This window comes from Papaver somniferum, chromosome 4, assembly GCF_003573695.1.
Source record: "Papaver somniferum cultivar HN1 chromosome 4, ASM357369v1, whole genome shotgun sequence".
Lineage (NCBI taxonomy): Eukaryota > Viridiplantae > Streptophyta > Magnoliopsida > Ranunculales > Papaveraceae > Papaver > Papaver somniferum.
The window spans coordinates 14,938,952-15,010,532 of record NC_039361.1 but is presented as its reverse complement, the minus strand read 5'-3'; the positions used below and the strand labels follow the sequence as shown (position 1 = coordinate 15,010,532).

At 38.8% G+C, this 71,581-nt stretch overlaps 7 protein-coding genes and 1 pseudogene across 7 annotated transcripts; 7 read left to right on the top strand and 1 right to left on the bottom strand.

Annotated features, from left to right (window-relative positions):
* Nucleotides 1-289: 289 nt before the first annotated feature.
* LOC113274806 (putative glucan endo-1,3-beta-glucosidase GVI) lies at nt 290-1,731 on the top strand. The gene is made up of 2 exons (XM_026524195.1): nt 290-412; nt 495-1,731. The coding sequence occupies exons 1-2, from the start codon at nt 331-333 to the stop codon at nt 1,454-1,456; spliced, it is 1,044 nt and encodes a 347-aa protein (XP_026379980.1). The 5' UTR covers nt 290-330; the 3' UTR covers nt 1,457-1,731.
* A 20,926-nt stretch (nt 1,732-22,657) lies between these two features.
* LOC113272061 (lichenase-like) lies at nt 22,658-23,278 on the top strand. The gene is made up of 2 exons (XM_026521969.1): nt 22,658-22,780; nt 22,863-23,278. The coding sequence occupies exons 1-2, from the start codon at nt 22,699-22,701 to the stop codon at nt 23,276-23,278; spliced, it is 498 nt and encodes a 165-aa protein (XP_026377754.1). The 5' UTR covers nt 22,658-22,698.
* Nucleotides 23,279-23,328: 50 nt separating this feature from the next.
* Nucleotides 23,329-23,823, top strand: LOC113272060 (glucan endo-1,3-beta-glucosidase-like). Its single transcript, XM_026521968.1, has one exon. It carries the CDS (start codon nt 23,329-23,331, stop codon nt 23,821-23,823), a length of 495 nt encoding a protein of 164 aa, XP_026377753.1.
* A 30,804-nt stretch (nt 23,824-54,627) lies between these two features.
* LOC113274805 (putative glucan endo-1,3-beta-glucosidase GVI) lies at nt 54,628-56,044 on the top strand. The gene is made up of 2 exons (XM_026524194.1): nt 54,628-54,739; nt 54,834-56,044. The coding sequence occupies exons 1-2, from the start codon at nt 54,670-54,672 to the stop codon at nt 55,793-55,795; spliced, it is 1,032 nt and encodes a 343-aa protein (XP_026379979.1). The 5' UTR covers nt 54,628-54,669; the 3' UTR covers nt 55,796-56,044.
* A 2,986-nt stretch (nt 56,045-59,030) lies between these two features.
* On the top strand, nt 59,031-60,398 carry LOC113272059 (annotated as a pseudogene).
* Nucleotides 60,399-60,801: 403 nt separating this feature from the next.
* LOC113274804 (putative glucan endo-1,3-beta-glucosidase GVI) lies at nt 60,802-62,363 on the top strand. Its single transcript, XM_026524193.1, has 2 exons — nt 60,802-60,950; nt 61,078-62,363. Exons 1-2 carry the CDS (start codon nt 60,944-60,946, stop codon nt 62,031-62,033), a joined length of 963 nt encoding a protein of 320 aa, XP_026379978.1. The 5' UTR covers nt 60,802-60,943; the 3' UTR covers nt 62,034-62,363.
* A 455-nt stretch (nt 62,364-62,818) lies between these two features.
* On the top strand, nt 62,819-66,351 carry LOC113274803 (ataxin-10-like). Its single transcript, XM_026524192.1, has 3 exons — nt 62,819-62,897; nt 64,352-65,009; nt 65,137-66,351. Exons 2-3 carry the CDS (start codon nt 64,394-64,396, stop codon nt 66,000-66,002), a joined length of 1,482 nt encoding a protein of 493 aa, XP_026379977.1. The 5' UTR covers nt 62,819-62,897; nt 64,352-64,393; the 3' UTR covers nt 66,003-66,351.
* Nucleotides 66,352-66,652: 301 nt separating this feature from the next.
* Nucleotides 66,653-69,052, bottom strand: LOC113274802. The gene is made up of 4 exons (XM_026524191.1): nt 68,797-69,052; nt 68,467-68,714; nt 67,222-67,438; nt 66,653-67,092 (listed from the first exon to the last, which is right to left on the bottom strand). Exons 1-4 carry the CDS (start codon nt 68,992-68,994, stop codon nt 66,970-66,972), a joined length of 786 nt encoding a protein of 261 aa, XP_026379976.1. The 5' UTR covers nt 68,995-69,052; the 3' UTR covers nt 66,653-66,969.
* Nucleotides 69,053-71,581: the final 2,529 nt, after the last annotated feature.

Below are 71,581 nucleotides of genomic sequence, written 5' to 3'. Positions count from 1 at the left end.
GATGTTTTTGGCTCATTTCTAGCCATTTTACCACCCATGCATGCTAGCTGAATTTTTGTTTTAGCTTTTCCTGCAAATTTCGTGCAGCTCGCGTTGATGTCTAGTCCAACGTAAAGGAAACGGCCATAATACAACTAGAAGGTTGAAGCGATCAAGCCACTTAAATTCCACCAAGTCTTGACTTAGCGTACAACTATAATATCGTATGTGGAAAATAAATTATTGTCATCATTTTAGTAGAAAATCTTAACGCCATTTTGTCTATATATACTTATATAGGGTAGTATCACTAATATAACATTCACAGCAAAAGTATTCTATTAGAACATTATGAGAACAATGGAACCGATAATCTTGTTTTACAAAATTTCCTTCTTTGCAGCACTTCTCATTTCATCAAATATATTCGTTGGTAAGTACATTTATATGCCTTTTATTGAATAAATTATCACAATATAAACATTAAAAGTTTTAATATATTTGGTTGCATGCAGAAGCGGGAAATGTTGGTGTGAACTATGGAAGGCAAGGAAACAACCTACCGTCCCCGAGTGCAGTCGTTAGCCTCTTAAGATCGAGAAATGTGGACCGAATTCGGCTTTTTAGTCCAGATTGGGATGTCCTAAATGCCCTACGAGGGTCAGGAATCGGAGTCGTACTTTGTGTCCCCAACCGAGATATCCAAAGGATGGGAAATGATCCAGATTTTGCTGGAAATTGGATTTGGAACAATGTCCTTTCATTCGGTGATGTTCAATTTCGATACATTTCAGTGGGAAATGAAGTCAATATTCCTTACGCTGGAGAGTCAAATCACATTCTTCCTGCTATGCGAAATCTTCATAATGCACTTAGAGCTGCTGGGAAAACAACTCCAGTTACTACAACTATTTCTTTTGGTGTGGTTGTAGATTCATACCCTCCCTCTCGTGGACGATTTTCCGACGGCGCCCAAAACATAATGAGATCGATAGTAGAGTTTTTAGTAGCCAACAGGAGTCCTCTCCTCGTAAATATCTATCCTTACTTCGCGTACAATGACAACCGACAACAAATACAATTGGATTATGCGTTATTTACGGCAAATCGAGTTATTGTAACGGACAGCGGTAACGGACTACGGTACTGGAACTTGTTTGATGCTATGACCGATGCAGCATATGCGGCGATCGAGAAGGTTGGTGGATACAATGTCGATATTGTCGTTGCCGAAAGTGGATGGCCATCTGGTCAAAATGGAGATATTGCAACCATTCCAAATACTAGGACATATGTTAACAATTTGATTTCACACGTATCGGGAACATCTGGAACCCCCAAAAGGCCAGGGAGGAGCATAGAGACTTATATTTTTGGCCTTTTTAACGAGAATACGAAGGGTGGTCTCCCGACTGAGCGACATTTTGGCCTGTACTACCCTGACATGAGAGAAATCTTCCCTGTCACTTTCCGTTAGGCAATCAAAGGAACATCAATTAGCTGCATGACAAAGAAGTAAGTTCCATGCACGCTAATTCAATAATTAAGGTTATGTATACAGTATACCTGCTTAATTAAATAAATGATGTAACTAAGGTTATGCGCCGCAGTTACCTATAATGACATGATAAGGTAATAGAAAGACAAACACCAGCAATCATGTCATTTGGGTTCAACTATATGTACGTAATGTGGTTCATTTAGGACTATAATAACAAAATTACGATGTATTATACAGATGTCGTTTTCGTACTTCTTTTATTACAAATTCAAATCGCATGCACCTCTTAAATTACTTAATCAAAAAGAAAGGAATTAAGGTGAAAAAGAGACGTGAACTGAATAAATATGACCCCTTCGCCTTCTGGCTAAGATTTGTAATTTAAGAAAACTTTCTAATACTTTGTTATGCCTGAGTCTGTTTTTAATTAATAGCAATTACATTATGGACCAAGGGTTTAACTGGAGTACTCCCCCCGTCTTTAATCGACTTAGTCAAAATATTAAAGAAGAAAATCTTATAAAATGTCATGACTAATCCTTGACTAACCATGTTTAATGTCATGTTCTTACCAAAACTAAAATTAATTGCTAATAAAATTAATATATTAAAAATTGCAGTGGAACTTCACAATACCTGGTTACTGCTTTACTCTCACTGCATACAAGATACATTTCAGAAAGGCAAGTTTAGAATCTTATCCTAGCTACTATTTTATTTTATTTTATTATTTATTCTTTTTTGGTAACAAATAAAGGTTTGTTAAGAAACTTATCACAAAATTGGTTAATTAACCCAATAACGATAATTTTTGGGTGAAAAAGACATATAAAATTTGATACTGTTTAAATGAACGAGAATGTAAAAATAGTCAGGATGTAAACTGTTTCATCCTACCCATTTTCAAATATTTTTTCTTATTTGTAATTTATATCAGGATGCATCCAGTTTCACCCTCCCTACTTTTTAAGTTTAAGCCATGATGAATCCAGATTCATTCTTGCGATCTTTTTGGTGTCCATTTCACCCATACTAATTTTTACTCGTCCATTAGAACCATGTTTTAAAAATATTTGGACAATTAACCCAATTTCTCAAAACTTATCCTAGCTACTATTTATATTTATTTTTGGTAACAAGTAGAAGTTTATATCTATTCTATTATATAAAGGGAACACCCCTTACTGTAGCAAGTGAAGCTGTAAATTTTGAACTTCCGATTTTGTCCTTCTTCTTATTTTTTAATTAAACCATTTGCATTCATAAATGGAGGGTATAAGAGTAATTTACAGGAATATCAAAATAATTAACCATCGAAACGTAGATTCATTGGGTGAAATGTGGCTGAGAAAACAGCAAACATGATAATCAAAATCAAAGTAAGAAGAAAAAAATTTGATCCGCATCACTGAAACATTAAAGTCTGTATAAGCTTTACCCCAATAACCCAACCAAATAAGCACCTTTAAAGCATAGAAAATAAAAGAAATTTGAGTTAATTTCCGAAATTTTGATTGATCAATAAACATATTACACACAGGGGCAGAAGCACAGGTTGACTAAACCTGATTGTTGATGAGTGCCAAATATTGTATATATTTGCACCTTTTTATTGGCATTTAACTCATCATTTATGCACTAACGCTCCATTTTATCCCATGCATATTCTGTGTTTTCGTTGTTTTCAAGAATAAATACTTTTCTTAATTAATTTTGCATTTTTAGGTACTAAATAAAGCCTGGTTAACTCACGGAGCGAAAAGAGCAAAGAAACGGAAAAGACTCCCGCAGAAAGGCAGCGAAGAATGATGTTTGCAAGAGCCAGATCAACTAGAAGTGGGCTTGAAGAGGAAGAATTTGTTCTTAAACAAGAAGTGGGCTCAAGATTGTCTAAGCCCAAACCCATTTCCCAAACCCGTTTCTCTTCTTAACCGTCAGATTGGATCATTCCATCATCTAACGTCGCTTCATCAGAGTTCATCGAGCTTTGATGTTCCTGTCTAACACTATAGCACCTAACTCCATCTTGGACCGTCAATTTTGATGTATCCCACATCCAAGGGTCGCTCCATACCCATCTCCATCGCGCCGTTGGATTAATTCATAATCTTCTCATCCGACGTCTTTCACAAGCAGAACATCGAGATTTGATGATTCCGTCTAACACCCAAGCATCTAATACCTATACACCCAAACCAAACGAACCCTAAGAAAACTATATCGGGTTTTCTTTCATCTCTTCCTTCCCCTTCCTCTCCATGTCCGCAACACCATGTCCGCACCAACAGCTCCGCCACCAACTCTCTGCCACCACCACAACCACCACCATCTCTTCTCAAACACCACCAACCCTAATCCCATCATTTTCCCTTCTCTTTAGCCACCTATTTTCCCAATTTCTACACGTTTTCTCTCTAAAACCCTAGCGTGTAAAATTGGTAAACTAGGTCGAAATTGAGAGCAATTGAAGGCATGGGTAGCATCAAGAGAAGAAGTAGAAGATTGGGTCGATGCACTTGAGAGTTTTCAGAGATTAGGTAAACCTAATTTCAATCTTTATGAAACCCTAATTTTCTGTTTTTGGGAAAACTTGTGCATGTACAAATAGATGCTTTGGGATGTTGTAATGGGCATACCTGGGCTAGCCAGAGTTTCACCCAAGAGGACTGGACTAGCCAGTGCCTCAACTGTGTTGTTTTGATTTGTTCTATCAATGCTCTGTTTATGTTCAATGTTTCAATTCCAGTTATTTAATGTGTTAAACATGTTCTAGTTTAATTTGTCAGGGTTTAGATGAAACCCTAGATTAACATTTGTTATTCATGCTCTTGTCAGTAGCCATGATGTGTTTAAATGCTCATAGTGAAACTCCATCTTAGGGCTTCAACACTAGCCTTTCACATTGGATGTCAGGCATCCATTGTAGTTAGAATCATCTAGTGTTGCTGAACTGCAACTCATGCTTAATTTTATAATTGTTCTTTTGATTAATTGTGCTTTAGCTAGACAGTTAATGCTTAGGAGGAGTACCTTAGTTGTGATAGGAGATTTCATATCAAAATGACCCTTGCTATATAGAGGATTGACATCCCTCTTGCTAGTGGTTATAGAAAAACAAAGTTACTGTCAGTGATGAATAATCAGTGTGAGTTAGAGGTGGATTCAAAGACCTTGGTATTTTGTTTACATTTGTTTCCAAATTCTTGCTTCACTGTTTGCTTCTAAATTCTATACTTCACTGCCTTTGGCTCATTGCCATTGTAACTGTCATTTGCCACTGTCACTCTTTGCTTCATTAGTTCACTGCTCAGAGAATTAGCTTAGGAAAATTCAACTCACACCCTAGTCCCTGTGGATTCGACCCGTATTTGCACAAGCTACAACCGACACAGTGCACTTGCGGTATAACCATGTAGGCTTCTTATTCTCTTATTTCATACATCTTTCCTAGCTTACCAGTTGTAGCCCTCCTTTTTCTTACAAAACTTTACTGAGTCATTAATTTACCCTTTGTCCAAAAGAAAAATGGAAAATGTACAAAACAGTCTTAGTATTAGGGCCTGATTCACAAAAACATCCTACTGTTACAAACTATTAACAAAATGATCATACTTTCGTTAAAAAGGGAGTTAAGTGGCGACTCACAGTTAAATATGTTAATGAAATTACCTATATGTCCTTCGTATTATCCTTCCACATACATTTTTAACTTTTGCCTTCATTATAATTTGTTTTGACGGTGGTGGTGGTGCCGCCTACATATCATTACACCGCATTCAGGATCGTAAAACCACGTTTAGGTTCGCTTCACCGCATTCAGGGTCGTTACACCGCATTCACCCAAAGGGTTGACCGCTTGCCCTCCGGGATTTAGCAGGTATAAGCTTCCACCACCACCACCACCACTTCAACCAATTAGTTAACTAGGAAGGGTTTTTGAGAGAGGGTATATTTGGAAAAGATAACACCGTTTTACTCAAAAGTGTTAAATCGGATGGAAAAAATCATTTTGTAAATGGATTACAAAAGTATGATTATTTTGTGACCGAGTTACAAAAAGTATGGCCATTCTTTAACTGGCCCAAGAAAAATTGTGTTTAGTCCACTAAGCTCATCAGACTAGTCCACCAAGCCAAGCAATTTAGTCCGCCATGTTCATATCTGTTGTTATTTGTTAGCAGAGGAAGTAGAAGAATAGAAAAAAAAAGGGAGTGAGAGTTAGTCCATCTTGCGCTGGGGTTGCTTAGGAAGTGTTTGTCGAAATGCTTCAACCATCTATTTGCTTGGTCACCTGTAAACACTTACTAATGTAGGAGGTTAGGAGTCATTGATAATTTATTTTCAACTCAACTGGAAGGTTGAATTGATTTTTTGCATCAAAGTAAGAGAATCTTTACAGTATTACTCTATAGTATTACTGCACCAACAAATGGATTTTGCGGGTATATGGGAAGCTGGCGTACTGCTGAACAGGCCTGGTTAACATGGTGACTACTCCATAAACTTTTCAAAGCTTTGAAATTTAATGGCCCGTGGTACCTTAGAATTTTTTTTTTTGGGTTGGTGTGAGCTACGATGAGCCATTCAAATTTATGGGATTTGTTAGCAATGGGGCGAAGTAGAATTGAGTGTTTAAAGAATTTCTTAGATTCTTCAACAAGAATTTTTTTGGCCTGCCCTTTGTACAGGTTTTGATAGTGTCATATTTCAGTGCTTAGAACGATAACAAATTTATTCTAAGTCATGTTGTTCACATCTGTTTGAAGATTTGCAAAGGTATGTTCCCCAAGGATTGAACTTTTGTTAATTGACGACTCAATGTTGCAAACTAGAGTATTTAATGTTCTTAACAATTTAGTAAGATTTTTTTTCTGTTGAGGCTGAGTCTGTTAACAAAAAACTTTGTACATTGTTGTTTTGATATGATCATATTTTGTTAATGCTTTTAGGGTGAAATGATGTTTCCCAGATTGACTTGGATGCGGCAAAAAATAATTTTTTAGCCCCCCAATTGGAATTCCTGGTTCCGCCATATTTACACAAATGAAATACATAAATATGGTGGTGATCTTGGTGATGGAGTAGCAGGGAAAATACAAAGGTGTTGGAGGAGATGGAAACAGAAGAAAATGATGGTTATGTTTTAGTTTCAGCAGAGAGTGGGGAAGAATTGGAATTAGGTTTTGGGATTTCTCCCCAAATCTCGCACTGAAGCGATAATTCAAAGGCGGAGTACACGGAGACCATCTCTGATGGCTAAGATTGAATGAATTATTCATGAATCTGAACCATCCATAGAAACAATACGTGGTCCGTGCCTCACGGTAAAAGAGAACACGTGGTATGTTTCACAATTCACCCTTGAATGATAATGTTGGACTTGGTTGATCCAAGCACGTGCCAGAAAACTTGTATAAGAAAAAGAATAAGGCCGAGGTGCCCCTGCCTAGAGGTGTAAAGTGTACCGGTCCGACACACGAAATCGCGTACTTCACGTGCCATGTATCGTGTTGGGCTATGCAACGATTTAAACGTGTTGTGGCGTGTCGTTGAGTTGAGCTCAAATTTTGTAAAGCTCTTAACTATCTAACAGAAAGAACTAACTTTCGCATATTTAATTAGCTCTGAAGCTCAATCTGTCTAGCAAGTGATTAAACAACAAGATGCACTTGGTCTACTTTTAAGGTCTTGCGCTTTGCTTTTTAAGGATTTTGCTAAAGTGTCATACCTCGGGGGGGTGAGCAGCGGATGGAATATATTAGATTTTATCCCATCTACATCCAATCTATAGTATGTGATTTTAAATTGTAGGAATCCGCATCCAATTCAATATATACAACAGATTTCTTATCCGCAGACGTTGAATGTGGGGACTGGGTACAACGGTAGGGGCGGATTTTAAAACTGGTAGAAGTGACTGAAAAACAAAATTGGGGAAAACTAATCTTTTTAGATCTTACTCTCTACATCGAAGAAGTGACAAAATAAATATGTCTGTTAGAAAGTTTGGAGCAAACTGACTCACATTCATTTTAATAAATCGTAAAAATGAATTGATAACCAGTTAACAAGACGAAGATCAAAAACTCAAAAATTGGATGTTAATCCCGACTCTTTTTTTTTTTTTTTTTTTTTGACAGACAAACGGTTAAAATTTTATGGATAATAATGAATAAGAGAAACATAAAATAATTATCAAAAGACAAGCTACCATCAGAACACATATACTTCATCCGTCCCATTATTAGTTGACCTATTAGTTGTTTGTGGGTGAAAACCGTTTCTGATGATTTTGGTAATTTTGGGTGTGTGGATGAGAAACGAATCTAAACCCTAAACAATGCACCCATGGGAGTACTTTTGATTCGAGAGATCAATCTGTACAATCCTGGCCTAAACCAAGAAATGGCTGTTCCAGGCTTGCTTCAGTCACAAAGTGAAAGAGAAGGGTTGGTCTTAGAGAGGGAAGCAAAGAGAGTATTGAGACCAGAATAGTTGATTCTGAAGATGTGGCTTGTTTTATGACTTGTATCAGAAAGTGGAACTGGCTTGTGGAATGAAAGCTATCAGTTCTTTGGTGATTTCTGGATACTGTGTTGTTTCCGATCAAAACTTGTTGTTTGGTGAAAATAGGTGAAGCCTATTTATACAGGTCATATTGAAACGTACCCTGGTCTCGTAGGAAGTGGAAACGATTGAGTGGTGGAAGAATAGAGTAACGTGTAACCGTCGGACGTTATGCTTCCATGATGAGGGAAGTGAATTCGTGTAATCGTCAGTCACTACGTTTCTATGATGAAGGAAATGAATTGTTTACAACGTTACTTTTCACCACTACTAATTGTCCGACTTCATGACACTTTATTATAACGGGCGAATTGCACGCCGCACGTTGTAAACCGCCAGACCAATACCTTGATGAGTATCCCCCAGTTTGTGACATGTTTGATGTCTCAAGTTTTTTCTTGGAAAACGTGTAGCAAGTTGCTATGTGTGGAAAGTCAAAGTCAAGAGACTTTGCCATAGGAAAATAGCATGTGATGTTATTAGGCTTGCCTTGGTCGGCCGTCTGAGACTTGCTACAAGTCCGTCAGTTTGGTGGCGAACTTGGATGGCTGAGATTGCATCTCATGAGGAAGAGTGGCCATTGATTATAGCCGCATCTTGTTGCATAGCGAAGTGACGCCATTGGCATAGTAGCGCCTGGAGGAGCCATGGCATAGCGGCATGCTAGTGGCATGCCAGTGGTGTAGCCATGGCATAACGGCATGCTAATGGCGTAACTGCGGCATAGAGGCATGCTAGTACCCGTGGCATAGCGACATGCCAGTGACGTGGCCAAGGCTAGGATTTGGCGTCGTGGTAAGAATTAGAGCTTGGCAGCGTGGTCAAGGCTAGGATTTGGCGCCTGGTAAGAATTAGGGCTTGGCGGCGTGGCCAAGGCTAGGATTTGGCGCCGTAGTAAGAATTAGGGCTTGGCAGCGTGGCCAATGCTAGGTTTTGGCGTCGTGGTAAGAATTAGGGCTTGGCGGCGTGGCCAAGGCTAGGATTTTGCATCGTGGTAAGAATTAGGGTTTGGCAGCGCGGCCAAGGCTAGGATTTGGCGTCGTGGTAAGAATTAGGGCTTGACGGCATGGCCAAGGCTAAAATGGCATGCTACCGCGGCAGAGTGGCATGTTGGCATGCCGATCAATATGTTGTTGGGGTAAGGCGCGTTTGGCTTGCCAGTTAGTATGGTGGCGCGACAGGGTGCGTTTGGCCTTTAATGTATGGTAGAAAGTTTAGAGCGGCTTGATTGGCCAAGAAAAGGAAGCGACCAAACATAAGGCGCGGCTACACTTCTGGTGAGAGTGTGGCGGCTTTAGAGCGACCTGATTGGTCGATTAAAAGAGGGCCGGCCAAGCATGAGCGTGGCTACACTTATGGTGAGAGGGTGGCGGCTTTAGAGCAACCTGATTGGTCGATGACAAGTGAGGACGGAAAGCATGGGCCCAGCCACAACTTATGTGCGCGTTATCTAATTTGAGGCGACACGATTGGTCGAGAGAAATAGGGTCGGTTTAATTAGGAAGGGTCGGGGCTAATGGCAAGTGGCGCCAGTTGGCCTAAGGAATGGCCACGCCTTCCTTTGCTGCTGCGGCTCCCTGTTTTCTGATTCTGAGCAAGGTTTTGCACCTGCTAATCCATGGATGATTAATTACCTAGTTTTCCTAGGTTTAATTTCGACAAGCAAGGTCTGATATACTGCGCGAGGCGCAAAACCCTAACTTCTGCAAGTTAGTCAGGTCAATTGATTGAATTCTATCTGTTGACATAGAGTTCTTTTAAGTTCATTGCCAGAGAGAAACATGCTTTTTTTCTTATTGAATACCTTATGCAAAGAACTTATCCTCGATACTTAGAAATTCGTGCTACTCTGCTGCGAGTGAACACAAGTCGTCATGTCATATCAACATTAAGGGTTCAGCCGGAGAACATAGCATAGAAGGCATTCAAAGGAACTTATATTAAGTGAATATAGACGAGGCGCCAAAATTTACAGAACATATGGGATGGTTGCTACATTCGCCAGTCTGGATAAATTTCATGTAAGTATATTGAACGATTCAATAAATATGTCGGTGGAGAGGTTATCACTCACAGCACCGTTTCCTTACATAGTGACGTCACATCAGACGTAAGGTTTTACGATTTCAACCCTAAGCTAAAAACCACCATCAACATTAAGTCCCCTTTTTAGAACGTAACAACGACGATGTTGCGGGGTAATAATGATATGGTGACAGACAAGAGTAAAATCGAAAGGACAAGACGTGAAGAGATTGCCGAGGAATTCAACTAACCTTTAGCGGAAGGCATGAGGAATCCATGATCCATGTATTGGTGGTTTTGCATAAATTCGGCTTGGCCATGGGGTATTGGCATCAGCGTTGCAGCTTTGGTTATTGATTGGCAGAGGTGACATTGCAACTTGGTCCGCGGAACGGGCACTGGTTGGTTAGGAAAGGTAGATGGCGTTGTTGGCTTTGAATGATGGATGAATGATGGACAAAACTGCTTGCTTGGCTAATCCATGGAATGGTGTTGCTGGCTAGATCCGCGGAGCAGTGCTGTTGGCTAGGTCCGCTGAGCGGTGCTGTTGGATAGGTACGTGGAGCGGTGTTGTTGGCTAGGTCCGTGAAGCGGTGGATGACACTTGGCTGGCTAAATCACGGAGAAGAAGGGATGGCACGGCTGGCTCCTAATTCGTGGAATGGTGGATGTGCGCTGCTTTGAACGACCAAGATGGCGCTTCCTTGGCTGGTGGAGATGGTGCTGCTTTGAACGGCTAAGATGGCGCTAGCTAGGTCATGGAATGGTGGAAACTGGCTTCAGTCCATTGAATGGTGGAAACTGGCCTCAGTCCGTGGAATGGTGAAAATGGCACTTGGAAGACTTGCTGGATGGATCACGGGATGCTGGAGCGTTGGCGCTAACTTAACCATAGAGTGCTAGAGTCATGGAGAGTTTCCTTGATCAAGGAGTGCTGGAGCCATGGATAGTTGGCTTGACCACGGAGTGCTGGAGCCATGGAACGTTCGCAGGTTGAGCGACTGGTGTTCCTCGTGATGGCACGCTGCTGGTTCGGTCATGGAGCTGAGATATTGTCACACTACTTGTTCGGTTATGAAGCATGAATGTGGTGCGCCTAGTAATATATTCCCATTCATGGAGCAATAAGGAATCTTTATTCTATTCAAACTCTAGAATCTGTGTTCGTATGAAAAGGGGTATCGACCATCTTATGTTTTTGTTGTTCGTCCGGCTCCGTGCTTTCATCCGCAGCATCTGGATCCTCTTTGTCATTTGTTAGCGGTGGTAGAGCGAGCATTAATGACAACAAAGCAATCTCCATTAGTTATAATCAACGTCAAGGCAAGCCAGGAGAACTCAAGGTAGGTGCTCTCGCATGTATCCACCCAACAGTACCATCGATCTTCTCCAGAATGTGTAATAAGGCTTTGAATCCAGAAGAATGAGTATCTAACCTCTCCAGTGGATTTCAAAATTTACCAAACTCCATTGCGATCTTGGGATAGATGGATGAATATATGCTCGGCAATGATCATGTCAGGGCTAATCTTGGAGATTGTGGTTGCGTTGTTGGTCCATCCTTGATTTAGGTTATTTGGTGCCTCGAATTTCTGATTGCGATGATGATATGTTGTGGATACTTGCATGGTCGAAATATTTTGGAGCCATTGGGTGAAATAGACGAGCTGAGAGAGTTCCGTTGCTGATGTGCTGCTATCAAGTCTTTAAGGACTTCGTGACTTTCGCGTCAGAGCAATTCTCAAAGTAATTGAAACTTTCATGACTTTCGTCACTAGGTGAAGATAAACTTGATCAAAGCGACGCTTTACCAACACATGATTTCGAGATATAGATAGGCGAGATATACTCGGCTCGAAATATCAAATGTGTATGATCCAGTCTATATAGCATACGACTTTTGTCTCATAAGAAGTAGGAGATAAAAGTGATAGACTTTTGAGTGATAGATAAGTTCAAGTCTCCACATACCTTTTTGTTGATGAAGTTCCACGGTTCCTTGAGTAGATCTTCGTCGTTGTATGATGAATCTCCATGAAGTCCTTGAGCTCAACTACACTTTTGTATCCTAGTCCGAGACTTAGCTATGTAGGCTAGAAATCAAGACTCATAGTTTTGATCACTAACATTGACAAACATGCTTGAGATAGCAACGCATGCGAGGTCGACCGAGCTATGCTCTAACATCTTTTATCTTTATAAACTCCTTGATGAATGCATTTAGCTTCGACTGTATGATTGCATCTAAACAAAGTTGATATGCACTTTTCTTTGGTCTTGAAGCATCTCGGTGGAAATTTCATTAGGATCCCACTAGTTTTCGTACCTTTGCCAATTTTATTGACAAAAATGGGGAGAATTAATATGTAGTTCACACTACACATACATATGGTTTTCGGATTATTGTGTAAGGGGGAGTGGTTTTCATGTTGAGATGAAAGTATTGACTAAGGGGGAGTGATACATATCACCATAGTATTGTTGTCGAAGTTGTGATACAATTGAACTTTGATACCGTGTAATAATACTATGACACTGTATAACAATGATCGAAAGCTTTTTTTTGTCATTGTTATGGCTACGGATCTTCAACAATTATGGTGCTGAATTGAACATCTATGAAATCATGGGAGTACTTGGAAGTGACGGAGTTTTCGAGTAATGTTGAAGAACCAAGGAGATCAAGCATGTGGGCGAGAAGCTACAAAGTATTATTTATTTTGTAATCCATATGTATTGATAGTTTTGCCACTAAAATTGACAAAGGGGGAGATTGTTAGAGCACTTCTCGGTCGAACTCGCAAGCGTTGCTATATCAAGCTTATTTGTCAAATTTAGTTGTCAAAACTATATGTCTTGATTTCTAGTCTACTTATGGTTAAGTCTCGGATTAGGATAGTAAAGTGTAGTTGAGCTCCAGGGAGTAGTTTTTACTTTTTAGTTTCTGGGGCTTTTGAAAACTATGATTTGGTTATCATCAGTACTTGAAAAATTCATCTTCACCGTGAAAACGAGAAAGATTAATCATCAAATACAACGAAATTCATAAAGGGAGGTGTTAGAGAGATGATTCAGGGACTCGGAAATATGCAGACAAGCTAGGGAGGCCGCACAAGAAAAATGTTCTTATTTATTTTTTATTTGTTTTTGGGCCGAGTTTTTCCCCAAACTCAATACCTAACGTATTTCTGTCGGGTACCCAGGAGCCGTCGGGTACCCGTCAGGTAGATCCGGTAAGGACCCGATACTAACCGGTTTCTTATCGGGTCTACCCGACGGGTAATAAAACTGTTAACGGGTATGGTATTAGGACCCGAATGAACATGGTTCGGTTCGGTTTCGGGTAAACGGCTACCCGTTGACAGTCTTAATTTTCAGCACAATTGACTCCAGAGTTGATAGAAAACTTTGCAGTTAAGCGCGCTCGGGCGGGAACAATCCAAGGGTGGATGACCTCTCGGGAAATTGCTGATGCATAACCGCAGCGATGCCCGTTAAAAACCCCACACTGCCGGATAACTGCAGTGGCTAAGTGTGGATAATATCGGTGGAGGGACGAGTCATTACAGATACTTTCAACCCGTTCAGGAAAAATGATACTTTCACCCCGTGTCAGGAAAAGTGATAGTTTCACGGTTTCACCCTATGTCATGGAACGTGATACTTTCACCCCGTTTCAGGAAAAATGATACTTTCACCCCGTTTCAGCAAAAGTTACACTTTCACCCGTTTCAGGAAAAGTGATACTTTCGTTCTGTTTCAGAAAAAGTGATACTTTCACTTCGTTTCTATTTGGTCTATTTTAGGCAAAATAAAACGGTAAAAGTATCTTTTTTCTGAAACGGAGGTATATATGCCTAAAAATATCATTCCAACAATAGAAAAAAGATGCATAACGTATAGAGCCACCACAAAAGATGCATAATAGTTTATACAGTTGTATTTTGGTTCATACTAATTTGGCTATGCAATCACTAAAATGATATATATATATATATATATATATATATATATATGCCTCAAATCAATTTCTACGACACATGTCTGTTGTTTTCCTCGTGTTCATCCTTTGGACTAGTAACAATTTGTTTTCAATCAACCCCATCTACATCCCCATGAACCTATTTTCTAGATTCTCATGTAAGGCAGTTCAATTCATTTTTATTCCTCCAGATTTCCCTTGTCAGCTCTTCGTTGCTGGTTCTTTGGTTTTGTTGTTGGTTTTGTTAACCAGGCCCCCCCGAGCTTTGTTAGAAATTAAAACAATTAAAACATAAATTTAGTTAATGTTGTTAACCAGGTCCCCGGAGCTTTGTTAGAAGTAAAAATGTTGCTGGTTTAGTTAACCAGGTCCCTTAGAACTTTGTTAGTAGTTTGAATGCCTTGTGTTTTCTCGGGAGGATGGATGGAGATGTTTTGTTTTGAGGGTTGGGTTATAGTTTTGTTGGATACGATCAGTTTTTGTCTTGTGAGTGTTTTGGGGTTTTAAACATAGCATCTTTTTTCAGCGACTTTTTGTTGCTTCTTTGTGATCCTTCTTCGATCTGTGTTGTTTTCGTTTACGCTGAGGCTGGGTTACATGTGTTTTGTTTTGGATTCATGGATACAATATCTATTTCTTTGGCTTCCAGAAATTTAATTTTAAGATTAAGGTTATCATGTCATTTGCCATAACAACCTTCAGAAACAATAATAACCAGACTACCCAGCGCCTCTTCCGCTTTGTGATTATTCCATCAGTTTGAAGACCATGTGTCAGACCTGTTCTGACAAATGCAACCTTTATGTACCAAGTGACTATCAACAACAACAACAGCAGCAGCAACAACAACAACAACGGTGCAAAACCTGCACCAAATAAGCCACGATCATGTTAATTACAGAAAACTCAGCTTCTATTACCACAGTTGAGCACTAATAGCCTATGCCTGTAGGCGATCCTTTTGGACCGGTAGATTCTCAACCTTGCATATCTTTGGGTCTCCTTAGTTTAGTTCGCATCAGTATTTATGCCGTAGTGTAAGCCTTTGTATTTTGCTTTTCTCGGTGTTTTATGTTTTAGAACCTCAGTCCTGCATTTTATCTATGTAAGGTGTAGTATAACGTAGAGTTTCCCTAATTTTTGTATTAGACTTCCGTCCCGGGGTAACAATATACATTAAATTGTAATTTTTGGCATTCATAACTGTAACTTGTAAGTGCTAGTTTATAAAGTACATTTGTAGTTCTATCCTCTGCCCTTGTATTAGTCTACATACTTAGGTTTTGCAAGCGGTTCTCTTCCCCTGTCCTATATCATCTGCACAACAACTTTTGAAGATTAGGCATTTGCTCCTTACAATCCCACTTAAACCTTATTCACTCATTTCCTCCTAGACTTCTCACTCTTCCCTCCTGCAGCAAAGCCCATTTAAACTAGTAATCATAACCTCACAATGACTATTCAAGCTTGGAATTGTTAATGCATTAACCTCCCATCATCTATTCAACATTTAAAAGGTTGGTTTCTCTACACAAACCTAGCATATTATTTCTTTCTGAAACTTTAGCTAACGAGCAACATATACAAAGATTATCACAAACCCTTCAATTCAATAATTACTTCACCTCCCAAAAATTGGAAGACGAGGAGGACTTTGGTTAATGTGGGAAGACAATCTAAATATCCAAATATTATTCCACTCTCAAAACTACACCCATACATAAGTTACGGCAGCACCTCCAGAACAACCATGGTTCTGCACGGGTATCTATGGCCCACCGCATCCCGATACTAGGAAAATTCTTTGGCAAGAATTTCCAACAATCTTTAACAACATCAATCCATACATACCTTGGATTCTACTAGGAGATTTCAATGATGTCCTAGGTCAATCAGGAAAAAAGGAGGAAGACAAGTAACATATGCTAAATCTCAACCTTTACTCACTCTCATGGACCAGATGGGTTTTATTGATTTGGGATTCCGAGGAGATCCCTACACCTGGACAAACAACCAAATGGGGTAAGATAACATTCTAGAAAGATTAGATAGAGCTCTAGCAACAACCCAACATTGGAGGACGGCAAATCCACATGCAGCGGTTACTCATCTTCCAAGAATAGCATCTGATCACGCACCAATACTATTACAGGAGAAAGCAATGGACTGGCAGGGAACAAAAAACTACAAATTTGAGCACCTATGACTCTCTTATCCCCAACTCAGGCAATAGTTGAATCGACTTGGGAGCAACAACAAGGTAATGAACCTACCCTAGACCTCCAACTCAAGCTCATAACAACCGGACAAACTCTGCTGGAATGGAACAAAGTAACTTTTGGCCACCTGCTAACTATGATCAAGAAATCGACAACCAACATAAAGCACGCTCAACATCAATGTGCAACCCAATCGGGCTCCGACCTGGAATATTGGCTGCATCAAGAGAAACAATTACGAATATACCATGTAAAACTATTACAATGTCATGCGACATACTGACAACAAAGATCTAGAATTCAATGGCTACGATCAGGCGATCTCAACACAACCTTTTTTCACACGACAGTTACCATTCGCAGAGCCTGTGACAATATACAACAACTACAAGACCCACAAAACAATTGGATTAACAAAAAAGAAGACGTTGTTCAGCTCATTCTGGATCACTACACTCAATGATATACGATGCCTCTTACAGTGATAAATGAATATCTCTTTACAAATATCAGACCAAGATCAACTCCCAGACAGTCGGAACTTCTTACGAAGAAAGTAAATACAACATAAATCAAACAAGCCCTCTTCTCCATAAATTATAAAAGTGCTCCAGGTCCAGATGGTTATACAAGTAAGTTTTTCAAAGTTTTTGGGAAACAACTCACCCCCAATTGATAGCAATGGTTCGTAGTTTTTTTAAGAACTTACGTATGCATCCTCTCATGAATCACACAAACATAATACTAATACCTAAAGTCGACCACCCTTCAAAACCTTCACAGTTCAGACCCATAGGGCTCTGTAACGTCACATATAAAATCATTTCAAAAATTTTAGTCAACCGAGTGATACCACTTCTCCCCTTTTTAATAAGCCCTTACCAAAGTGTTTTTGTTCCACAAAGATCAATACATGATAATATATCCATTGCTGGAGAACTCTTCCATCATATCAGAACCTCAACGCTCACCAAAGACCCAAAAATATCTCTCAAACTAGACATCCGTAATACCTATGATAGCTTAGATTGGGGATTCATCAAAACCTCATTTACAAAACAAGGATTCCCACCAGCCTTTATAGACTACATTATGCTATGCGTCACAACAATTACATACTCGATCAACATAAATAGTACGCCCCATGGCCACATCAGCCCAAGTAGAGGTATCAGACAAGGAGTCCCACTATCCTCCTATATTTATATCATATGTGCTGAAATCCTATCTACAAATCTAGGAAACCTTCAAAACCAAAAATTAGTCCAAGGACTTAATATATCAAAAAAAGAACCGCCAATTATTCATTTAATGTATGCAGATGATTTATTGATCACATACAAAGCCTCAGACCAAAGTAACCAATACCTTAAAACCCTTCTCCACTCCTATAACACTTATGCAGGACAAGTAATCAATACTACCAAATCAGTAATCATACATCACTCAAACCTAGACCCGATCAAGATAAACAATCTTCAACAATTCTTCAATATGCCGGCTACATAAAACCTCCAACCTATCTGAGAGTCCAATTCAAACATGGAAGGACATCCAATCAAACCTTCGTTCCCCTCCTACAGAGATTAGCCCGAAAAGCTAAAGGATGGATGACAAAATGCCTAACTCCAGATGGAAGACTCACTCTAATCAAAACCTCCCTAATTCACACTTCAAATCACATCATGCAAACATAAAACCTACCCGCCAATATTCAAACAAATAGATCGTATCGCCAGATATTTTTTCTGGGGACACGACTCAACAACTACAAAACTCCACCCTATAGGATGGGATAAAGTAACATAACCATTATCCGAAGGAGGACTAGGAATAAGGAAGATCAGTGATCATAATAAAGCACTTCTCATGAAGAGAATATGGAATCTACATGAATAACCTAACTCTATCTGCGGAAGGTTCTTCAGTGCAAAGTATCTTGATCAACAACCAATTCTACAAGACACTGATTCACTACCCTCGTCATCTAGTCCTCAATGGAGACATCTGGCATCAATTGTTCCTACCATATAACATTTAATACTTCATCGTATTGGAAATGAACTATCAACCCCAATAGAAGCCAATTGGATTCCGCACTCAACAAATCTAGACCCAACACAATACTACCCAATCCGAATGGTAGAGGATATCATCGACCCAATATCCCATTCCTGGAACCATGAAAAATTAAACACCCTTCCCAATCCTATAATCCAAAGATCATTAACATCCACCTTCCCCAAAATAGTCCCCAAGATAAAATTATCTGGCCACACACAAAATCTGGAAACTACACTACCTCTTGAGGATACAAATCTCTAACCCAGGGTCAACCAAATCACACCCCTCTACCACCTACCGAATTTCTATGGACTCTACCATGTCCACCAAAAATTTGGCTTTTCTTGTGGAAAGCCATCATGAAGGATTACCAACCTTCTCTCTCTTACATCACATCCATTTGTCCAACTCAGACATATGTCCACGATGCAACACATATCCAGAATTGGAAAGTCACCTTCTAATTCATTGTCCAACAACAACTAATTCATGGAACACCTTACTCAATCAACTTACAAATGCACCAAGCTCCAATCCCTCATCAGCTTTCACCTTAACACCTCAAACAACCATTTCCCAAATCCTTCAATAACCTGTGTCAACATCTGTAATCTCTTCTTTTTGTTTTCTATTATGGACCTTATGGCTGGCTAGGAATGATATAATATACCAACCAAAGCAACAACTTCGAAAGAAATTCTAGCCTAGGCACAAAAACTGCATCAAGAATACTACGGGGATCTACACTCTTCTCCACCAATCATTCCAGGAGATACACCGATATTTAACCATCCAATAATAGACAAAAGGATACAACAATATCGATAGGATGGTCCATTCCAAACATCAACTGGATCAAGATTAACACCGATGGAGCTGCTAGAGGTCATCCAGGATTTGCAGGGGCAGGGTTCATCTGCAGAGATTCAAACTCACGAACGTTATTGGCTCTAGCTCAACAACTGGTAATTACAACTGCATTAACTGCGGAAACTTGGGCTATGCTTTTGGCTTCAAGAACAGCAACAGAAAGACAATGACCAAAATTTCTCTTTGAAACCGACTCAGAAAACCTACTACGCTTTGTCACTTCCTCTACCCCTCCACCTTGGCACATAGCAGGAATGATTGAGGAAATAAAATTTAGATTTCATCAGATCCCGCAGGTTATTATTCAGCACAACTATAGAGAAGGAAATCGAGCAGCCGACGGGTTGGCCAATCATGCGGCGGATAGAAGTCAGAAAGGAAGTTCATCAACCAAAATATGAGACCAGGCAATCCCATCTTTTATTAATCAAATTTTATTTCATGATTCCGTGTGTACCACATACCTACGACAAATTATAAACTAACTTCTTTTAACAAGATGTATGCTTCAAAAAAAAAAAGATATACATGCCTCAAAAATTACCTTCCAACAAAAAAATGATGTATGTCGCGTTATGAAATCATCGTTGTTTCGTTTTTCTTCGGTTAGCCCATCCCATCGTGACAATGGTTTCTACTATAAATTATTTTTAAATTATGTACCAGAACCCCTTCAAATTATGTACTAGAACCGTTTTTTTTCTATTTTTTTTCTTTTTTTCTTTTAAAAGTTGAAATATAAATTTTTAAATGGTATCAGAACATGCTAACATGCTAGTTATGTTTTATGTACTGCAATCTGATGACACTGATCAATGAGATAATTGCTAAATTAAAATACTGAAAGTCGATGTAAAACAAATGCGTGTAGTTGTATTTTGATTTCATGGTTTATTGACTTATTGTTTTATTTTATTTATCAAATTATCATTTTTTACGAAATTTAATATTATTATTTTTTATTTTCTTATCAAATGTTCATATTAATTTTTCCTTATTTTATCTTTATTTTTATTTAATATCCCTTTTCCCTTCATTACCTCAATATCTATTTTTTTAATTTTACAAGTTTAACTTTATATTTTTAATTGTTAGATAAATTATATTTTTATATTTTTTGTTATTAATTTATTTTTTTTTTCTTATATCATCGCCCAAATTACTTTGTTTTTTTTTCTTTTTTTAGTGAAGATTATTCTTCATGAACAAAATTACTATATAATAAGTTGGTGGGTAGCCTGACAACAAGCTGGGACCAACACCCTTCTGGATTGCTAAACCCAGCATATGAAAAAGAGTACCGCTTATCTAATAGCTCGGGTCGTGGTTCGTGATATAATTTTTTAACCTCTTCAGGAAAATGATGTTTCTTCACCCAGTTCACCAAAAGTCGAGAAAGCTAAAACCCCAAAGCCATAACCATGAAAGGAGCACTTGTCTAAGTATTTATTCCGTTTATGCGATGTAGCGCTAGAAATGACATTACCGGGTATGAAAGTACGAACCCCACCTCCAGTGAAAGATGAAACACCGGTGATATTGAAACAAATATCTAGACCGTTCTCCCAACAATAAACAAGAATGCCTGCATGTCTCAAGCAATTGTTATTATCAGATAAAAAACCGAGAACTACCTCCTTATTGCATGCACACCATTGTTGTAGCAAATATCACCAAAACATCCGTCACAAGGTCATGGAGAAATTTGAGACCGACGTCATTAGCACAATGCAAAACATGATCCCAAAAATATCCATCTTTTTGTTACAACTTGAGCATGTAGTATCCTCGCTGAAAATAATTCCATCTTTGTATTACATTCATTTTATTTTCATGCCAAAACCTAAACATTGAACCATATGTAGTTTTAATGCATGATATTACAACTACATGTAATTATTTTATTTTCTTTTTGCGGAAGCGTCTGGATTTTTACTGACTACTCAACTTGCAAGAACAATGGAGTATCATCATATCATTATTGAAGATCATTCGCATGTATCGGTTCAAATCTTGAAGGAGAATAACTCCAGAATTCCATAGAAAATATTGCATATCATTGATCAGATAAAGCAGGAGTCCAAGACAATTGGTCAAGTTGTCTTAATCATGTTTCGAAGAGAGTTAATGGATTAGCCTATGAACTCGCAGCGCACGCTGACAAGCAGTCTGTTCACCAATGATGGACATCTTCCCGACTCCCTAACTGCATCATTCCTTTTCTGTGTGCTGAACAATGTAATAGTTCGATGTTTTACGTTTCCTTTTCTTGTTTGTTTGGCTTAAATGCCTGCTACCAAAAAAAAAAAAGAAAAAAAAAAAAGCAATGTCAAGCCACGCTAATACTGGCGTGCCAGATCGACCATAAATACATTTGGCATCATATTTAATTCTTTCCTCCGGTTATTCTATTTTAGAAGAAAAAATTACTTTCTCCAAGACCATAGAAAACTTTATATTCTCCGAAACCATAATAATTTTGTAGTGTTCCAAGATCAAACCAATCTATGACCATTAAAAAATGAATCTATTTTCTCCAAACACATCATTCAAATACGTTAATGGTCGGTAAGAAATCAAGAGAAAAATTAATGTTATATGGAAGGAGACTGCCATTAACAATTGGTAGTTGTTATTCCACTTACTCTAGTTTCTTTAAAATACAGAGAGTGCACGACACGCATATTACAATGTGAAAAATACTACTCCTTCCATCATAATTTACTTGCTAAAATAGGATTTGTAAAACTTTGAAACAAATTCAAATTACTTCCACATACACCATCAATCTTTCAAATTACTTGTTTAATATACTAGTTTTTGTATCCTAGTTTTTATTTCTTTCTTGATAATTAGAGAATTTTAGTGGGAAATATAGTAATTTTTTGGTACACTTTTCTTAAAAAAAACTCAATTTTGACAAGTAAAGTAATACGGAGAGAGTATAACTCCTACTATTACAATACCAGCTCGATTACCAGCGGGTCATTAGTAGGGTTATATTTTAGCTTTAAACCTAAAACCGTACGAAACGGTGAACTTGATAAATTTACTCGTCATCCTTATTCCTAGTTTTTGGCTGTGTGCAATCGGTCTGCTCGGTGACTACCAATTTTCCGACCACAATGTGATAGTTAATTATGAAAACCATTAAATTATCTGATGTTTTTGGCTCATTTCTAGCCATTTTACCACCCATGCATGCTAGCTGAATTTTTGTTTTAGCTTTTCCTGCAAATTTCGTGCAGCTCGCGTTGATGTCTAGTCCAACGTAAAGGAAACGGCCATAATACAACTAGAAGGTTGAAGCGATCAAGCCACTTAAATTCCACCAAGTCTTGACTTAGCGTACAACTATAATATCGTATGTGGAAAATAAATTATTGTCATCATTTTAGTAGAAAATCTTAACGCCATTTTGTCTATATATACTTATATAGGGTAGTATCACTAATATAACATTCACAGCAAAAGTATTCTATTAGAACATTATGAGAACAATGGAACCGATAATCTTGTTTTACAAAATTTCCTTCTTTGCAGCACTTCTCATTTCATCAAATATATTCGTTGGTAAGTACATTTATATGCCTTTTATTGAATAAATTATCACAATATAAACATTAAAAGTTTTAATATATTTGGTTGCATGCAGAAGCGGGAAATGTTGGTGTGAACTATGGAAGGCAAGGAAACAACCTACCGTCCCCGAGTGCAGTCGTTAGCCTCTTAAGATCGAGAAATGTGGACCGAATTCGGCTTTTTAGTCCAGATTGGGATGTCCTAAATGCCCTACGAGGGTCAGGAATCGGAGTCGTACTTTGTGTCCCCAACCGAGATATCCAAAGGATGGGAAATGATCCAGATTTTGCTGGAAATTGGATTTGGAACAATGTCCTTTCATTCGGTGATGTTCAATTTCGATACATTTCAGTGGGAAATGAAGTCAATATTCCTTACGCTGGAGAGTCAAATCACATTCTTCCTGCTATGCGAAATCTTCATAATGCACTTAGAGCTGCTGGGAAAACAACTCCAGTTACTACAACTATTTCTTTTGGTGGGTTGTAGATTCATACCCTCCCTCTCGTGGACGATTTTCCGACGGCGCCCAAAACATAATGAGATCGATAGTAGAGTTTTTAGTAGCCAACAGGAGTCCTCTCCTCGTAAATATCTATCCTTACTTCGCGTACAATGACAACCGACAACAAATACAATTGGATTATGCGTTATTTACGGCAAATCGAGTTATTGTAACGGACAGCGGTAACGGACTACGGTACTGGAACTTGTTTGATGCTATGACCGATGCAGCATATGCGGCGATCGAGAAGGTTGGTGGATACAATGTCGATATTGTCGTTGCCGAAAGTGGATGGCCATCTGGTCAAAATGGAGATATTGCAACCATTCCAAATACTAGGACATATGTTAACAATTTGATTTCACACGTATCGGGAACATCTGGAACCCCCAAAAGGCCAGGGAGGAGCATAGAGACTTATATTTTTGGCCTTTTTAACGAGAATACGAAGGGTGGTCTCCCGACTGAGCGACATTTTGGCCTGTACTACCCTGACATGAGAGAAATCTTCCCTGTCACTTTCCGTTAGGCAATCAAAGGAACATCAATTAGCTGCATGACAAAGAAGTAAGTTCCATGCACGCTAATTCAATAATTAAGGTTATGTATACAGTATACCTGCTTAATTAAATAAATGATGTAACTAAGGTTATGCGCCGCAGTTACCTATAATGACATGATAAGGTAATAGAAAGACAAACACCAGCAATCATGTCATTTGGGTTCAACTATATGTACGTAATGTGGTTCATTTAGGACTATAATAACAAAATTACGATGTATTATACAGATGTCGTTTTCGTACTTCTTTTATTACAAATTCAAATCGCATGCACCTCTTAAATTACTTAATCAAAAAGAAAGGAATTAAGGTGAAAAAGAGACGTGAACTGAATAAATATGACCCCTTCGCCTTCTGGCTAAGATTTGTAATTTAAGAAAACTTTCTAATACTTTGTTATGCCTGAGTCTGTTTTTAATTAATAGCAATTACATTATGGACCAAGGGTTTAACTGGAGTACTCCCCCCGTCTTTAATCGACTTAGTCAAAATATTAAAGAAGAAAATCTTATAAAATGTCATGACTAATCCTTGACTAACCATGTTTAATGTCATGTTCTTACCAAAACTAAAATTAATTGCTAATAAAATTAATATATTAAAAATTGCAGTGGAACTTCACAATACCTGGTTACTGCTTTACTCTCACTGCATACAAGATACATTTCAGAAAGGCAAGTTTAGAATCTTATCCTAGCTACTATTTTATTTTATTTTATTATTTATTCTTTTTTGGTAACAAATAAAGGTTTGTTAAGAAACTTATCACAAAATTGGTTAATTAACCCAATAACGATAATTTTTGGGTGAAAAAGACATATAAAATTTGATACTGTTTAAATGAACGAGAATGTAAAAATAGTCAGGATGTAAACTGTTTCATCCTACCCATTTTCAAATATTTTTTCTTATTTGTAATTTATATCAGGATGCATCCAGTTTCACCCTCCCTACTTTTTAAGTTTAAGCCATGATGAATCCAGATTCATTCTTGCGATCTTTTTGGTGTCCATTTCACCCATACTAATTTTTACTCGTCCATTAGAACCATGTTTTAAAAATATTTGGACAATTAACCCAATTTCTCAAAACTTATCCTAGCTACTATTTATATTTATTTTTGGTAACAAGTAGAAGTTTATATCTATTCTATTATATAAAGGGAACACCCCTTACTGTAGCAAGTGAAGCTGTAAATTTTGAACTTCCGATTTTGTCCTTCTTCTTATTTTTTAATTAAACCATTTGCATTCATAAATGGAGGGTATAAGAGTAATTTACAGGAATATCAAAATAATTAACCATCGAAACGTAGATTCATTGGGTGAAATTGTGGCTGAGAAAACAGCAAACATGATAATCAAAATCAAAGTAAGAAGAAAAAAATTTGATCCGCATCACTGAAACATTAAAGTCTGTATAAGCTTTACCCCAATAACCCAACCAAATAAGCACCTTTAAAGCATAGAAAATAAAAGAAATTTGAGTTAATTTCCGAAATTTTGATTGATCAATAAACATATTACACACAGGGGCAGAAGCACAGGTTGACTAAACCTGATTGTTGATGAGTGCCAAATATTGTATATATTTGCACCTTTTTATTGGCATTTAACTCATCATTTATGCACTAACGCTCCATTTTATCCCATGCATATTCTGTGTTTTCGTTGTTTTCAAGAATAAATACTTTTCTTAATTAATTTTGCATTTTTAGGTACTAAATAAAGCCTGGTTAACTCACGGAGCGAAAAGAGCAAAGAAACGGAAAAGACTCCCGCAGAAAGGCAGCGAAGAATGATGTTTGCAAGAGCCAGATCAACTAGAAGTGGGCTTGAAGAGGAAGAATTTGTTCTTAAACAAGAAGTGGGCTCAAGATTGTCTAAGCCCAAACCCATTTCCCAAACCCGTTTCTCTTCTTAACCGTCAGATTGGATTCATTCCATCATCTAACAGTCGCTTCATCAGAGTTCATCGAGCTTTGATGTTCCTGTCTAACACTATAGCACCTAACTCCATCTTGGACCGTCAATTTTGATGTATCCCACATCCAAGGGTCGCTCCATACCCATCTCCATCGCACCGTTGGATTAATTCATAATCTTCTCATCCGACGTCTTTCACAAGCAGAACATCGAGATTTGATGATTCCGTCTAACACCCAAGCATCTAATACCTATACACCCAAACCAAACGAACCCTAAGAAAACTATATCGGGTTTTCTTTCATCTCTTCCTTCCCCTTCCTCTCCATGTCCGCAACACCATGTCCGCACCAACAGCTCCGCCACCAACTCTCTGCCACCACCACAACCACCACCATCTCTTCTCAAACACCACCAACCCTAATCCCATCATTTTCCCTTCTCTTTAGCCACCTATTTTCCCAATTTCTACACGTTTTCTCTCTAAAACCCTAGCGTGTAAAATTGGTAAACTAGGTCGAAATTGAGAGCAATTGAAGGCATGGGTAGCATCAAGAAGAAGTAGAAGATTGGGTCGATGCACTTGAGAGTTTTCAGAGATTAGGTAAACCTAATTTCAATCTTTATGAAACCCTAATTTTCTGTTTTTTGGGAAAACTTGTGCATGTACAAATAGATGCTTTGGGATGTTGTAATGGGCATACCTGGGCTAGCCAGAGTTTCACCCAAGAGGACTGGACTAGCCAGTGCCTCAACTGTGTTGTTTTGATTTGTTCTATCAATGCTCTGTTTATGTTCAATGTTTCAATTCCAGTTATTTAATGTGTTAAACATGTTCTAGTTTAATTTGTCAGGGTTTAGATGAAACCCTAGATTAACATTTGTTATTCATGCTCTTGTCAGTAGCCATGATGTGTTTAAATGCTCATAGTGAAACTCCATCTTAGGGCTTCAACACTAGCCTTTCACATTGGATGTCAGGCATCCATTGTAGTTAGAATCATCTAGTGTTGCTGAACTGCAACTCATGCTTAATTTTATATATTGTTCTTTTGATTAATTGTGCTTTAGCTAGACAGTTAATGCTTAGGAGGAGTACCTTAGTTGTGATAGGAGATTTCATATCAAAATGACCCTTGCTATATAGAGGATTGACATCCCTCTTGCTAGTGGTTATAGAAAAACAAAGTTACTGTCAGTGATGAATAATCAGTGTGAGTTAGAGGTGGATTCAAAGACCTTGGTATTTTGTTTACATTTGTTTCCAAATTCTTGCTTCACTGTTTGCTTCTAAATTCTATACTTCACTGCCTTTGGCTCATTGCCATTGTAACTGTCATTTGCCACTGTCACTCTTTGCTTCATTAGTTCACTGCTCAGAGAATTAGCTTAGGAAAATTCAACTCACACCCTAGTCCCTGTGGATTCGACCCGTATTTGCACAAGCTACAACCGACACAGTGCACTTGCGGTATAACCATGTAGGCTTCTTATTCTCTTATTTCATACATCTTTCCTAGCTTACCAGTTGTAGCCCTCCTTTTTCTTACAAAACTTTACTGAGTCATTAATTTACCCTTTGTCCAAAAGAAAAATGGAAAATGTACAAAACAGTCTTAGTATTAGGGCCTGATTCACAAAAACATCCTACTGTTACAAACTATTAACAAAATCATACTTTCGTTAAAAAGGGAGTTAAGTGGCGACTCACAGTTAAATATGTTAATGAAATTACCTATATGTCCTTCGTATTATCCTTCCACATACATTTTTAACTTTTGCCTTCATTATAATTTGTTTTGACGGTGGTGGTGGTGCCGCCTACATATCATTACACCGCATTCAGGATCGTAAAACCACGTTTAGGTTCGCTTCACCGCATTCAGGGTCGTTACACCCATTCACCCAAAGGGTTGACCGCTTGCCCTCCGGGATTTAGCAGGTATAAGCTTCCACCACCACCACCACCACTTCAACCAATTAGTTAACTAGGAAGGGTTTTTGAGAGAGGGTATATTTGGAAAAGATAACACCGTTTTACTCAAAAGTGTTAAATCGGATGGAAAAAATCATTTTGTAAATGGATTACAAAAGTATGATTATTTTGTGACCGAGTTACAAAAAGTATGGCCATTCTTTAACTGGCCCAAGAAAAATTGTGTTTAGTCCACTAAGCTCATCAGACTAGTCCACCAAGCCAAGCAATTTAGTCCGCCATGTTCATATCTGTTGTTATTTGTTAGCAGAGGAAGTAGAAGAATAGAAAAAAAAAGGGAGTGAGAGTTAGTCCATCTTGCGCTGGGGTTGCTTAGGAAGTGTTTGTCGAAATGCTTCAACCATCTATTTGCTTGGTCACCTGTAAACACTTACTAATGTAGGAGGTTAGGAGTCATTGATAATTTATTTTCAACTCAACTGGAAGGTTGAATTGATTTTTTGCATCAAAGTAAGAGAATCTTTACAGTATTACTCTATAGTATTACTGCACCAACAAATGGATTTTGCGGGTATATGGGAAGCTGGCGTACTGCTGAACAGGCCTGGTTAACATGGTGACTACTCCATAAACTTTTCAAAGCTTTGAAATTTAATGGCCCGTGGTACCTTAGAATTTTTTTTTTTGGGTTGGTGTGAGCTACGATGAGCCATTCAAATTTATGGGATTTGTTAGCAATGGGGCGAAGTAGAATTGAGTGTTTAAAGAATTTCTTAGATTCTTCAACAAGAATTTTTTTGGCCTGCCCTTTGTACAGGTTTTGATAGTGTCATATTTCAGTGCTTAGAACGATAACAAATTTATTCTAAGTCATGTTGTTCACATCTGTTTGAAGATTTGCAAAGGTATGTTCCCCAAGGATTGAACTTTTGTTAATTGACGACTCAATGTTGCAAACTAGAGTATTTAATGTTCTTAACAATTTAGTAAGATTTTTTTTCTGTTGAGGCTGAGTCTGTTAACAAAAAACTTTGTACATTGTTGTTTTGATATGATCATATTTTGTTAATGCTTTTAGGGTGAAATGATGTTTCCCAGATTGACTTGGATGCGGCAAAAAATAATTTTTTAGCCCCCCAATTGGAATTCCTGGTTCCGCCATATTTACACAAATGAAATACATAAATATGGTGGTGATCTTGGTGATGGAGTAGCAGGGAAAATACAAAGGTGTTGGAGGAGATGGAAACAGAAGAAAATGATGGTTATGTTTTAGTTTCAGCAGAGAGTGGGGAAGAATTGGAATTAGGTTTTGGGATTTCTCCCCAAATCTCGCACTGAAGCGATAATTCAAAGGCGGAGTACACGGAGACCATCTCTGATGGCTAAGATTGAATGAATTATTCATGAATCTGAACCATCCATAGAAACAATACGTGGTCCGTGCCTCACGGTAAAAGAGAACACGTGGTATGTTTCACAATTCACCCTTGAATGATAATGTTGGACTTGGTTGATCCAAGCACGTGCCAGAAAACTTGTATAAGAAAAAGAATAAGGCCGAGGTGCCCCTGCCTAGAGGTGTAAAGTGTACCGGTCCGACACACGAAATCGCGTACTTCACGTGCCATGTATCGTGTTGGGCTATGCAACGATTTAAACGTGTTGTGGCGTGTCGTTGAGTTGAGCTCAAATTTTGTAAAGCTCTTAACTATCTAACAGAAAGAACTAACTTTCGCATATTTAATTAGCTCTGAAGCTCAATCTGTCTAGCAAGTGATTAAACAACAAGATGCACTTGGTCTACTTTTAAGGTCTTGCGCTTTGCTTTTTAAGGATTTTGCTAAAGTGTCATACCTCGGGGGGGTGAGCAGCGGATGGAATATATTAGATTTTATCCCATCTACATCCAATCTATAGTATGTGATTTTAAATTGTAGGAATCCGCATCCAATTCAATATATACAACAGATTTCTTATCCGCAGACGTTGAATGTGGGGACTGGGTACAACGGTAGGGGCGGATTTTAAAACTGGTAGAAGTGACTGAAAAACAAAATTGGGGAAAACTAATCTTTTAGATCTTACTCTCTACATCGAAGAAGTGACAAAAATAAATATGTCTGTTAGAAAGTTTGGAGCAAACTGACTCACATTCATTTTAATAAATCGTAAAAATGAATTGATAACCAGTTAACAAGACGAAGATCAAAAACTCAAAAATTGGATGTTAATCCCGACTCTTTTTTTTTTTTTTTTTTTTTGACAGACAAACGGTTAAAATTTTATGGATAATAATGAATAAGAGAAACATAAAATAATTATCAAAAGACAAGCTACCATCAGAACACATATACTTCATCCGTCCCATTATTAGTTGACCTATTAGTTGTTTGTGGGTGAAAACCGTTTCTGATGATTTTGGTAATTTTGGGTGTGTGGATGAGAAACGAATCTAAACCCTAAACAATGCACCCATGGGAGTACTTTTGATTCGAGAGATCAATCTGTACAATCCTGGCCTAAACCAAGAAATGGCTGTTCCAGGCTTGCTTCAGTCACAAAGTGAAAGAGAAGGGTTGGTCTTAGAGAGGGAAGCAAAGAGAGTATTGAGACCAGAATAGTTGATTATGAAGATGTGGCTTGTTTTATGACTTGTATCAGAAAGTGGAACTGGCTTGTGGAATGAAAGCTATCAGTTCTTTGGTGATTTCTGGATACTGTGTTGTTTCCGATCAAAACTTGTTGTTTGGTGAAAATAGGTGAAGCCTATTTATACAGGTCATATTGAAACGTACCCTGGTCTCGTAGGAAGTGGAAACGATTGAGTGGTGGAAGAATAGAGTAACGTGTAACCGTCGGACGTTATGCTTCCATGATGAGGGAAGTGAATTCGTGTAATCGTCAGTCACTACGTTTCTATGATGAAGGAAATGAATTGTTTACAACGTTACTTTTCACCACTACTAATTGTCCTAATTCATGACACTTTATTATAACGGGCGAATTGCACGCCGCACGTTGTAAACCGCCAGACCAATACCTTGATGAGTATCCCCCAGTTTGTGACATGTTTGATGTCTCAAGTTTTTTCTTGGAAAACGTGTAGCAAGTTGCTATGTGTGGAAAGTCAAAGTCAAGAGACTTTGCCATAGGAAAATAGCATGTGATGTTATTAGGCTTGCCTTGGTCGGCCGCCTGAGACTTGCTACAAGTCCGTCAGTTTGGTGGCGAACTTGGATGGCTGAGATTGCATCTCATGAGGAAGAGTGGCCATTGATTATAGCCGCATCTTGTTGCATAGCGAAGTGACGCCATTGGCATAGTAGCGCCTGGAGGAGCCATGGCATAGCGGCATGCTAGTGGCATGCCAGTGGTGTAGCCATGGCATAACGGCATGCTAATGGCGTAACTGCGGCATAGAGGCATGCTAGTACCCGCGGCATAGCGACATGCCAGTGACGTGGCCAAGGCTAGGATTTGGCGTCGTGGTAAGAATTAGAGCTTGGCAGCGTGGTCAAGGCTAGGATTTGGCGCCTGGTAAGAATTAGGGCTTGGCGGCGTGGCCAAGGCTAGGATTTGGCGCCGTAGTAAGAATTAGGGCTTGGCAGCGTGGCCAATGCTAGGTTTTGGCGTCGTGGTAAGAATTAGGGCTTGGCGGCGTGGCCAAGGCTAGGATTTTGCATCGTGGTAAGAATTAGGGTTTGGCAGCGCGGCCAAGGCTAGGATTTGGCGTCGTGGTAAGAATTAGGGCTTGACGGCATGGCCAAGGCTAAAATGGCATGCTACCGCGGCAGAGTGGCATGTTGGCATGCCGATCAATATGTTGTTGGGGTAAGGCGCGTTTGGCTTGCCAGTTAGTATGGTGGCGCGACAGGGTGCATTTGGCCTTTAATGTATGGTAGAAAGTTTAGAGCGGCTTGATTGGCCAAGAAAAGGAAGCGACCAAACATAAGGCGCGGCTACACTTCTGGTGAGAGTGTGGCGGCTTTAGAGCGACCTGATTGGTCGATTAAAAGAGGGCCGGCCAAGCATGAGCGTGGCTACACTTATGGTGAGAGGGTGGCGGCTTTAGAGCAACCTGATTGGTCGATGACAAGTGAGGACGGAAAGTATGGGCCCAGCCACAACTTATGTGCGCGTTATCTAATTTGAGGCGACACGATTGGTCGAGAGAAATAGGGTCGGTTTAATTAGGAAGGGTCGGGGCTAATGGCAAGTGGCGCCAGTTGGCCTAAGGAATGGCCACGCCTTCCTTTGCTGCTGCGGCTCCCTGTTTTCTGATTCTGAGCAAGGTTTTGCACCTGCTAATCCATGGATGATTAATTACCTAGTTTTCCTAGGTTTAATTTCGACAAGCAAGGTCTGATATACTGCGCGAGGCGCAAAACCCTAACTTCTGCAAGTTAGTCAGGTCAATTGATTGAATTCTATCTGTTGACATAGAGTTCTTTTAAGTTCATTGCCAGAGAGAAACATGCTTTTTTTCTTATTGAATACCTTATGCAAAGAACTTATCCTCGATACTTAGAAATTCGTGCTACTCTGCTGCGAGTGAACACAAGTCGTCATGTCATATCAACATTAAGGGTTCAGCCGGAGAACATAGCATAGAAGGCATTCAAAGGAACTTATATTAAGTGAATATAGACGAGGCGCCAAAATTTACAGAACATATGGGATGGTTGCTACATTCGCCAGTGTGGATAAATTTCATGTAAGTATATTGAACGATTCAATAAATATGTCGGTGGAGAGGTTATCACTCACAGCACCGTTTCCTTACATAGTGACGTGGTGGACCCGGGAAAGCGTATAAAAATGATGCGATGATGACGGGCCTACAGTAATACCGCAAGTGCACGGTCGTCAGTTGTAGCTCGTGCAAGTACGGGTCGATCCACAGAGATCGGGTGTGTTTCGGAAATGTGTCTTAGCTAATTGGGTTCCTGAATTTGCTTTGGGCTTAGAAGCCCTTTGGAAGTGTTGGGCTTAATGTACTATTGGGTTTGTTCTCAATAAAAGGAACTGAGCTTGGGCTCAGTTGGTCTTTGAAAAGCAAATTGGGCTTTGGCCTTAAAGTGAGTTCAGGTTTTTGGGTTAAGCCCACAAATTAATTGAATTGGGCTTTAGCTCTAACCTATCAATACACTAGGCTTTGGCCTTAATGAAATTTGGGCTTTGGTCTTAAACAAATGGGCTTTGGTTTTTTTATGAGCTGGGCTTCAACTTTTAGTCCAAACCTGGGCTTGTAACTGTGGATTGGGCCTTAATCTTTTTGGAATGAGTTGAGCTTTGGGCTCAGTTGGGTTGGCCTTGGAAGGCTGCAGGAGGCAGAAGCAACACAAATGTTGCACAGCAGAAGGGCAGCAGCAGAAAGGGGAGGCAGCAGCAGACAAGGCAGCAGCAGCTTGGCAGCAGCCTTGGCAGGAGAAGTGAGCCTGGCAGCAACCTTGGAAGAGGCAACACAGCAGCAGCAGTAGAAATGCAGCAGCAAAAGTGCAGCAGCAGAAATGTAGCAGTGCAGCAGTAGAAGTGCACAGCAGTGCAGCAGCAACAGAGTTGCAGCAGCAGCTGCAGCACAAGTAAACAAGAAAACAGCAAACAACAGCAATACAGGGCAAAACCAATGAAGAAAAATAAACAGCAACAAAACAAAATAAAAGCAAAATAAAATGACACAAAGGCAATTAGCCTAAGGCAGGGGATATTGTTAAGCTTACATGGAGCTAAACTAAGGCACTCTTTTAGAGTGGGAAGAGAGCTAGCTTGCTCATTGTCACTAGTGAGCACTAGTTTCTTCCCACTACTCAATTCACACTATGCAGCAAGGTTTACTCCATCTAACTGAACATGTATCACACTGAATTCTACCATCATTCTTTCACCCCTAGAATCAGTTGTCTTCTTACAGCACAACTGATCACAGATGCAGTCATTCAAGTAGATATCATCAATTCTATGACATTTAAGCACTACAATACAGTTAACATAACCTGAACTAACAATGTACACATACAAACTTCTAAGACATTAACAGGAGACAAATGCAATTATAACATGAACATAAGCATAACAGGAATGTGAAAGTGAACTGAACTGAAATGGGCATAACAAGTGAACTGAAATGAGCCTAAGCTAACACATTAACAGAACTATAAACATAAGCATAACAAGTGAACTGAAATGAGCACAACTGAAAATTAACAATTAACAGAACTTGGGAGTTCTGGATGTTGGCTACTCCAAGCATAACTTTCTAACACAACTGATAGGGCTATTTATAGTCACAGAACCAAATTCCCTAAATTACCTAATTCCCCCAAAATTAGGGTTTGTTCTTCCCCAAATTACAAAAATTGAAATTAGGTTTTACCTAATCACTGAAAGCACTCAATAGCTTCGACCCATTCTTCTCCTCAGTCTCCTGCTCCATTCCCATGCTTCAATTACGTATTTCTACTCGTCCTATTTTATTGATTTCTTCCCTAGGTTTTCAGAGAGAAATTAGGGGAGAAATCTATACAATAGGAGGCTAGAACAAAGGGGGTAATGATGGTGGAGGTGTGGTGTGATGATGGTGGAGGTGTGGTGGTGAAGCGGCAGTGGCAGAGGTGGTGTCCTGGTGGTGGCAGGACATGGCTCTGTTGAAGACGGTGGTTCTGCAGAGAGGATATGGCTCGATGGTGTGGGAGAGAAGGGGGGTGTGTCTGGTTAGGTGGTGGTCTCGGGTACTAGAGTGTAAGGCGAATGCATCGAGTCTTGATGTTCTGTGACTCTGAGCTGCGAGATGCGAAGATGGTTGGTAGATCGGACGGTGATGCGGAGGCAAGCGATGAGCGACCGTTGGATTATATGATACAGCAAAATCAACGATGCCAGATGGAGTTAGGTGTTGTAGTGTTAGTCGGAGATATCAAACTTTGATGCACAGCAAGGGAGCGACCGTTGGATTCAACTACCATCTAATCTGAAGGCTTGGAATTTCAGCGCTGTGGTGCTCGGCGGAGACATCAGATTTTGATGCTCTATGAAGGAGCGACCGTCGGATGCTTCTGAGAACTGATCTGATGGCTGAGAACGGAGGCGCTTTTGTGTGTAGAAAATGAGGTTGTGCGCACCATTCTTCGCGGCTTCCTTGCGTAATTTCTCCCGGCTTTTCACTACTTTTCTGCTCTTTTCGCTCCGCGACTCATCCGAACTTTATTTATTACCTAACAATGCAAAATTAATTAATAAAAATATTTATTCTTGAAAACAATGAAAATACAGAATATGGGATAAAATGTAGAATTAATGCATAAAAGATGAGTTAAAATGCCAACAAAAAGGGATAAATATATACAATATTTGGCACTCATCAAATACCCCCAAACCTGAATTTTACTTGTCCTCAAGTAAAACAAAACTAAGGAAATCCTAACTATACCACTGTCGCTGGTCTCTCGAATGCATTTAGCGCATGCACTAAGCCTTTTAAACCACTAAGTGTCCCTAGTGGACGAGTTGAAGTCTCGTGAAGGTTTACCAGAGGTGTGCCTACAAAACCTAATGGGCAAAATATACGCTCAGATTCCATCAAACGTGACATGTGCAAAACAGTTAAGCCCACAGCAAAATGGAGATGTCAATCTAGCTATCGAAGGCACAATCCTAGCACTGATAACAAATAGGGACATGTGATAAGAGTGTAAAGTGTATCTACACATGTGTAAAGAAAGATCTGAAGTTATGACTACTAATCACCAAGAGATAGTTTCTCAGGCTAAGAACTGAGGTCGAAATCTAGCTAGCTGTCCGGACTTTACGAGAATTGTGAATGAGTTGGAGGTATTTCACAATTTCTCGCGTTGTACATCAATGGCATACACCCTCCTTGCTTATTACAACAAAACAAAAATAACTCTTTACATGACTCTTATTTACATTGACAAATCTCTTTTTATTTTATTTTTTTGGAACAAGAGATGATGGAATTGATAAATACTTGATTTTTTTGGATTTTTCTGATATTTTTTTCTGAATATATACATCGTTTTTTTTTTTTTTTTTTTTTTTTTTTTTTTTTTTTTAACTCTGATAAGGAAACACTTTTGATACATACAAAAGGAAACAAAAATTACATGACACTTTGCAAGAGGTAGCCCTTTTTGATGCACCCAGTTAAATTCGATGGTTGTCTTTCTTAATGTAACCTCCATCTTCTATCCCAACCAACCAAAGAACAAGCTAGTCAAGTTTCGTTCAGTATTCTAAAGTGATTGGCAATCGTAACTTCCTATCCAACACCTTGAAGATCGAGGCCATACATGTATTGGTAGATCGTGCGCGTGCAAATTTCTTATCACTATGTGAATTGTGCTAGAATCAGGGTGCCTAAATATCTAGACTAAGACTCCTAATAAAAATACATATTTGCACAAGAGTCAACATTTCAAGGTAAATGAGCTCCATTTTTATGATTTTTTTTTTTTTTTTCATTTTTTAATTTTTTTAATTTTGATTTTTTAATTTTTTGGAATTTTTCAATTTTTTCAAAAAGAAGAAGAGTTCGTTTTCAATTATGGCATATTATCGTGGTATCTACTCTATACCCCCAAACCTAAACTAAACATTGTCCTCAATGTTTCAAAATATGGAAAGAATTAAAATGCAACATATGGAAAGGGACATGCTGAGTAGAGTAAAAGGAGAGAGAATACCCGATTTCGGCGAAAGCAGAATTAAAACTCCGTTATTCAAGGCAAAAATCCAACATATTTCAGCCGAGATCATATTGGATTAGCAAAATATATACAAAAGGAACAAAAGGGTTTTTAGAAATTTTAAAATTTTAACTGGATTATACAAAAAATTCACCATACACTAACAATCTAAAGAGTTGAGGATCAACCCACAAGAAAAAGTGTAGAGACAAGGAAGTTTCAAAACACTAAAATTGGACTTAAATGGGAGTGAGAGTGAAAAACCGAATGAATTACCCTAAACCTAAATTGTTCAACAGGTTTACTTTTAAGCACAAAATCTAACATTTTAGGGGTTCAGGATTCAAAAGGTCTAACTCATAATGGACTGTTTTCGGGATGGGCAAACATGCAATTTCCAACTGTGGCTCTTTAAAAGTGTTATATTTGAAGCAAAATAGTCCAAGAGGACTTGGGAAGCACACAGTTCCAATCCTAGATTAGGAATTTTCAGAAAAATGGTTTACAATATGGGTACAAACCAAATCTAGGTTGGGTGGAAGGCCACCAATTGTGACTTAGGTAGAGAATAGGCATATCATTATCAATCAAATCAAAATCCTAATCATCTACACATGTCACATCATGCTCACAATCATCAATCAAATTGCAAGATTACAATCAGAATTATAACATCATCAACAGATTTATTTTCATGTATCGGCACATCAGGGGAAACATCACATGGAATACTAGAAGAAATATCATGCATTAAGGTCGGGGCAGAGAAGCCTAATGTATTTGAACCCAAAGGTTCCATAACATTTTCAGTATAGACATGTTCTTCTAACATAACATCATAATCATCATCATCATGATAGGAATTTTGCAATCTAGGATAATTTTCAATCCTAAGGTCGGAGCTATTACAAGAATAAAACTCTAATTCATGAGGGTGACTCATATCATGTGGTGTTGTTCCTGTTTCCCTAACGGATTCCCATTGATGGGTTTTTTCTGCAATCTCGGCTAAAAAATTCCATGCATCATCCACAGATTTATCAATAAATTCACCATTACACATAGACTCAACCATGGTTCGAGATTTAAAGTCTAGTCCCTCATAGAGGATGACGACAAGTCTCCACTTCTCAATTCCATGGTGCGGACATTCACTCAACAAATCATTAAAACGTTCGAAATAGTGAAAAACAGTTTCCTCATCCAATTGGACAAAACAATTGATACTTTGACGAATAGCGATGGTCCTATGGTGTGGAAAAAATTTTTGGAAAAATTGATTAGTGAGTTGTTCCCAAGTGGTGATTGATTGCGGTCTCAAACCGTAAAACCATGTTTTGGCCCTTTCTTTTAAAGAAAATGTAAACAAACGCAATTTCAGGGAGTCTTCGGACAAATGATCAGGTTGCATAGTCCGACAAATTTGTTCAAACTCTCTTACATGAGTATAGGGGTTCTCAGAATCGAAGCCTCGAAATATAGGAAGTATTTGTATCATGCTTGCATTTATTTTAAAAGGGTTATTGGTTTGAGGTAAGACAATACATGATAATGGAATTTGTATTGATGGATACATGTATTCATGGAGAGCACGAGGTTGGTCCATTTTGAAATGACACAAAGCCCACTATGGGAAAATTTTTAAAAATTTGGTTTATGGGAAAATTTTGGTTTTGATGGGCTATAAAAGAAAAGTTTGGTTTAAAATGGGAGCAAAAGAAATTTTTAATTTTTTTTTTTTTTTTTTTTTTTTTTTTTAACAATAATAATAAAAAGAAAAAATTAAAAATTTGGTTTTTGAAATGGGAGCAAGCCCACTGTGCAAGCCTCTAATGAAATGGAAGCTGCGGCCTACGAAAATCCAAGTTTTAATTTTGAAAGTTTAATTTGGCCCAGTTGGTTAAGGCCCGACGTTTGTTTTAAAACTTTGGTCTCGAGGTCCACTCACAAGTCCATAATCAGTTATAAGCTCAGCTGGGTTTAAACCCAGAGTCCAAAATACAAGTCCAATGAAAGAATTTAAACAAGCCCAAAAATAAATTATTACAAACCCAAAATAGAGAAATAAAAAGCCCAAAAAATTGGGTTAATTATTACAAGCCCACAATAAAAAATTGGAAGCCCACAGGTTGGGTTCTCTCAATGAAATGGGTTTAGGCTTACCTTTGTAGCACAGCCCAGCTGCTCTGATATTGTTGCAAAAACCCAGTTGGGTTTTGGTTCTTTTCCTTGGTGGCGTCCCAGCAGAGGAAAAACAGGTTCAGAATCAGCAGGTCCAACAGCAAATGAAATGAAGCAGATGCAGATGCAAATGCTATGAAATGAAATACAAAATAGCTAAGAAACACAGATAAAACACAGCACCAATCCCCGGCAGCGGCGCCAAAAACTTGGTGGACCCGGGAAAGCGTATAAAAATGATGCGATGATGACGGGCCTACAGTAATACCGCAAGTGCACGGTCGTCAGTTATAGCTCGTGCAAGTACGGGTCGATCCACAGAGATCGGGTGTGTTTCGGAAATGTGTCTTAGCTAATTGGGTTCATGAATTTGCTTTGGGCTTAGAAGCCCTTTGGAAGTGTTGAGCTTAATGTACTATTGGGTTTGTTCTCAATAAAAGGAACTGAGCTTGGGCTCAGTTGGTCTTTGAAAAGCAAATTGGGCTTTGGCCTTAAAGTGAGTTCAGGTTTTTGGGTTAAGCCCACAAATTAATTGAATTGGGCTTTAGCTCTAACCTATCAATACACTAGGCTTTGGCCTTAATGAAATTTGGGCTTTGGTCTTAAACAAATGGGCTTTGGTTTTTTTATGAGCTGGGCTTCAACTTTTAGTCCAAACCTGGGCTTGTAACTGTGGATTGGGCCTTAATCTTTTTGGAATGAGTTGAGCTTTGGGCTCAGTTGGGTTGGCCTTGGAAGGCTGCAGGAGGCAGAAGCAACACAAATGTTGCACAGCAGAAGGGCAGCAGCAGAAAGGGGAGGCAGCAGCAGACAAGGCAGCAGCAGCTTGGCAGCAGCCTTGGCAGGAGAAGTGAGCCTGGCAGCAACCTTGGAAGAGGCAACACAGCAGCAGCAGTAGAAATGCAGCAGCAAAAGTGCAGCAGCAGAAATGTAGCAGTGCAGCAGTAGAAGTGCACAGCAGTGCAGCAGCAACAGAGTTGCAGCAGCAGCTGCAGCACAAGTAAACAAGAAAACAGCAAACAACAGCAATACAGGGCAAAACCAATGAAGAAAAATAAACAGCAACAAAACAAAATAAAAGCAAAATAAAATGACACAAAGGCAATTAGCCTAAGGCAGGGGATATTGTTAAGCTTACATGGAGCTAAACTAAGGCACTCTTTTAGAGTGGGAAGAGAGCTAGCTTGCTCATTGTCACTAGTGAGCACTAGTTTCTTCCCACTACTCAATTCACACTATGCAGCAAGGTTTACTCCATCTAACTGAACATGTATCACACTGAATTCTACCATCATTCTTTCACCCCTAGAATCAGTTGTCTTCTTACAGCACAACTGATCACAGATGCAGTCATTCAAGTAGATATCATCAATTCTATGACATTTAAGCACTACAATACAGTTAACATAACCTGAACTAACAATGTACACATACAAACTTCTAAGACATTAACAGGAGACAAATGCAATTATAACATGAACATAAGCATAACAGGAATGTGAAAGTGAACTGAACTGAAATGGGCATAACAAGTGAACTGAAATGAGCCTAAGCTAACACATTAACAGAACTATGAACATAAGCATAACAAGTGAACTGAAATGAGCACAACTGAAAATTAACAATTAACAGAACTTGGGAGTTCTGGATGTTGGCTACTCCAAGCATAACTTTCTAACACAACTGATAGGGCTATTTATAGTCACAGAACCAAATTCCCTAAATTACCTAATTCCCCCAAAATTAGGGTTTGTTCTTCCCCAAATTACAAAAATTGAAATTAGGTTTTACCTAATCACTGAAAGCACTCAATAGCTTCGACCCATTCTTCTCCTCAGTCTCCTGCTCCATTCCCATGCTTCAATTACGTATTTCTACTCGTCCTATTTTATTGATTTCTTCCCTAGGTTTTCAGAGAGAAATTAGGGGAGAAATCTATACAATAGGAGGCTAGAACAAAGGGGGTAATGATGGTGGAGGTGTGGTGTGATGATGGTGGAGGTGTGGTGGTGAAGCGGCAGTGGCAGAGGTGGTGTCCTGGTGGTGGCAGGACATGGCTCTGTTGAAGACGGTGGTTCTGCAGAGAGGATATGGCTCGATGGTGTGGGAGAGAAGGGGGGTGTGTCTGGTTAGGTGGGTGGTCTCGGGTACTAGAGTGTAAGGCGAATGCATCGAGTCTTGATGTTCTGTGACTCTGAGCTGCGAGATGCGAAGATGGTTGGTAGATCGGACGGTGATGCGGAGGCAAGCGATGAGCGACCGTTGGATTATATGATACAGCAAAATCAACGATGCCAGATGGAGTTAGGTGTTGTAGTGTTAGTCGGAGATATCAAACTTTGATGCACAGCAAGGGAGCGACCGTTGGATTCAACTACCATCTAATCTGAAGGCTTGGAATTTCAGCGCTGTGGTGCTCGGCGGAGACATCAGATTTTGATGCTCTATGAAGGAGCGACCGTCGGATGCTTCTGAGAACTGATCTGATGGCTGAGAACGGAGGCGCTTTTGTGCGTAGAAAATGAGGTTGTGCGCACCATTCTTCGCGGCTTCCTTGCGTAATTTCTCCCGGCTTTTCACTACTTTTCTGCTCTTTTCGCTCCGCGACTCATCCGAACTTTATTTATTACCTAAAAATGCAAAATTAATTAATAAAAATATTTATTCTTGAAAACAATGAAAATACAGAATATGGGATAAAATGTAGAATTAATGCATAAAAGATGAGTTAAAATGCCAACAAAAAGGGATAAATATATACAATATTTGGCACTCATCATGACGTCACATCAGACGTAAGGTTTTACGATTTCAACCCTAAGCTAAAAACCACCATCAACATTAAGTCCCCTTTTTAGAACGTAACAACGACGATGTTGCGGGGTAATAATGATATGGTGACAGACAAGAGTAAAATCGAAAGGACAAGACGTGAAGAGTTTGCCGAGGAATTCAACTAACCTTTAGCGGAAGGCATGAGGAATCCATGATCCATGTATTGGTGGTTTTGCATAAATTCGGCTTGGCCATGGGGTATTGGCATCAGCGTTGCAGCTTTGGTTATTGATTGGCAGAGGTGACATTGCAAATTGGTCCGCGGAACGGGCACTGGTTGGTTAGGAAAGGTAGATGGCGTTGTTGGCTTTGAATGATGGATGAATGATGGACAAAACTGCTTGCTTGGCTAATCCATGGAATGGTGCTGTTGGCTAGGTCCGCTGAGCGGTGCTGTTGGCTAGGTCCGCTGAGCGGTGCTGTTGGATAGGTACGTGGAGCGGTGTTGTTGGCTAGGTCCGTGAAGCGGTGGATGACACTTGGCTGGCTAAATCACGGAGAAGCAGGGATGGCACGGCTGGCTCCTAATTCGTGGAATGGTGGATGTGCGCTGCTTTGAACGACCAAGATGGCGCTTCCTTGGCTGGTGGAGATGGTGCTGCTTTGAACGGCTAAGATGGCGCTAGCTAGGTCATGGAATGGTGGAAACTGGCTTCAGTCCATTGAATGGTGGAAACTGGCCTCAGTCCGTGGAATGGTGAAAATGGCACTTGGAAGACTTGCTGGATGGATCACGGGATGCTGGAGCGTTGGCGCTAACTTAACCATAGAGTGCTAGAGTCATGGAGAGTTTCCTTGATCAAGGAGTGCTGGAGCCATGGATAGTTGGCTTGACCACGGAGTGCTGGAGCCATGGAACGTTCGCAGGTTGAGCGACTGGTGTTCCTCGTGATGGCACGCTGCTGGTTCGGTCATGGAGCTGAGATATTGTCACACTACTTGTTCGGTTATGAAGCATGAATGTGGTGCGCCTAGTAATATATTCCCATTCATGGAGCAATAAGGAATCTTTATTCTGTTCAAACTCTAGAATCTGTGTTCGTATGAAAAGGGGTATCGACCCTCTTATGTTTTTGTTGTTCGTCCGGCTCCGTGCTTTCATCCGCAGCATCTGGATCCTCTTTGTCATTTGTTAGCGGTGGTAGAGCGAGCATTAATGACAACAAAGCAATCTCCATTAGTTATAATCAACGGCAAGGCAAGCCAGGAGAACTCAAGGTAGGTGCTCTCGCATGTATCCACCCAACAGTACCATCGATCTTCTCCAGAATGTGTAATAAGGCTTTGAATCCAGAAGAATGAGTATCTAACCTCTCCAGTGGATTTCAAAATTTACCAAACTCCATTGCGATCTTGGGATAGATGGATGAAATATATGCTCGGCAATGATCATGTCAGGGCTAATCTTGGAGATTGTGGTTGCGTTGTTGGTCCATCCTTGATTTAGGTTATTTGGTGCCTCGAATTTCTGATTGCGATGATGATATGTTGTGGATACTTGCATGGTCGAAATATTTTGGAGCCATTGGGTGAAATAGACGAGCTGAGAGCGTTCCGTTGCTGATGTGCTGCTATCAAGTCTTTAAGGACTTCGTTCCAAGCGACATCCTTTGAACCATCTTCTGAATCTTGGATGATTGCATGGAACGGGATGTGGTGAGCAGTCCCCAGTTATACTTCTGTTAGATCCGATGGCATGTACGGATATGTGAATGGGTCTCTGTGGCGTACTTTTTGGGTCTTTGATGCGCATGTACGGCTTCATGTTGAGAAATTCTTGCGGCTCGTAAAACTTCGACAGTGATGATGTTGAAATCGGAAATAACTTGGTTGAGGGCAGTGAAGGAATCCCATTCTGGTAGTCCCCATGTGTAATTATCCTGAAGCTATTTTCTCGTGGAATATGTGCTTCTGTTGCATTCACTGGTAAGCTGGTGAATGCGTTTAAGCTTCTAAACATGAAGGAGGCTTCAGTCCCCGAGTGTAGCCTACTTTAATTGCATCGCCTTGAATCCACGCCAATGGGATTTGACACAATCTTATCATACTCTCCTGGATGTGATGCTAGGATGCTTGGAATAAAACATGGACAAAACATTCTGGATAACGAAGAGGTAGAAGTGAGGGAGTTATGTCGTTAATCGTGGCTCCCTCTGTCTCTTCAAGAAAAATGTTTCAGCCACGTCTCTGGGGTTATCTCATGAATGATTGATTGTTTTCGGTGATGGACCGTGATGAGCAGTTCCCAGTCGCACTTCTCTTTGATTACTGAAGTTGTTTTCTCTGAGTAGGCTTGGGATCCGTCGCGGCCTCGTTAAGTGTTGCATGCGCCTTCTAGATAGAGAGGTGATGATATTCGTACGCTACACCTTTGAAGGGTGGATGACCCTGTCGTGGCCATGATTTTTGGTTGGTCATGTCTTCTGAGCTTTGACAGTGAAAGGATCCCATGTAGAGCCTATGCCTCAGTCCCCAAGTGTGGTTTACATGTTTCTATCTTGTATGGTCGGTAAGTTGACCATGATAAATACATCATCTTGCATCAGTACTGGTGACTCTATTACTTTTTCCACGTGAAACTAAAACATGGAGAAGTATAGATTACCTTTGTAGTGGTTGTTTCTATGGTAAACCTCTGACAAACGAGCAACAACAGTTCTTGGCAGCAGATGTGATCGGAAGAGACTACATCGTCGTGAGAACCAAAATAGGTTGGCTGAAATTGCGTGGCATCCATGGAAGCAAAGGGATAGGCTGGATGCGTAAGAGAGTAAACTGCCCACGGCCACGAGGTTTGGCGGGATGGATCAAAAAGTGGCCACAACTACGAACCTTGGCTGGATGTGATCACGATCCTTGACAGGGAGGATTGTCGACTTCTGGAGAAAATGTTGAAGCGGCTTATGGAGCGAAACGTTGAAACAGAACAGATTCTGGAGCGAAACGTTGAATAGGAGCGACTTCTGGAGGTGAGATGTTGAAGCGGCTCCTGGAGCGAAACGTTGAAGCGGAGCGGCTTCTGGAGAGAATGTTGAAGAGAAGCGGCTTCTGGAGCGAAAAGTAGAAGCGGCTCCTGGAGAAAAGTTCGAAGCGCCAACGGAACACGGCTGAGAGCTTGAAAATATATCTCGGCACTGCACCTTGGATAAATAAAAAGTCTCACACACATGCTTCGTCATAGATTACATGGTTTTGTGAACAGAGTCCCCAGAAAGCATTAATGCATAACTCCACCAATTGATGTTCGGTCACATTTGGTTTATGACAATATAACGCCCGATTATGAATCCCTTGACTAATCATTAAGATGTTCATTATTTCGCTCCTTTTGAATTATGGCCATGTCTGTCCGAGCCTTAGCAAAAACTTCTTTTATTTCCATCAAATCAGCAATGGTAATAAGGGATAGGCTTCCTATATCTCCCCATTCTCTCTCCTGATGGTGGAGTAGCAGCGGCTCTAGTGACTGTTGGAGGTGTCACACTTGAAGAAACGTTGGGGGTGGCGGCAGCGGCTCTGGCTATGGTGACTGGAGGTGTAACGCCTGAAGGAACATTTTCCGCGCTGCTGGTGTTGACTGGTGGCGTATTAGGGCCATTGGAAGAAATGTTAATACCAAGATTAATCACACCGCTAGTGTTTTCAGGGTTTGTTGATGATCCGGACCTGAATTCTACCATCTTGAGATCGGGATTGAAAAAATGAAATTAGAAATTGGACATTGGTATTGCAACAGAGATTAATCTCCCACTGTGGTCGCCAATTGTTTGTGGATGAAAAACTGTTTCTGCTAACTTTGGTAATTTTGGTAATTTTGGGTGTGTGGATGAGAAACGAATCTAAACCCTAAACAATGCATTGCACGGGAGTACTTTTGATTCGAGAGATCAATCTATACAATCCTGGCCTAAACCAAGAAATGTTCGTTTCAGGCATGCTTCGATCACAAAGTGAAGGAGAAGGGTTGGTCTTAGGGAGGGAAGCGAAGAAAGTGTTGAGACCAGAATAGTTCATTCTGAAGATGTGGCTTGTTTTATGACTTGTATCAGAAAGTGAAACTGGCTTGTGGAATGAAAGTTATCAGTTCTTTGGTGATTTCTGGATATTGTGTTGTTGCCGAACAAAACTTGTTGTTTGGTGAAAATAGGTGAATCCTATTTATACAGGTCATATTGAAACGTACCCTGGTCTCGTAGGAAGTGGAAACGATTGAGTGGTGGAAGAATAGAGTAACCGTCGGACGTTATGCTTCCATGATGAGAGAAGTGAATTCGTGTAACCGTCAGTCATTAGGCTTCCATGATGAAGGAAATGAATTGTTTACACTGTTACTTTTCACCACCACTAATTGTCCTACTTCATGACACTTTCTTGTAACGGGCGCATTGCACGCCGCACGTTGTAAACCGCCAGACCAATACCCTGATGAGTATCCCCCAGTTCGTGACATGTTTGACGTCTCGAGTGTTTTCATGGAAAACGTGTAACATGTTGCTATGTGCGGCAAGTCAAAGTCAAGATACTTTGCCAAAGGAAAATATCATGCGATACTATTAGGCTTGCCTTGGTCGGCCGCCTAAAACTTTCCACAAGTCCGTCAGTTTGGTGGAGAACTTGGATGGATGAGATTACATCTCATGAGGAAGAGTGGCCATTGATTATGTCTGCATCTTGTTGCATAGCGAAGTGGTGCCATTGGCATAGTAGCGCCTGGTGGAGCCATGGCATAGCGACATTCTAGTGGCATGCCAGTGGCGTAGCCATGGCATAGCGGCATGCTAATGGCGTAGCCGCGACATAGCGGCATGCTAATAGCCGTGGCATAGCGGCATGCCCACGCCTGTGGAGTTGTAGCGTTACCAAGGCTAGGATTTGGCGACGTGGTAAGAATTAGGGCTTGGCGTCGTGGTAATAATTATGGCTTGGCTGCATGGCCAAGGCTAGGATTTGGCGTCGTGGTAATAATCAGGGCTTGGCGGTGTGGCCAAGGATAGGATTTGGCGTCGGGGTAAGAATTAGGGCTTGGAGGCGTGGCGAAGGCTAGGATTTGGCACCGTGGTAAGAATTAGGGCTTGGCGGCATGGCGAAGGCTAAAGCAGCATGCTACCTCGGCAGAGTGGCATGTTGGCATGCCGATCAATATGTTGTTGTGGTAAGGCGCGTTTGGCATGCCAGTTAGTATGGTGACACGGAAGGGTGCGTTTTGGCCTTTAATGTATGGTGGCAAGTTTAGAGCGACTTGATTGGCCAAGAAAAGGGGACGGCCAAACATAAGGGCGGCTACACTTCTGGTGAGAGTGTGGCGGCTTTAGAGCGACCTAATTGGCCGATTAAAAGAGGGCCGACCAAGCATGGGCATGGATACACTTCTGGTGAGAGTGTGGCGACTTTAGAGCAACCTGATTGGTCGATGGCAAGTGGGGCCGGCAAGTATGGGCCCAACCACAACTTATGTGCGCGTGGCTAATTTGCGGCGACACGATTGGTTGAGAGAAATAGGGCCGGTTTAGGAAGGGGCGTGGCTAATGGCAAGTGGCGCCAGTTGGCCTAAGGCATGCCATGCCTCCCTTTGCTGCTGCGGCTCCCTGTTTTCTGATTCTGAGCAAGGTTTTGCACCTGCTAATCCATGGAGGATTAATTACCTAGTTTTCCAAGGTTTAATTTCGACAAGCAAGGTTTGATATACTGCGCGAGGCGCAAAACCTTAACTTCTGCAAGTTAGTCAGGTCAATTGATTGAATTCTATGTGTTGACATGGAGTTCTTTTAATTTCATTGCCAAAGAGCAACATGCTTTTTTCTGATTGAATACCTTATGCAAAGACCTTATCCTTGATACTTGGAAATTCGTGCTACTCTGCTCCGAGTGAACACAAATCGTCATGCCATATCAACATTAAGGGTTCAGCCGGAGAACATAGCATAAAAGGCATTCAAAGGAACTTATATTAAGTGAATATAGGCGAGGCGCCGAAATTTACAGAACATCTGGGATGGTTGCTACATTCGCCAGTCTGGATAAATTTCATGTAAGTATATTGAACGGCTCAATAAATATGTCGTTGGAGAGGTTAGCACTCACGGCACCGTTTCCTTACAGAGTGAAGTCACATCAAATGTAAGGTTTTACGATTTCAACCCTAAGTTAAAAACCACCATCAACAGTAGTACAATTTAGAAATGATTTATTTCTCAAACTGTACCATGAATATTCGTAAATTTTATGTCATTGAAAAGCACTTTAAAACACCTACGTAACGAATATAAACATGAGTATCAAATGATATAAAATGAACTATTAATGGGACAAAATCTAAAAATCACTCAGTCAACTAATAGTGGGACAGAGGTAGTATTAATTACAATCCAATTATAATTTTCCAGTGAGTTATTAATTCCCTGAATGCAATAGTCCCGAACCAATCTGAGTTTGAACCCCATAAGAATAGAAAGCTCTTGACTTCATTGGTAAGTACTTGATATTATCTGCCCTTTGCCATCACTCTTCTATTCTTATCCCTCCATAAACTAGAGCTAGAGACCTGATTAATAAGACCAGTTTGGTGTTCTTAATTAATTCTCAAGGTACATACACCACTAGTTGGGACCGCCAAACAAGTAACTTCCAACTCATCAAAGATGTAATATTTCGCTTTTCTTTTATGTGCTGCAACCAGATGGCACAGGCTATCAGACCGATGAGATGATCACTCTACGAAAAAAAATGAAAGGCGATGTTAAGCGAATATATATATAGCAGTAGTTGTACGTTGATCTCAACACTTTAATCCATTTCGTCTCATATTTTATTTGTTACCGTTTGTTAGAGAATCTGTTTCTCACCGTGTGAACCACATGTGTAAACTGACAGGTATTAGTTAAACATTAGTTAGTAACTGGTGTTAGTAGGTAGCAGGTATTGGTCACAGCTGTCTTGTGTCAGTTTGTGAAATCCTTTAAATATATGTCCCGTGTTTCTGTGTTTGTAATGAAAAACACTTTTCAAGATATTACAAATTAAAAATCAAATACACTTTCAGAGAGATTGTTTAACAACTTTCTTCTCTCTAACATGGTATCAGATATCTGTTCAAAACCCTAAAATTCTTTTAACCAAAATAATCTTTCATTCTTCACCAGAACTCATCAACAATGGTTGAATCTGAAAAACATATCCCACTCACCTTCAAACCACCATCAAAACTATCTTTAACAAATTACAGTTTATGGAAATCACAAATTGTACCCCTACTTCGAAGTTACAATCAGTTTCGATTTCTTGATGGATCATTTCAATATCCAGTTAAATTCTTTCGCAAATCAACTCCTGCTGGTGAAGTCGTTCTTGCTACATACACTCTTCCAGATCCCGATCCAGATAATGATTTTGTTCGTAATCCACTCTACAACTATTGGATTAATCAAGATCAAGCTATTCTTTCATGGTTGTTCAGCGCCTGCACTGAAGAGACTCATTCTCAGGTACTTGATTGTACATTTTCTCATGAAATCTGGACTCGATTAGAACATAATTTCAATGCTACTACTAGGTCACGATTGATGCAACTTAAATTTGATTTAGTAAACTTAAAGAAATCAAGTGAATCAGTGGTTGGGTACTTCAACAAGGCTAGATCTCTATCCTATCAGTAAGCTCAAAATTCCCGAGTAATATCAGATGAAGATTTAGTGTTTCATATCCTTCACGGATTACCATCTGAGTTTAATTCTTTCAAAACCTCCATAACCACACAACAATTAAAGAATGAAAATCTCATTACCTCATCTGAATTATTAGTATTGTTGTTGTTTGAAGAACTTCGAGTGAACTCTGAATCAAAATCTGATCTCTCTGCAGCTTATGCAAATGTTTCTACTCATCAATCTAACTTCTTCAATCCTAATTCATCATTTGATTCTCAATACCCTAGATATTACACTCAACCAACAGCTTATTTTCAGCAATATCCTGGTACTTATAATCATTCACCCTCCTATACAAATCAGAGAGGTTCGTTTAATAGATTTCATGGCAATCGAGGTAACAGAGGTAGTGGCTATTATAGAGGTGGTTTTCGTGGTGGCCGATCTGATTATGGTGGCAGAACTGGTGGACGATTTCATAATAATAATAATTTCTTTCCACCACAATCTCAACCTCAACACAATAGCTTCTTACTTCCATGTCAAATCTGTAAGAAGGATGGTCATCAGGCTCCTATCTGCAAATACAGATATTATGACAACTCAAATGCTCAGGCTTACAACACTAGTTATGACTACTATGGTGATGATTCTGCAGAATTTTGGTATCCTGAACCAGGAGCTTTTGTTGTCTATGATAACTCAAGTTCCACAACTGCCTCTACTTCTTCTTGGGTACCAGATTCAGGGGCCACACATCATATTACTTCAGATCTTTCAAACACGAATCTTCATTCAGAATATCAAGGCTATGATCAAGTTAAAGTTGGCAATGGATCAGGTTTGCACATTATTAATGTTGGTACTTCAATTTTTCAACATGATAATGTCACATTTACACTTTCAAATATTCTTCATGTTCCTACTATAACTAAGGACCTCATATTTGTGCATCAATTTATAAAGGAGAATAATTGCTTCTTTGAATTTCATCCTACTTCATTCTATGTGAAGGATTTGGTTACCAGCAAGGTCCTTCTCAGTGGTCCAGTTAAAGATGTATTATATCATTTGGAGTTTACTGCAGCACATATCAAACAAGCACTATCCACTACAAGTTTAGTTAATTGGCATAATAAGCTAGGCCACCCTGCTTACTCTACTCTGAAGCATGTTTTGTCATCTGTGATGCAGTTATAAATAAGAATTTATCTTCTCAAGCATGTAATGCCTGCCATATTGCTAAAAGTCATGCTCTACCATATTCTCCTACCACTGTGTCCAGTCCTCTAGAACTTATTCACTCAGATGTATGGGTTTCTCTCATTTGTTCAATCAATGGATATAAGTACTATGTCTCCTTTATTGATTCCTTTAGCAGATTCACTTGGTTTTATCCTTTAACATACAAGTCAGAAGTTCTTGATACTTTTATCAAGTTTAAATCTCATGTTGAAAATCAATTGAACAAAAAGATTAAATTTATTCAGTCTGACTGGGGAGGAGAGTATAGATATGTATCTAGGTACTTAGATACTTGTGGCATAGGACATAGAGTTTATTGTCCTCATGCACATGCTCAAAATGGAACTACTGAAAGAAAACACAGGCATATAGTTGAAACTAGACTGGCACTCTTATCTCATGCTTCACTTCCCATTTCATATTGGAGTTATGCATTTGAAACAGCCAATTACCTCATCAATAGACTCCCTACACCCATATTGCAGCAAAAATCACCACTTTAAAGTCTTTTTAATATCAAACCTGACTATTCTTTCTTGCACAGCTTTGGTTGTTCTTGCTATCCTTGTCTGAGACCATTCAATGCCCATAAATTGGAACCCAGTTCAGTACAGTGCATATTCTTGGGATACAGTAAAATGCATAAAGGGTATAGATATCTCAATCCTTTCACAAACAAGATTATTATTTCCAGAAATGTCAGGTTTGTTGGATCCGAATTTCCCTACACTCAACTACTTAAGGTCATTTCATCTAAGCATACTTCTGCATCTAAGTATACTACTTCATATGAGCATTATGTTACTTCTGTTGTTATATCAAATGAAGTTGATTCTGTTTTGTCTACTATTGATGATCCTCCTTCAACACATATGCAATCCAGTTCTCCTGGTGTTAGTATTCCTGCTACTTCTTCAGCACTTATGCAATCCAGTTCTATTGTTGTTAATGATCAACCCATGACAACAAGAGGCAAAAAGGGAATATTCAAACCCAAAGTTTTTGCTTCTGAAGTGCAGACTGTATGTGAAGACATTACTGTTCCCGGTTGCTACTCTGAAGCCTGTAAAGATCCAAAATGGAGAGCTACAATGGATGAGGAAATAAATGCCTTACTGCAAAATGGCACATGGAAGCTAGTGTTGGCAGGAAGTAGTGCTAATATAATTGGTTGTAAGTGGATATTCAGAATAAAAAGAAATGTTGATGCACAATTGAGAGATATAAAGCTAGATTAGTGACCAAAGGATTCAATCAAGTTGAAGGCATTGGCTATCAAGATACTTTTAGTCATGTTGTTAAACCTACAACTGTTAGAATGATACTTTCCATTTCTCTTTACAAGGGCTGGAAGATTAGGCAACTTGATGTTAAGAATGCCTTTTTACATGGTCATTTATCAGAAGAAGTCTACATGGTTCAACCTCCAGGTTACATTGATAAACTGTTACCTAATCATGTGTGTAAGCTCCAAAAATCCTTGTATGGATTAAAGCAAGCTCCAAGATCTTGGTTTGCAAGGCTAAGTCATTTTCTCCTACAGTGTGGTTTTCTTCCCTCTAAAACTGATACTTTATTATTTTACAGGTTTACTTTTTCTGCAGCTTTATATGTACTTGTGTATGTTGATGATATACTAGTAACAGGCAGTTCTACTTCAGACATTGACAAATTTCTTGTTGATCTTGGTAGAGAATTTGTAATAAAAGATTTGGGAGTCTTGCATTTTTTCCTTGGTATTCAAGCTACAAAGAACAGTGAAGGTATCTTATTATCTCAGGAGAAATACATTTCTAACTTACTACACAAGACAAAAATGACATTTTCTCATTCTTCCACTACTCCTATTGCCACTACTCAAGATAATGTTACATCTGCATCTTTTCATGATCCTTCATTGTATAAAAGTGTTATTGGTGCATTACAATATGCTACCATCACCAGACCAGATATAGCATATGTTATCAATAGAGCTTTCCAATTTATGTAATCTCCAACTGAAGTTCACTGGACTGCAGTTAAAAATATTCTAAGATACTTACAAGGTATATTGGGTTATGGACTTCAGTTCAAAAGGTCAAGTTCTCTTCCGCTTCAGGCTTTTTCAGATGCAGATTGGGCAGGTGATCCAAGTGACAAAAGATCTACAAGTGGTATGGCAATTTTTATGGGTACAAACCTTATCTCATGGTGCTCTAGGAAACAAAAGACTATTTCCAGGTCAAGTACAGAGGATGGATATAAGGATCTAGCAGATGCTACTTCAGAACTTGTCTGGATTCAGTCCCTTATGAAAGAACTTCATTTTCAGTCTCCTAGAAAGCCTGTTCTTTGGTGTGACAACACGGGTGCCACTTATTTGACTGCAAATCCAATTTTTCACAATCGAATGAAGCATATTGGGATTTCTTTTCATTATGTACGAGAATTGGTAGCTTCAAAGTCTCTTGAAGTTCGTTTCATTTCCACACAGGATCAAATTGCTGAATATTTTCACAAAAGGCTTAGCCAGGACAAGATTTTCTGTATTACGGTCCAAGCTCAGTGTGTGCAATTCTTCTTAGCCACTGGACTTGCGGAGGGTGTTAGAGAATCTGTTTATCACCGTGTGAACCACATGTGTAAACTGACAGGTGTTAGTTAAACATTAGTTAGTAACTGGTGTTAGTAGGTAGCAGGTATTGGTCACAGTTGTCTTGTGTCGGTTTGTTGAATCCTTTAAATATCTGTCCTTTGTTTCCGTGTCTGTAATGAAAAACACTTTTCAAGATTTTACAAATTAAAAATCAAATACACTTTCGGAGATTGTTTAACAACTTTCTTCTCTCTAACACCGTTACTGTATGGTTCATGTGTACAAGAAAAACAATTAATAGCTGCGTGGGTTGTTTTTAGAATTTCATGCATATTTGCATCTAAATAGCGGCTAGCTAGTGTGTCATGATATCAAATTAAATTTCGATTCATTTTTGTCATGCCTGTGTGCCAATTCATTGTTTCATGGCTCGCCATCAATATCAAGATCAAAACAATACATTTTAAAACTCGGATTCTATCCGACTCAGATCAGAACACTCAGATTTAAAAGTAAAATCAAAGCTACCCATCAATATCAAGATCAAAACAAGACATGCTAATTATACGGTATACACCATTCTTAGAGTTTGCTTTACTTTAAGGTTTCTTCTCCATATTATTCATGGATGCAATCAGTTTGCTTGGGGGTAATACTAATCCAATGGGAATATACTGTGTTGGTACTCCCCCAAGCATATTGGTACCCCTATTAGGGTAGGTCATATGATAGGGTACACGTCATTCAAAGGCATGAGTTAATGGGTGGCTAGAAAAATCAATGTTTCCGAAGGAGATTGCCAGTCAGACTTGTTAGTTGTTACTCCACTTCCTACGGTTTGTTTTCAATACAGTGTATAGGATCCGCATGTATTACGGTTACCAGCTGGTTATGATTAAGACTTCATGTCTCAGTCAGTTCGATGAAGAACATTCTACATACAATTCCTAATCAGACAAGATTTAAATGTACTCTCTGTGTTACTTTTTAATATGACAGTTTCTTTTTTTGAGAAAATTAAGGAAATTAAGAGAACTAATTATTGGAAGTGGTCCTCTAAACACTTGTCAATAAAAGAAGTGAAGCGAAATGGTCCTCATGACACTTGTCAGTCAAAGAAATAAGTGAAATGATCCACATAACACTTGTCATCAAAAAAAGTTAAAAATAACGGAGGGAGTATTAATTCTGTTCTTTTAACAGAAGACAGAATTTAATTCGCATCTTGAATTAAGTTATTCCGTATTTACCCAAGTCGCGCAGCCCCTGCTGTGAGTGTCCACATGCATCTTTTTCATTTCCTGGAAATAAAACTTACATTTAGCAGCATGCGATAGTTAAACATGGGCGAACAATCAACCATATGGTCCATATCTAATGCTTTTGGCTCATTATAGCGATTTTACCTCTCATGCATGCTAGCTGCATCGTTGTTTTAACTTTACCCTGCAAATTTTGTGCAGCCCACGTTGATGTCTATTCCAAACGTAAAGGAAACGGCTAATGATACATGATAAGACAACTTGATGATGTATTATTGATGAGGTCATATATTTGAATGGTTCTTAGCCATGTATGGGTAGCTGGTCACTAATGACCTGTAGTAAGCAACCACACAACTAAGATATCGTATGTGGAAAATGGATTGTTGTCATCCTTTTAGTAGAAAAGTCTCACTCAAATTTTACCTATATATACTCATGCGTCGATCTAGTATCACATACAACATTCGTAACAAAAGTATTCTATTGGAACATTTTCAAAAACAATGAGTCCAATAATGCTTTACATAATTTCCTTCTTTGCAGTGCTTCTGGTTTCATCAAATGTATTCCTTGGTATATACATAGTACATTTATATGCTTTCTGTTAAATAGTTTATTATTTATTCCTAAACATACATAATAATTTAATTTATTTGGATGCATGCAGAAGCGGCAGTTGTTGGTGTGAACTATGGAATGGTAGGAGACAACCTACCGCCCCCGACTGCAGTCGTTAACCTCTTAAAATCGAAAAATGTAGACAAAGTTCGTCTTTTTAGTCCAGATTCTAATGCCCTAAATGCCCTACGAGGGTCAGGAATCGGAGTTGTACTTGGTGTCCCTAACTCAGATGTCCAAACGATGGGAAATGATCCCTCATTTGCTAGAAACTGGGTTAATACCAATGTTGTTGCATTCAGTAACGTTCAATTTCGATACATTTCAGTTGGAAATGAAATCAATATTCCTACAGCTGCAGAGTCGGATTTCATTCTTCCCGCCATGAATAATATTAGAGATGCACTTAGAGCTGCTGGGAGAACAACTCAAGTAAGTACAACTACTTTTATGGGTCTGGTTGTAGATTCATTTCCTCCGTCCAGGGGTCGATTTTCCGACGGCGCCGAGAACATAATGCGATCAATAGTAAGGTTTTTGGTAGATAACAGGACTCCTCTCCTTGTAAATATCTATCCTTACTTCGCGTACAGCAGAAACCCACAAGAAATAGGGTTGGATTATGCATTGTTTACCGCAAATCGAGTCGTCGCAACAGACAGCGGTAACGGACTGCAATACAGCAACTTGTTTGATGCTATGACGGATGCAGTATATGCGGCGATGGATAGGGTTGGTGGATCCAGCATCGATATTGTCATCACCGAAAGTGGATGGCCATCCGGTCAAAATGGAAATATTGCAACAATTACAAATGCCAAAACATATGTTACCAATTTGATTTCACATGTATCTGGAACAAATGGAACCCCAAGGAGGCCAGGAAGGAGCATAGAGACTTATATTTTTGCACTTTTTAACGAGAATCAGAAGGACGGCCTCCCGACTGAGCAACATTTTGGCTTGTACTACCCTGATATGAGACCAATCTACCCTGTTACTTTCCGTTAGGCAATCACCCGAAGGTTAGCTGCATGACTAAGATATTTTAAAGAAAATATCCATGTATATGCTAATTCAATGAGGTTATATATCTATTTGCTTAAATAAATGATGTAATAAACAGTTACCTGTAATGACATGATGAGGTAAACACCATATACCATGTCACTTGGGTTCAACTATATGTAATGTGGTCCATGTAGTGCCGTCAATGGTTCCTTGCTTTGCTTAATAATAAAACACTAGATTATGAATGTACGTTTTTTATCTTCCTAGTTTTTTTTGTATTGCCGATTAAGATTGAAGTGAACCTCACGTGTCCGAGCACACCTCTTTACTTAAGTAGTCCTACTCTATGGCACATAAAAAAACAGACAAGGAAAAAAGAGGTGATGTTGATTATAAGCTCCGGGTTTAGTCCATGTGAGACTATTATTCTTAACAGATGTGCTAAGAATTATTAATATCTTGATTGATGGCTCAATATATATAAGTGTAAGGCGGCAAGGGCAAGTTCAAGTCCATTGGTTAGTGCACGAGATGGCGTATTATGCGTAGGAACATCACCTCAACGAGCATGTGCAAATGACAAATAACTGCATTTTTTGTTCTGCTAAGAACATAAGAGCAGTAGCCAATTAGTGGGCCTTTTGTTGATCAACAGTGAGACATTTTGGACAGAGCTTCACTTTAATCCATTTGGTCTCATCTTTTATTTGTTCCAGTTTCTAGCTAGGATTCCCATTTCCTAGTAGCTAGTACCATGGCCAAAATGATCTCCGTGGTTCATGTGTACAAGTAAAACAACAATTACTAGCAGTTTTGTGTGGTCATGCATATTTATGTCATCTTCCGTGTAGGCTATATTTGCATCTAAATGGCTAGTGTGTCATACTACTAAAAAGTTGTCCAGGCCAACTCATTTTTTTTTGTTCTTTTTTATTGAAGGTTATTATTGAGGCGTCACACTACATTAGAGGGGTTTCACTTGGATTCTTAGTGTCCAAAAAAGTGGTTATGGGATATCCTTCATTTAGGTACAAAATGTCGAGAATATCCTTTAACTAAAATAAAAACATAAAAACCTAATCTTTTCTAGAATATCCTTTTTCACATGACTTTTACTTTCTCCACTACACTCGCAAACCATTTGAAAGTGGCGGTCATTTGTTGATCCATTACAAACTATAACACACATAATTGACTTGCCACGTTCTCTAGCTCATTTCTTTGCATCTTCTTTATCTTTCCATCTCTACATGTTCCAAAAATTCAAAGTTAGTAAAAAAACAAAAACATAGTGAATGAGCAACATATCTTTCCATTAGTTTCAAAAAAGAAAAAAAACACTTACCAAGTCATTCAAATAGTGATGGGATGAATCTTTGGTTAGAATTTCGTTTGCATTAGGTTGAGAAGGCATTGGGCTAGGTGGAAGCACAATCTATCAACCAAAATATCACAATATTAATCAAAAAAAAAAGAAAGAATACTAGAATTACGTCCAGGTTATAAGGTACACGAACCCAGACGTTTTAGGCATAGGAAAGGTTACGGTTGAAAAATTCAACCTCTAACCTAGACGTTTTTAATTACGGTTGGAAACGATGAAAATATAACCTAGACGTTCTCACTTACGTTTGGAAATCCAAAATCCTAACCAAGACGTAAAAAAAGTAATAAATACCCATGCAAAAACTATTTACGTCTGTGTTTTGGATGAATCTAACCTAGGTGTTATTCTCAAGTTTTGTCCTATTGGAAACCAGTTACCCTCGGATTTATCTCAAACCTAGGCGTAAACCCAACTTACGGTTGGAAACGAAGACCAAACCCTCTTCCAAACCCAGGCGTAAAACTAACTTACGGTTGGAAACCAAGCCCAACCCAGACGTAATCTGCCATGAAAGTTTAAAAATCTGAAATTTTTTACGTACTTAAGCTAGTTTTGAGCGAAATTGAACCCATAGGAGATAGTTTAGAGGTGTACCTGTTGATTTTCAATCATTGGTTCTTCACTTTGTTGATTTATTTCTTCAATTGGTGGAGATTCATCATCACTTTCTGTTAAACCCTCTCTACCATCTAACAAATCATCAATCTCTTGGTCTCCAACATGAGGAATGTAAAATTTGTTTTCTCTATCATACAAAGATTCACCCACCTCGAATTTATAACTTGTTTCACCCATTTTTGTTGAGTGAATCAAACAATCTAGGTTTTGAAAAAAAAATCTCCAATTTTTTCTTTTTCCTGCTCTCTAGTTTTTTTCCCACATAACTTTGTCCCGGACTTTACAAATATATATCAAAATTCATCTTCTTAATTTAATTAGATAATAATTAAATTTAATTAAAATTAACTAAATAAATAAGGGTTGTTTGGTCATTACACAATTATTTAAGATAAGGGGTTTTTGAAATTACTTAAGGATGACCCGTTTTTATCCTATTAGGTGACGTCCCTCTAATGAAATGTGACGCTCCAACAATAACCTTCTTTTTATTATCATTATTACGTGTACTGTGACTACTGTCTAGGCAGTATACTATCGAATGATAGGGTGCACAGTTAAAAGAAAAATCAAGGTTCCCCCAAGGTGACTGCCAGTCACACTTGTTAGTGTATAGGATACGCATATTTCACTGACCAGCTGGTCCCGATAAGGACTTCGAGTGAAGATCAACCTACGTACAATTCCTGATAAGACAAGATTCAAATATATTAATTTTGTTCTTTTAACAGAAGACAGAATTCAATTCACCGGTCGTATTCTATATCGACCCAAGTTATTAACTTATTGCGCTGCCCCTACGCTGCAAGTCGGTACGTACATTATAGCATCTATCTCCCATGCATGTTAGGTGTATCTTTGTTGATTTTAGGCTTACCCTGAAAATTTCGTGCAACTCACGTTGATGTCTATCCCAAACGTAAAGGAAACGGCCAATAAGACAACTTGAAACGATCAAGTCTCTTAAATTCCACCAAAATCTTCTTGACTTTTAGTTTCTATGGTTCTTAATTAGCCATGTATCACTATGTATGGGTTAGCTGGTCATTAATGACTGTAGTAAACAACCAAACAAACTATGATATCGTGTGTGGAAAATAGAGATTATCACCATCCTTTTAGTAGAAAAACCTTACGAGATTTTGCCTATATATATTCATTGATTTAGTATCTCCAACGTATCATTCATAGCCGAAGTATTCCATTGAAGCTCGGTACATTTTGAGAGAAATGGAGCCAAAAATCTTGTTTTACAAAATTTCCTTCTTTACAGTACTTCTCATTACATCAAATATATTCGCTGGTAAGTAGTATATTAATTTGTATGCTTTTTATTAATTAAGTAAAATCTATTCGTGATAATTTATTCCAAAATAAACATTTTAACTCGAATATATTTGGTTGCATGCAGAAGCGGGAAATGTTGGTGTGAACTAGGGAAGGAATGGGAACAACCTACCGTCCCCAACTGAAGTCGTTGAGCTCTTAAGATCGAGAAACGTTGACCGTGTTCGTCTTTTCAGTCCAGACACAGATGCCCTAGATGCCCTACGAGGGTCGGGAATCCAAGTTGTACATGGTGTCCCTAACCCAGATGTCCGAAGGATAGGAAATGATCCAGAATTTGCCAGAAACTGGGTAAATAACAATGTGCTTGCATTCAATGACGTCCAATTTCGATACATTTCAGTTGGAAATGAGATCGAAATTCCTAGTGCTGCAGAGTCGAATGCCATTCTTCCCGCTATGAAAAATCTCAATGATGCACTTAGAGCTGCTGGGAAAACAATTGCAGTAAGTACAACTATCAAGTTTAGTTTGGTTGAAGATTCGTCTCCTCCCTCTAGTGGTCGATTTTCCGATGGTTCTGAGAGCATAATGAGATCAATAGTGGAGTTTTTATTAGCCAACGGGAGTCCTCTCCTCGTAAATATCTATCCTTACTTCTCGTACAATGATAACCAACAACAAATTCCGTTAGATTTTGCATTGTTTACGGCAGATAGAGTTGTCGTAACAGATAACGGACTGCAATACAGGAACCTGTTTGATGCTATGACCGATGCAGCATATGCAGCGATCGAGAAGGTTGGTGGATCTAATGTCGATATTGTCGTCGCCGAAAGTGGATGGCCATCCGGTGAAAATGGAAACATTGCAACAATTCCAAATGCTCAAACATATGTTAATAAGTTGATTTCGCACGTAACGGGAACATCTGGAACCCCTAAGAAGCCAGGGAAGAGCATAGAGACTTATATTTTTGCCCTTTTTGACGAGAATATGAAGGACGACCCTCCAACTGAGCGACATTTTGGCTTGTACTTCCCTGATATGACAGAAATCTACCCTGTTACTTTCATTTAGGCATTATCATAAAATTTGAAGTAAATTCCGTGCACGCTAATTCAATAAGTTTATGTCTGCTTAAATATATAAATGATGTAATAAAGGTAAAGTTACCTCTGATGAGATGGTAAAAATACCAGCTACATTTCATGTGGTCCATTTAGTGCTATCAATTGTTCAATGAAAAAAAAAGTGTCGTCAAAGTTCATGAAAGTAGAAATCTGTTTTTGTTTTAGGGATTTAATCGGACAACAGAAGGGAGCCCTTCTATAGGATAAGAAATTTAGTCGTCGTCCATCATCTTGTTTATCCCTTCAATTGTTGCATTTACATTTATGATTATAGATCAGGATATGCATGAAGAAACGTGCCTAATATTAGGCGATGGCTTCCTTCTTAAATAAAAAAATACTCATGACAGTTAGGTCTAATAGAGTTTTCGCCCCACTGAGCCAAATCCATTGACCACATCCAATTAGGCTTGACATGGAGGGCAGTACTCAATGCCACTTGTACTAAATTAAGTTTTCTTTTATGGCGGCTAAGTTGAATGGTGGTCAACCAGCAAATAAGTACTTTCTCGCAGGCCGCCTATGAAAGTTTGTTAATTAAATTTCTTTGAGGAGGTGAAGCCTATTCCTTGCTATATATATATATATATATATATATATGAGAGATTTGCTAAACATGTACACCATCATCAACAATAGCAACTAGAAAACAAAGTTTACTCTCAATAATCAATATTATCTCCATCGAAGTTGAAAGGGAATCAGAGTTTGATCAAAGGAAACATGTCAGGTATGCAATATGTTTCATAACTTGTTTTCATTAACGAAGTATAGTGAACTTGATTGTCTTAGTTAGATCCTGATCATGTGATACCATTGAATATTGATCGATCATTTATTCAAAATTATATATGCAGGAAATGTTGGTGTGAACTATGGAAGGCAAGGAAACAACCTACCGTCTCCAGCTGCAGTCATTAACCTGATAAGATCGAGAAACATAAGTCGCATTCGTCTTTTTAGTCCAGATTCAGATGTTCTAAATGCTTTACGAGGGACAGGAATCGGAGTCGTACTGAATGTCCCCAACCCAGATATCCAGAGGATAGGAACTGATCCAGATTTTGCTGGAGACTGGATTTGGAAGAATGTGCTTTCATACAGTGACGTTCAGTATCGATACATTTCAGTTGGAAATGAAATCGATATTCCTCACTCTCCAGTGTCAAATCTCATTCTTCCCGGTATCAAAAATCTTCATAATGCACTTAGAGCTGCTGGGAACAATACTCCAGTAAGTACAACTATTGCTACTAGTCCGGTTGTAGATGCATTTCCTCCCTCAAACGGTCGATTTTCCGATGGCTCCCGGGACATAATGAGATCAATTGTGGAGTTTTTGGTAGCTAACAGGAGTCCTCTCCTTGTTAATGTCTATCCTTACTTCGCCTACAGCTTAAACCAGCAACAGATCCAATTGGATTATGCAAATTTTACGGCAAATCGTGTTGTCGTAACAGACAGCAATAACGGATTGCAATACAGAAACCTATTTGATGCTTTAACAGATGCTACATATTCGGCCATCGAGAAGGTCGGTGGATGGGGTGTCGATATTGTCATCACCGAAAGTGGATGGCCATCTGCTGAAAATGGAAATATCGCAACGATTCAAAATGCTAGCACCTACATAAACAATTTGATTTGGCACGTATCGGGAACTTCTGGAACCCCTAAGAGGCCAGGGAAGAGCATAGAGACTTATATTTTTGCTCTTTTTAACGAGAACATCAAGCCAGGCGCCAGGGATGAGCAGCATTTTGGGTTGTACTACCCTGATATGGGAGAAGTCTACCCTGTCACCTTCCGTTAAACAACCAACGGAACATTAGCGACATGACAGAGATATTCTCAAGTATATTCCATGTACCCTAATTCAATAAGGTTGTATCTACTCAAGTGAGTGTTTAATAAAAGGTTATGGACCATATATAGTAAGTTGCCTCTAAATGACATGATTCAATAAAAGATTATACCTACTTCCTAACATGTCGTTTGGTTTCAACTGTATATGTAATGTAATTTGTAGTTTTGTTTATTTTGGGGTTTTAGTTTTCTTGTTTTATAAGGTGTTCTTGATTATCATGTAAGCATTCATGTAATCACTGCTTCTGTTCGAAATAAAATGTTACTTGATTATCTAGTAAGCCTTGCTCTTTGCTTCTCTTTTTTGCCATGACTCCTATGTTACGTTCAAACCAAAATGGCCCACAGAGTGGCAAAACTCAAAAGGGAAGCCCACATCTTTTTAGAAAGTTTTTTTCCCTTCCTTGCATGCCATGCCATGATTCAAACTTTTCTTCGACTGTGTGATCTTATGCACCACGCATGTAATAGTAAGTGGTTTACCTCCTCTAAATTGCCATTGCATATGCAGCAAGATGTGTAGCTGCAATTTCATTCAAGTTATCCACCGTGGGAATTGCATTCTAGAATGCAATCTCAGCACGCACAGAAGTCGGAATTTTTGGTGCTAAGTGCTAACATGCGCTTTTGGTGGGGAACAAACGTGGTGCTAATCTCAGGGGAGGGTGCCTTAATCAAATTTTCTATTGGAACAGTGTTCAGTATTTATTCACACACTCTCTCTCTGAAAATCTTAAAAGAATCTCAAAAACCCTTCAGCCCATCCATCCTTAGACAGAAAATCTCTCCCAGCAACGATCTCTGCACAAAGGTATGTTCTTTCCCAACCTCCTCCTCCTCTCTGTGTCAATTTCTTATCCACCTTTGCAATTTCATTTCCCTGATTAAGGGTTTTGAAAAAATTGGTATAGGGTTTGCTAATTTCTAATAGGATTAGAGAGGATTTAGGGTTCTGTATAACATTGTTATGGTAATTCCCAACTCTTTTTCCATGTCCTTGATCTTTAGAGGGTATAGCCTCAGAAAAGTTAACATGTATGGGCTTCTATATGTTGATCCCATATAGTAGGGGGTTATAGTAGTTTTCGGAAGGAAGGAAGGAAGGTATACCCGAACTTAACCACCGATACGTTCTGCAAAATTTACTCCACGGGAGAGAGACTAAAATCCGAATCTGAAATTTTATAATTCAAAACCCTAAATTTTCTTTCTCTAGAACGGAAATTGCTTTTGCTATTTCTTCCCCAACACCTGTACCCAAATCGTCTCTAGACAACTACTCAAAATTTCAGCTCAAAGGACGAGATTACATAAGGAAATCATTCCAGTTCTCTGAAAAGATCAATTTCTTTCTCTACTACGAATTTGGTCAGTGTTTATTCTTAGGTTTAAGATTTTATGTATATTTTGGACAGCTTAGGTTTTATTTTGTTTAGTCTACACATTGAATTTGTTAACACAAGGCATTTGGTTTTGATTGTTTGCCAGTTTTATTTACCTTTGTTTTGCTCAACATCAATTGAGCAAAAAACATGCAACCTATTAGTTCTTTTGTTAGGGTTTTAGGTACAGAATTGGGTGTTTTTGTGTAATGTTTTTGTTGTGGTACAGATTATCTAGATTAGGACTTGTTTTGTTTAGAAAGAGGTTACAAAACCACTACATTGGAATAAGAAAATGTGCTGCATCAGGAGAGGTCAGGTGATGATCCACTTTTAGGGCCATTTGAACACCCTATACCAAGTAATTCTAAAAGTAGACTTCTACTCCTAGAAGGAATAGTAGGAGTCCTATTCCTAGAAGGTTACAAAAATAGGGGGTTCCTGTAGAGGGACGCAGCCAGAAGACTAGAGGAATACTAGCGGAAAAACAAACCAAGAGGAAGAAAAAACACCTAGGTCAGCTGAATGTTGATTGGTTTCTTTTTGTTCTAGCGTGATTGTTGATTGGTCTCTTTATTGTAGTTGTTGTGCCTATTCTTTCCTTTCTGCCTCATGACTCTTAGCATTGTTTGAGTAAATTGTCTTCACTAATAAAATTTGTTTATTATTTTTGAGTTTTTGCTAGTTTAGGCTTTGTGTTTAGTTAGATTTCTACATGTTCATTGGAAGAGACATCTTATGATGAAATTTTGTTGTGATTGAATTCATTGTGTTTAGGTAGATTTTTTTTTTATTTTCTATGTCTTCAGTTTTTTTATTGTGTTTGTTGATATTCTTTACTGTATTTTTCATGGCAGCTGATGTTTAGCACTCGTTTCCACAGGTTAGTAGCTTTCAGGTTGTTTGCAACTCTTGTGTTAAAGAGATGGAGAACACGTCGCCGCTGACATTGGTTGTGCCTGAGCATATTCTTGACCCGTTGCTTGCTAGTGCTAATTGTGCCAAATTAGACCAAGCCCTTGAAAATCTTATTGAAACTGCTAAAACTCCTGATGGTCGTTTGAATCTTGCTTCAGTCAAGATCCTACCTATAGTTCTTGACCTCATCAGATGTCAAATTTCCTCTTCAAATCATGTTCTTGTTACGTTGTCTTTAAAACTTCTTAGAAACCTTTGTGCGGGAGAAATATTGAATCAGAATTGCTTCATAGAGGAAGATGGAGTCGATGTCGTCGCTAGGGCATTTGATTCAATTAGTTTTGATACAAACTTCGGTGATGAGATTATCGAGATTATCCGATTTGGGTTGGAGCTTCTAGGCAATGTATGTGGAGCTGGGGAGGAACATCAGGCTGCTGTTTGGTTTCGACTCTTTCCTGTTGTATTTAAAGATATTGCTAGAGTTCGAGTGAAGAAAATTTCTGATGTCTTAAGTATGGTGTTATATTCTTGCTGCAACGGAAGTAATGAAATAATGAGGCAGCTTTGTGAGGTTCAAGGGTTACAGATCGTAGCGGAAATTGTTACAACTGCTTCAAGAGGTAACTTTTTGTGTCTTCTTATGCATAAGTGTTTTGATCTCTAGTTGATATGGATCACGTTTGCTGTGTTTTTATGCAGAACATATTTTTGTATTTTTATATTTATAGTCTTTTGTTATTTTATTAGATGGTCTCGGGGAAGATTGGTTGTTGGGGCTTCTTGCAAAAATATGCCTCGAGGAATCCTTTTTTTCGCCGTTATTTTTTATGTTGAGCACAGCTGGTATTGTCGAGAAGAACAACAATTTGAAAGAGACTGATGATATTTTTACACTGGAGAATGAATTTCTATTGAGTATCCTCTATGAAAGCTTGAACAAGAAACGTAATGAACTCAATGTATCCAAGGAGTTCGCCCTCTCTGTTTTCGGTATACTTAAGAGAGTTGTTACAGTAGTTGATTTCCTCTCGAGAGGGCAATCCAAGCTTCCAACTGGTACTCCTGCAGTTGATGTTCTTGGGTATTCAATTAACATTTTAAGGGATATTTGTGCACAGGATAGAGTTAAATTAAGAAGTGAAGAATCAGTTACCATTGTTGATTTATTACTGTCATCAGGACTTCTTGATCTTCTTATAGATTTTCTTCGTGAGCTGGAGCCTCCTTCGACAATCAAGAAATCTTTTCCACAAGAGAGCACTTCTGTACAATTGAAGGTTTGCCCTTATAAAGGGTTTAGGAGGGATATAGTTGCTGTTATAGCCAATTGTTTGTATGGAATGAAGCATGTGCAGGATGCTATTAGGCAGAAAGATGCTATCCTTTTGCTGTTGCAACAATGTGTTACTGATGACGACAACGAGTTTTTGAGGGAATGTGGAATATGGGCAGTGAGGAATTTGCTTGAGGGAAACGAAGAGAACCAGAAAATAGTTGCAGAATTGGAGATTCAAGGGTCTGCAGATGTGCCTGCACTTACTGAGCTTGGGTTTCGAATGGAATTGGACCCCCATACTCGGCGTGCTAAGCTTGTCAACATCTCACCACGTTAGATACTTTGCCTTTGTGAACTGGTAAAGCTGCATTCTTCTTTCTTAATAGCTCTACTCTCAGATATAGTTGCACATCACTAGTTTCTCCTTGGATTGGGTATTTTCTGGAGCCTTTAAACAAAAGTGGAATGGTGAACTATGGGCCAAGGGTGCAGTTTCTGTTGAGCTGTGATTACAATCTAAAGGCTCGATTCGAGTAAATAGTAGTTCTAGATTATTGTAGAAGTGAACCTTACATATGAAATCTGTACAGCTTGAAGTAGAATTATCAGTTTTGGTTTTTTCTTTAGTATATGTAGTCTGAATTTGACTTCGACGTGGAAATCTAGATTTTTAATTCTGCTTCTCAGTTTTGTTCATCTTTGTGATCATAGTTTTGAATTTTCATCTTTGTAAGCATAGTTCAGATTTTAAGTGTAGTAGGCAACCATTGGAGCCTCACAACCCATCTTAAGCCCTTTTGGGGTCGATCCCCATTGACAGCAAAAGGTTGTGTGGATAGTAGTTGTTAGGGAGGGTTAGACAAATTGTGCTAGGCATTGGGGCCTAGCTTTGGCCTGATCAGAAAAAAATAAAAATGATAAAAAGAAAAGAGACGCGAGACTGGAAAAAAACTAACTGTAAATATCAAGCTCAGAAGCACAGATCGATGGCAGAAATAAATAAGAAATTAGTAGGATATCCTTTCAGATCAATTCAGATTTCAGATTTACAACAGGTTCAGAAACACAAAATACTGTTCACCTGTTCTAAATAATTGTGTGCCTAGTTCAGTAATTGCTTAGGAAATAACTTTAAATACAGAGAGGATGATTATACACAGACTGATACAGCTGATTGTTGCAAGTTTGGAGTCTCAATTTGAACCCAACTTATGCCATATCGAAATGCAGAAACTATAAAAACAAAAACTCTTTCAAGAGAAAGAACTTCAAACTTCGATTGAAGGAGAGACGACAGATGACCATCAAGCAAAGATTACATCTGAGCGGAAGACATACTTAACACCCTTTGCTACATTACGGGCCTCATGTAACATGCAATTATCTCCATGGAGGTGAAGCAGAACCATCCCTTCAGCGGGTGCAACCTATTGAAACAATTGATGTTAGGGATGGGATGATCAATACAAGATGTAGCTCAGAGACTACCTTAAATAGCAATGACAATTTCAACAGCTCTAATAAGTAAACTGTAGCAAGTAAAATAAACAAAATACCTCCGCAACAACACCTCTTCTAGGACCGTAAAAGACAGTTTCTCCTCCAACTAAAGGCTCCACAGAAGAATCTTTTTGGCTGCTCATCTCTGTCTTTGTTTTCTGTCCCGACCCACCACCACTAAGATATATTAGCAATGTATAATACGTTCTCCGTCCATCACCTAATTCAACACTTTCATCAATGTGACGTCCAAATCGCTGCCCAGTCTTGTATCTAAAAAATTAACATGCCAACAACATTTAAGAGAAAAAAAATAAATGAAGACTCTTAATTCATTCTGGCGAAAATAACTAACAAGAAACCATAACAAAGTGAACCATTATAATGCCATACAATCAATCATCTGTTATGTACCCCCTGCCATCCTGCATTAGCCAACTAAGAGACTGGTGATCAATATCACTAGTGCGAATGAACGCTTCCAAATTACATGCAATCCCTGTATGTGTTGCGCAATTTGAATGAATGCATTGGTTGTGTTCTCGGTTCTGAACAACATTTAAGAGAAAAAAAAAAAGACTCCTCATTCGTTCTAGCAAAAACAATTAACAGGTCATACAATCAATCATCTGTTATGTAACCCGTGCCATCCGACATTAGCAAACTATGACACTGGTGATGAATCTAGAAGCTCTTGCACACTCATCCTCAAAATTGGTGGAGAACCAAATACTACGTCATTGGAGCGCAACCTATAGGCTATAAGATGCATCAGGATTACATACAACTAGTAGTGTGTACAAATGCAATCCCCATAAATGTTTTGCCATATGTACTGAATTCATCAAAACTCGTGCTGTCTGTGTCAATTAGGAACACGCAAACTACCTAACGCAATTCATTTTAGTCAATTCAGCTCATACTAGTCTAAAAATAAGACTCCTAATTCATTCTAGCGTAAGTAACTAACAGGAAACCATAACATCATCTGTTATGTACCCCATGCCATCCTACATTAGGCAACTATGAGACAGGTGACGGGTCTAGAAGCTCTTTGACACTGAAAATAACCAAGAACATTACAGCATGCTATAAGAAGCCTCAAGGTTACGCACCACTAGTGTTAACGAATGCAGTCCAAATTACACGCAATCCCGATAAATGTTGTGCAACTTTAAACTGAATTCATCAAAATTAATGCTGTTTGTACCATTTCGAATCGCGAAAACTACATAATGCAACTCACTATAGTCAATTCAGCTCGTACTAATCAACAAAATTCCACAAAGTATTGAATTTACCTGTAGAATCTAATATTAGGATTCAACCCAACAGCAACTTTTCCCCGGATTTTAATATCAGTGAAAAACTTGTTTAACCCAGATTCCCAAATAGTTTGTGCTAAAACAGGATCATCCACAGAAATCCGATCATTATCTCTGAAAGCTTCTCCTCTAGTAGGTCCAAGACTTGCTTGATGAGTAAAACCCATCAATTCTGCAGCTTGTACAAACCCTTTTGATTCCGCAGATGTAAAGAAATTCGGCACCTAGAAAGTCAAAAAAAAAAAAATTAAAACCCTAAAAATTGTAAAAATTCCCAAATTCAGCTTGAAATTCAATTCATCATACCGTAAAGAGATGAGTTTCTTTAAGAAGATTGATTTGAAGATCCGTTTTAGGATTAATTTTCGGCCATTTTGATTTCTTCTTGGAGTCTTCTTTTTTTCTTTCCGCCATTGTTGTTGTTTTCGCGGCCTTTACTGAGATGTTTTTTCTTTTTCTGGTTTGGTCAGTTTGTAGTTTTAGACTGGGTAGCCGTGGAACCATGGTTCTATATAAAGAAGAGCTTACAAGATCTAGGGATGCAGTGCGGATACGACGTGGTCGGGCTGCATATTCAAAGTATGTGACCCCTTTTTCTTTTTTGACATATATAAAATAAAAATTAAAGTGAAAAACAGTTTTATTTCTTTTTTTGACACATATATAAAGTAAAAAATAAAGTGAAAAACAGTTTTATTACAAACGGCAATGCTACACGGCGCCCTGCTCAGCGCCCTATTTATCGCCCACGCTGAGATGGAAATCTTACGTGTAGAAATATTTGAAACGTGTCCGAGAAATCACGTGAATTTTTCTTTCTTCATTTTCTTTTCCAGTTTCTCTATCTTCTCCTTCTGTTAGATTTTCTCCTTCTTTCTCATTTCACAGATCCTGATCAAAAATTTTGATTTGAAATTGACGATGATCAAAATGGTACTGCTGTACATGAGAAGCTTATTGTAATCTTTCACGGCTAAATTAAATGCAGAAATAATAATGTCTTGATTAATTAAGAACTCAGTTGATTAGATGAAGCACTAACATTCATTTGAGATAAGGGTTTTCTACAGAACTCAGTTGGGATTACATTTAATCATGATACCAACAACAACAAAATTGTCGTTCATCTCCCTCTTCTGCCCGATTCTTCCCCATGCTAAAGAATCAAAAAGATCCTAATTAAATTTTAACAGGACCGAAAATTTTTCTAACTCAAACAACTAAACTCATTTTTTACAGAAAACCCTAGTTTATTTTCATGGGTTAGTATTGAATGATTTAAGGGTGTAAAAACAGATTTGTTGTATGGGTTTGTAAAAGTTTCATATAAAACTAGTGGAATCCATGAAATTTATTGACCGATTCACACATGGGGGCATCTGGATGATCTTAATGGAACTTTCACAATAATCATTTGCCGGAATTTTCGCACTTGATAAGGTTGATTTTATGAATCCAAGCTTCAATTTGATTTTTGATAGATCTTGGATTTGTATTTCTCTTGTAATAAACGATGAAAAAGTGATTAAGAAGAAGAACGAAAAATTGAAGAAAGAGAGAAAAACTTGGATAAGAAAAAGAAGATGATAGAATCACGTTGACCTGTACAGGTGAGCAGGCCACATATGAGACACGTAGGAATGGGCTGAGAGTAGGGCGCACAAAAGGGCGCAGAATATCATTTCCGTATTACAAAAGTATTTAACTAACTTTTTTTTAGTTAACTTCCTATTTTTTCTCAAAAAGTGAATGTTTTGCGGGGATTTGGAGGGGGCAGGGTTTAAGTTTATATACGTGTTAGAAAAAGAAAGAGACCGCATACTTTGAGTATGCAGCCGGACCACATCGTATCCGGGGCGTGTTCCTCATCCTCATGTATTTAAGGTATCCGGTGCTCAATTGTGTAAACATTTTTTGGGGATTCGTTATTGATTTTCTTATCTTAGCCTGTTTGGTAATGACACATATTATTGGGGCGTCACATTCCAATAGAGTGGCTTCACTTGGATTTCTAGTGACCAAAAAATTGGTATGGGTATTTTTGATTCAATATCAAATGTCTAAAATATCCTTCAACTAAAATAAAAACCTAAAAACTAAAATCAAAACCTAATTCGAATTGAAAAATCTCTTCTTCTTCTTAACTTTCTCTCCTTCATCAAAAGTAAATCTTTCCCTCTTTTTTTAATCAAAATCATTTCACCATCTTCGATCAATCGGCGATTCGAAACTATTAAAGATGGAAGAAGCATATTGATAGAAGTGATTGAAATGGTTAGATTCATTGAAAAAAATAGAAAAAATTAGGTTTCACAACTAGTTACGGTTGGGTTTTCCCCAAAAAAACCCAACCGTAACTGTTTTACAGTTGGGTTCGACCAAAAAAAAATCCAGCCGTAACTAATTTACAATTGGGTTCAACCAAAAAAAAATCTAGCCGTAACTGGTTTACAGTTGGGTTCGACCAAAAAAAAAAACAGTCGTAACTCTTTTACGGTTAAGTTCGACCAAAAAAAACCCAACCGTAATCGATTTACAATTGGGTTTTACTCAGTTACAGTTTGGTTTGTTCAAGACCAAACCTAACCGTAAAACCAAAAAACCCAACCGCAATTGGTTTCCAATTGGGTTTCCCCAATTTTACCTAGTTACGGTTAGGAGTTCATCATCACCTAACCGTAAATTTGTCTTACAGTTGGCTACGAAGGAAAAAACCAACTGTAAACTGCTCTGAAAAGCTAAAAAAAAAATCAATTTGTTTTACATACTTTCATCAATTTTGAGAAATAAAAAGGACATCCGTTGAGTGATTTGAAATCTAGGGTTTTAGTTAGAAAGAGATCTCCAAAATTTCTCTGTTTTTTAAAAACTTTTTCTTCCCACCAAAATATTATTCTTAATATGATTTTACTAACCTCATTATCAGCATAATCTAATTATTAGCTAATTAGATTGTTAGCAATAATTACACAAGGACTATTTAGTCATTATAAAAATATTTCAGATAAGAGGTTTTTTGAAACTACTAACGGGTGACCCGTTTTTGTCCTATTTGGAATATGAAACCCCTACAATAGGCTTCTTGGTAATA

What these genes read in the sequence shown, in the direction of transcription:
- LOC113272060 (XM_026521968.1), top strand. Translation starts at nt 23,329, where the DNA reads ATGAGATCGATAGTAGAGTTTTTAGTAGCCAACAGGAGTCCTCTCCTC.
- LOC113274802 (XM_026524191.1), bottom strand. Translation starts at nt 68,994, where the DNA reads ATGGTTCCACGGCTACCCAGTCTAAAACTACAAACTGACCAAACCAGA. An exon ending in CCTAATATTAGATTCTACAG is followed by an intron (nt 67,439 to 68,466) that starts GTAAATTCAATA and finishes TTAATTTTTTAG; the next exon opens with ATACAAGACTGGGCAGCGAT. An exon ending in GAAGAGGTGTTGTTGCGGAG is followed by an intron (nt 67,093 to 67,221) that starts GTATTTTGTTTA and finishes TTGTTTCAATAG; the next exon opens with GTTGCACCCGCTGAAGGGAT.
- LOC113274805 (XM_026524194.1), top strand. Translation starts at nt 54,670, where the DNA reads ATGAGTCCAATAATGCTTTACATAATTTCCTTCTTTGCAGTGCTTCTG. An exon ending in TTCATCAAATGTATTCCTTG is followed by an intron (nt 54,740 to 54,833) that starts GTATATACATAG and finishes GGATGCATGCAG; the next exon opens with AAGCGGCAGTTGTTGGTGTG.
- LOC113274803 (XM_026524192.1), top strand. Translation starts at nt 64,394, where the DNA reads ATGGAGAACACGTCGCCGCTGACATTGGTTGTGCCTGAGCATATTCTT. An exon ending in TGTTACAACTGCTTCAAGAG is followed by an intron (nt 65,010 to 65,136) that starts GTAACTTTTTGT and finishes TTATTTTATTAG; the next exon opens with ATGGTCTCGGGGAAGATTGG.
- LOC113272061 (XM_026521969.1), top strand. Translation starts at nt 22,699, where the DNA reads ATGAGAACAATGGAACCGATAATCTTGTTTTACAAAATTTCCTTCTTT. An exon ending in TTCATCAAATATATTCGTTG is followed by an intron (nt 22,781 to 22,862) that starts GTAAGTACATTT and finishes GGTTGCATGCAG; the next exon opens with AAGCGGGAAATGTTGGTGTG.
- LOC113274806 (XM_026524195.1), top strand. Translation starts at nt 331, where the DNA reads ATGAGAACAATGGAACCGATAATCTTGTTTTACAAAATTTCCTTCTTT. An exon ending in TTCATCAAATATATTCGTTG is followed by an intron (nt 413 to 494) that starts GTAAGTACATTT and finishes GGTTGCATGCAG; the next exon opens with AAGCGGGAAATGTTGGTGTG.